Genomic DNA, 71,879 nt, shown 5'->3' on the forward strand with positions numbered 1-71,879 from the left:
AGCATATGGGTGTATGAAAGTCATAATTTTAACAGGGTGGAGAAGGGGGGGGGGACGCTCATGGGAGAAGAGGAACTTTTTTTTGTATGTGTCTCAATCGATTAAAAGTGGCCTCAGAGCAGAATGGTTAATTCATGTATGATCTTTAATGCAAATGGATTATTATAAGGAAAGACGTAGGAGATGAAGAAGAAAAAAAAGTAAATCTGAATTACGGTCAGAAATAATAATGTCCTAGCAAATAAAATGATTAACTAGATAAGCGATCTCATTCAACAGAGTGCTGTGGCGATGAGTCCTAAAACCAAACCAAGAAATGAGTCACCTTGTTTTTTTTGCCCTTCCGGTTCCCTCGTTTCAAAGTCAATGCGTCTTCTGAGATCAGGTATATGGTTATAAGCTTAAGATATGTTTAGGTTTTGTTCTATTTTATCAAATGTGTCAGTAAATAGCCCTCTAGAGTTTTCTGCCTTTAGCTTCATGGTGATGACGTGCGACCGTATCGTGGAAGTTCACTTATATTCCAACGTTGCTCCGGAAGTCATAAAAGTGGTGTTTGCATGACCAACAAAAGTGCACGTTTCATAAAACACAAAGGTGTGTTTGCCACAGAGTTTATTTTCTGCAATAATAATTGGTCTGGATTGATTTGTCAGAGTCGTGGTTGAGGAAAGACGTCACCGTGACTTCCCGTCCATCAAGACTGATAGTATTTGTTCCCCTTCCTACTGGAAGCTTCCTGACAGTGAGGGGACGAATGTGTTCAGATCTGAAACGGATAATGAGGACACGCGATGTATTACGGAGCAGTGTTTCTAATTTGTAGGGATCGGCAGGGGGGGGGGGGCGGATGTATTATTATGTGTTACACGAGTGCAGCTTTTCAATGTTTGTCTATGACACCACCTTTCATGTATGTATCCTTAAACATGTGCATATATTGGTATTTTATGAGGTTTATTTTTGTTTAAATATACAATCCACAACAAGATATGTGTATTCCTGTCAGGATCTGTAGTGTTGTTTCGTGTTTCCTGTCTTATTTTGAAGTCCTTGTCTCTCGTGTCCTCTGTTTCTCTTCACTTCCTGTCCCTGTGATTGTCTGCCCTGTTCCTGATTGTTTCCTCCTGTGTCCAATCACCTGCACCAGCCCTCTGTATTTAAGTCCTGTTCATGTCATTCCCCTTGGTCGGTTCGTCTTGTCTAGATCGTGGAAGATCTTGTGTGCATGTTTTGTATCCTGGTTTTTTGGAATCCTGTTTTGGAATCCTGTTTAGCAATAAAAGTTGCTTTTCCATCGTTGACGGCGTTTGGGTCCTGTGTTCCAAGCTGCACATAACAGAACGAACCGACCAAAGATGGACCCAGCCTACAACCCCTTCGAAGGGACCCGCTTGGCCTATGGGGGCCCTCGTAGCCTCCAGAAGGGGAACTACAACCCCCATAGGGTCTCGGCACCAAACCCATTCGAAGGGACCCGCTTGGCCTATGGGGGCCCTCGTAGCCTGCAGAAGGGGAACTACAACCCCCATAGGGTCTCGGCACCAGACCCCTTCAACGGGACCCGTTTGGCTTATGGGGGGGCCTCGTAGCCCCAGGGGCAGAGGTCACCCAGGCCCAGCCCCGGAGTGGGGGGCGCAAACCTCCGGACCGCGTCGGTGGAGGGTTCCGGCTGCCGCCTCTGTGCCGCAGACTACTCCGGTTCCCGCAGTCGCCTCCGTGCTGCAGCCCTCGCCTGTTCCTGTTGCCGCCTCCGTGTTCCGGCCAACCCCAACTTCCTGGGACCTATTGGACTTCCGGCCGGCCCTTGCTTCCTTTGCCTTGTCCCAGGACGCTTTCCGGGACATGATGGAGTCCCTCCAGGCGTTAGACAGGGTCCTGCTTCGGCCGCAGTCCCCGCCGGTTCCTGCCGATGCTGTCCCGTCGTCGCCCCGGCCGACTCCAGCTCCCCGTGTCCCGTCGGCGCCTCAGCTGATCCCAGCTCCCCGTGTCCTGTCGGCGCCCCGGCCGACTCCAGCTCCCCGTGTCCTGTCGGCGCCCCGGCCGATCCCAGCTCCTCGTGTCCCGTCGGCGCCCCGGCCGACCCCAGCTCCCTGTGTCCCGTCGGCGCCCCGGCCGACTCCAGCTCCCCGTGTCCTGTCGGCGCCCCACCCGACCCCCGCTCCTCGTGTCCCATCGGCGCCCCGGCCGATCCCAGCTCCTCGTGTCCCGTCGGCGCCCCGGCCGACCCCAGCTCAACGTGTCCCGTCGGCGCCCCGGCCGACCCCAGCTCCTCGTGTCCCGTCGGCGCCCCGGCCGACCCCAGCTCCTCGTGTCCCGTCGGCGCCTCGGCCGACCCCAGCTCCTCGTGTCCCGTCGGCGCCTCGGCCGATCCCAGCTCCTCGTGTCCTGTCGGCGCCCCGGCCGACTCCAGCTCCCCGTGTCCTGTCGGCGCCTCGGCCGATCCCAGCTCCTCGTGTCCTGTCGGCGCCCCGGCCGACTCCAGCTCCCCGTGTCCTGTCGGCGCCTCGGCCGATCCCAGCTCCTCGTGTCCTGTCGGCGCCCCGGCCGACTCCAGCTCCCCGTGTCCTGTCGGCGCCCCGGCCGACCCCAGCTCCCTGTGTCCCGTCGGCGCCCCGGCCGACCCCAGCTCCTCGTGTCCCGTCGGCGCCTCGGCCGACCCCAGCTCCTCGTGTCCCGTCGGCGCCTCGGCCGATCCCAGCTCCTCGTGTCCCGTCGGCGCCCCGGCCGACCCCGGCTCCTCGTGTCCCGTCGCCGCCCCGGCCGTCCCCGGCTCCCCTTGTCCTGTCGCCGCCCCGGCAGACCCCGGTTCCCCGGGTCCCGTCGGCGCCCCGGCCGACCCCAGCTCCTCGTGTCCCGTCGGCGCCCCGGCCGACCCCAGCTCCTCGTGTCCCGTCGGCGCCTCGGCCGACCCCAGCTCCTCGTGTCCCGTCGGCGCCTCGGCCGATCCCAGCTCCTCGTGTCCTGTCGGCGCCCCGGCCGACTCCAGCTCCCCGTGTCCTGTCGGCGCCTCGGCCGATCCCAGCTCCTCGTGTCCTGTCGGCGCCCCGGCCGACTCCAGCTCCCCGTGTCCTGTCGGCGCCTCGGCCGATCCCAGCTCCTCGTGTCCTGTCGGCGCCCCGGCCGACTCCAGCTCCCCGTGTCCTGTCGGCGCCCCGGCCGACCCCAGCTCCCTGTGTCCCGTCGGCGCCCCGGCCGACCCCAGCTCCTCGTGTCCCGTCGGCGCCTCGGCCGACCCCAGCTCCTCGTGTCCCGTCGGCGCCTCGGCCGATCCCAGCTCCTCGTGTCCCGTCGGCGCCCCGGCCGACCCCGGCTCCTCGTGTCCCGTCGCCGCCCCGGCCGTCCCCGGCTCCCCTTGTCCTGTCGCCGCCCCGGCAGACCCCGGTTCCCCGGGTCATGTCGCCGCCCCGGCAGACCCCGGTTCCCCGGGTCACGTCGCCGCCCCGGCCGACTCAGGCTCCCTGTGTTCGGTCGCCACCATGGCCGCTTCCGGCTTCTGTTCCTGGGGTTCCCCCGGAGCCCGTCTGTTCACCTGGTGGTCGCCCTTCTGCCCGTCCCCCGGAGCAGGTCTATCTGCCTGGTGGCAGTCCTTCAGCCCGTCCGCCTGGTGGTCGCCCTTCTGCCCGTTCCCCGGAGCAGGTCTATGTGCCTGGTGGCCATCCTCCTGCCCGTCCCCCGGAGCCCTTCCGTCCGCCTGGTGGCCGTCCTTCAGCCCGTCCCCCAGAGCCCTTCCGTCCGCCTGGTGGTCGCCCTTCTACCCATCCCCCGGAGCAGGTCAGTCCTCCTGGTGGTCGTCCTCCTGCCCGTCCTCCGGAGCAGGTCAGTCCTTCTGGTGGCCGTCCTCCTGCCCGTCCTCCGGAGCAGGTCAGTCCTCCTGGTGGTCGTCCTCCGGCCCGTCCCCCGGACTTCTTCTGCCAGGCTTTTGGTCCCGCCTCCGGCTCCCCTCCACCCACCCTGGGGGACTGTGTTGGGTCGTCTGGAATCCGCCCCTTGAGGGGGGGGTTATGTCAGGATCTGTAGTGTTGTTTCGTGTTTCCTGTCTTATTTTGAAGTCCTTGTCTCTCGTGTCCTCTGTTTCTCTTCACTTCCTGTCCCTGTGATTGTCTGCCCTGTTCCTGATTGTTTCCTCCTGTGTCCAATCACCTGCACCAGCCCTCTGTATTTAAGTCCTGTTCATGTCATTCCCCTTGGTCGGTTCGTCTTGTCTAGATCGTGGAAGATCTTGTGTGCATGTTTTGTATCCTGGTTTTTTGGAATCCTGTTTTGGAATCCTGTTTAGCAATAAAAGTTGCTTTTCCATCGTTGACGGCGTTTGGGTCCTGTGTTCCAAGCTGCACATAACAATTCCTGTGTCAGGAACAGCGGACTGCGTGCACATTCACAGATTAGAGCGAGATGCCACGTGGAGTCTTCTTTCAACACACTACAAGAGAAATGCTGAGCCTCTCGGATTACAGAGGAGTGTGCTCCGTGGACTCGCGGGCCTGTACATTATTAGGACAAGGCCAGCCGTGCCCTCGGGCGTACAAAAAGAACCCACCTCATCACTGAGCACAGCACGGCCCTCCTGACTAGAGTAGAGGTCATCCGTGGACCCGATTACAGCGAAGGGGCGGGGGGGGGGGGGACCGCAGGATCAAAAGCATCCGGAATGAAGACAAACATCCTTTGAGGCATCGTTTTAAAAAAGCAAAAAAGATGAGACAGACAGAGCGAGAGAGAGGCTGAGGAGACGCACACACTTTATAATGTCAAAAATCCTCGCCGTGTACAGGAAAAAAAACGGTCGACATGAGGCTGCCGTGACAACAAAGCGCACACTAGAAAGCAGCGGCCTTTTCGTTGTGCCTTAAGTGTAACAGACATGTTCCACACCCCAGCGAGCTTGTGAATCGGACTGTATGCCTTTGAAGTGTCCACAACAGTTCATTTCCCTCCCCGCTCCTTGTTTCACCGCTTTGGAGAAACACTCAAGTCAGCATGTGAGTGTGGCTTATGTGAATAGATTCATGCTCTTCTTTTTTTTTTTGCAGCTACCCATGCTAGAGCAGCAACATGATCCCCCCGCTGGCTTCCCGGCCATGCACACATACTTGGGATTGGCATAAATGGCCGCACTCCTTCACGAGAGGAAACAAGGCTTGAAGAACAGGACTGTACAATGTATACTCTGGCTGATCATTTCCAATGCATTGACGCTGTGTGTGAATCTTGATCTGCAGAATTGTCCAACATGGGTATCATTTGCACCGTCATATCTTAAGGAGCTTGTAGTACCATATTGCCCCACTAGAGAGCTGTGCTCACTAAATGCGGGGCTACTTGTGGTTCCTAGAGTCTTAACAAGCAGGGTGGGAGCCAGAGCCTTCAGTTATCAAGCTCCTCTTTTATGAAACCAGCTTCCACTTTCAGTCCGGGGGGCAGACACAGTCACCTCATTTAAGAATAGACTTAAGACTTTCCTCTTTAATAGTGCTTATAGTTAGGGCTGAATCAGGTTTGCCCTGGTCCAGCCCCTAGATATGCTGCTATAGGCTTATAGGCTGCTGGAGGATGTTTTAGGATACAATGAGCACCTCTCTCCTCTTCTCTCTCTCCTTATGGACAAATTTACATCTCTCCATTGCACATTACTAACTCTGTTTCTTCCCCGGAGTCTTTGTGCCTTCTGGCCTCATAGGGTCCATTGGACCTGGCTGTGTCTGAAGCTGGTCCTGGGTCCTAGGCCCTGCCTTCTTCTTTGTGCCTCCTTGGTCCTGCCTCCGTGGCTCGGCCTCCTGCCATGGCCCTGCTGATGCGCCCCCCCCTCCCCATCTCCTCTCTTCCTGCTTCTGTTTCATGGATTGTGGAGGGCTGGATCATGGTTCATACCTACTACTCATTATTCATAATTGTCATTGTTATATTCATTGAATGTGTTGTAACTCTGTTCATCTGTACACATGACATCTATTTTTTCTATTTCTTGGGAGTTTTTCCTGATCCGATGTGAGGTCCTGGGACAGGGATGTCGTATATATCTGTAATATATGATTGGTTGGATTGGAACATTAAAAACAAAAACATACATGTATTATTCAACCAAGAGGAAGAAGTACAATTGTATTATCCCACCTAAAATTGACATAAATCCAAAGCAAAGAGATCTGAGAACTGGTGTAATGACATCAGGTTTTCACATTTAATAACAAATTTTAATCAAAGAATAAAAAAAAAAATGTAAGGACACACATATATATATATATATATATATATATATATATATATATATATATATATATATATATATATATATATATATATATATATATATATATATATATATATACACACACACACACATATATACATATATCTCAACTTGGACCCTATTCCCCATGTTTTTATTTTGTTTAATTCTGAAATATTGCATTGTATCCCCATTGTCCAAATTGACTAAATATTTGGGCATGACATTGAAATGTATTTAGAGAACACTAATCTATGCTCTCTGTACTCCAACACAACAAACTCTGACAACACCGGCACTCCTTTCTCCGAAGGCAATAAGTCTCATGACACATTAAGAAACAGAAAACGAAAGATAGTTCAGGGAAAGTAATGCCGCCGCTTACAAAGCTCTGGAAATCAACGTCACAAATCATAATTAAGCCAAAGGTTTGGGACCTGTGAGGTAGCTTCCAGAGACAGAAATAAATGAGAACATATTTCCTGCTGCTGAGGCACCAATACAAATAATATATGTTTTGTCATTATTAAGTTGAAGGAAACTGTAAGACATCCAAGAATATTTATGTCTTTAATACAGAACCATTGACTTGGGTGGCCTACCTTTTCAGAGGAGAGAATACAAGTAGTAAGTGGAGAGTCATCAGCATATTTGATAGTAATATTGTAGTAAAGCATATCCAGACTGAACAGGGGACCAATAAGTGATCCCTGAGGGGCACCTCATACATTCAAATGAATGACTTCCTCACAAATGTTTCACTTAACTTCAGGCCATGGTGGCCTTCATCAAAACAACTTCAGCAATTTTAAAAGTTCCCCTCCAGACACTTTTTAAAGTATACGTAAAATACTCTACTATGGTTAATATTTCTGTTTGAATGTACCCCCTCATTGAGAAATCCTGGATTTGGTTTAGCCCCGCCCACCACTTACGGTTGAGCAGTGCGCATCAAGATGAGTGAAACCTATTTCAGATTCACCAACACATGATTGACTCTGGCAAGTGTGTTTGTGTGATGTAAGTGGCTGATACATTTTTGCTAACTGAATATGAAAAAAAAAAAAGATCCATGGATTTGATGAACACAAGAGATCATTTTCATATCTGATGTTCAAAGGATTCAGACAGCTTTTACTGAACTAAACCCTGATTTAAAAGAACACATTAAGGCACAATGGTTAATGATTACTGAGCAAATCAATATCATTGTGTTTACAATAGCCCTGTTAAGTTAAACTTATTAAAATACGCCACTCGTAAATCATTAATATGCCGCCTTCTTTGGTGGATTTTTTTAATCTGCAACACTCATTCAATCTCAGTATAAAAAAATCGTAATATTATAGTGCAACATTTGTCTTTTCTCCCAGATGCCAATGTAATTGTAAATTTTTTTAAATGCAAAATGATTTCAATTTGTACTTTTTTTCATACAGTATAACTCTCACACTCTCTCTCTCTCTCTCTCTCTCTCACACACACGCACACACAAACTAACAGAACAGCATAGGGCAGGCAAGATATTTTCTTTTGCAAATTTACATTTTGTGCAGTGAGCAAGCTGCGGGGTGGCGTCCCCTCAGCGATAGAGACACATGCTGGTGCTCTGATACAGGTACATGTAGGCATCGCAAAAGAGACGTTTGGCCACACCTTTCATGTCTCGAGGCACCTGATTGGCCAGCTCCGCGGGAGACATTTCCAGGTACGTGCTGACCTCAGGGCAAGCGTGAACCTCCGGGATGTTGAATCCGTCTCTCTCTCCTGAACACAACGCACAGATGAGCCACTGAACGCACGCATAAACGGTGACGCGTGATGAGACGATGCAACAAAAAAAAAACCGACTCACCTTCTCGGTCCGCCATGCTGTCAAAGAAGATCCAGTCTTGGCTGTTTGGTCCGTACTTGATGAAGGACACGTAGTGGCTCGTCTCGATGCAGAGGACGGCGAACAGCTCCAGCTTGTCTCTGATTAGAGTGTGAGGCATGCTGTGACTCAAATAACCCTTGGGGATGTCCAGAGCAACCGGCTGATGGGACAGGCGTTGAGGATGAGAGTGTACCTGGAAAAGAAAAGAAAAAAAAACACACACAAAAGCAGTCAGGGCTGCATTTAACGGTTATTTGCATAATAAAATTAAAGGAATATTTGGTATTTTTAATGACTGAAACATCTAACTGATTGCCAAAATCGTTATTGTCAATTGCCAGAGTTTCATATACATACATAACCCAGCAATATATCAATATAGGGCATGCAATGTCACCGTATGCAAAGTCTCCACTATTCCCCCCCCCCCCCCCCCCCCCCCCCCTCAGTGGCAAACATGAAACAGTCAGCATCTGCTCTGGTTCTTTCACGTAGTGGGGGGGAAGAAAACAAACTGTAAGAAGCTCTTTCTGCCCGGTGGGAAACACGTTCTGCACAAACGGATTGAGCCACACAAACAGATTCACAAAGAATTCAGCCATATTTTCTTTTTTACAGAGCTGGTGAAGCGGTATCGCATGGCAGACGGATGACGAGACAAACACTGCACCTTAGATGAACACGTCCTGCAGAAGATTTTTAATCCCGTCTGGCCGAATATGGGATCTTTAAAACAGTCGGTGCACTCGACATGGGCCAAGTCTCCACACAGCATGCACTGCTGAGGACCTGAAACACACACACACACACACGTTGTGTTCACTGTGTGAACATTTGCTTTTGAGTCCAAGTGTGTTGCTCGTGTGTGTCTAACAGTACCTTCAGAGAGGAGGTCGGTGATGTCCAGCTCCAGAGAGGGAATGATCTTGTCAAACATCTTGAATTTCTTCCCGAAGCGAGGCATCTGGAGGATGAGGCAGGAGGGCACCTGCAATTATAAGACAATCAAATTTAAAAAAAAGATCAAACAGAAAAGCACCAGGTGAACTCATTCCAGGAGACGAGGAGATCTGCGAAGAAAACTGTCTAACAGAGACATCTACTGGAGAATCAAAGGAAAGCATCAGATAAATACAGTTCCCATCCAAAATGGTGAAGAAAACAAGTTTTACATTCTGTAACAGAGATCGGCATCAATTGAGTTGACACAGCAGTACAAACACTAGCCAATAGATCTCGGAATTAGTTGCTATTAAATTAAATAGTTATTTAAATTGGTTATTACACAACTATCCCATATCAAATGGTAATGGAGTGACAGAGTGATCTCACCTCTGCCAGCTTGAGTCCTGCCGTGTGGAAGGAATGCTCCAGCAGCTGCTGGACTGTCGGCAGCACCAGCCTGTGGTTCTGGTCTAAGAAGATCTGATAGCAGTAACTGTCCTGCACTTTACCGCCCGCTGAGCTAAACGGGAAAGAGGAATGTGAGGCGTGAATGCAATATCCTTCGCAAGACCTATTGTATTTTAAAGCGATGGCGTGGGAGGTGATATTTTAAGCTGTACAGTTTGAGGAGAGGATCCAGCGCAAGAATGTGGTGCATGATGACGGTAAGAAACTCCTCTGGATCTGAGAGACAACAACAAAAAGAAAAGCCACATCAACCGTCACTTTAAACTAGAACAAACAAAAATCAGCTGTTTGAAAGCTTCCGGATTCAACAAACGGACCCTTCTCATCTGTGGTGAAGGATTCACTGTAGCCGTGTTTCTGTAGCTGCTGCCGGAGCTTCATGATGTGCCGCCCTTCCACAAAGCCTTTACTGCGGAGAGCATGCACACAGAGTATTTACGCATTTATCAAGTACCACAAAAAAAATAAAATAAAAATGAACAGAATGTTTTGTGAAAATGCATAACGGCGCACACGCACTTGCGGAGGGGATTAACAATGTCGTGGAGCAGTGTGCTCTGAATCGGGGCATCTTGAGGTTCTGTGGTTTTAAACAGCATGGCGTCCAACACGGAGGAGCAGGAAAACAAGCTGAAAGCACAGACAAAAAAAAAAGAAAAGATTTAGGAGTTAGTAGAGAGTATGTTCTAAAATATAAATAAGTTTTAAATTGGTTTCCTTTTAAATTTATATTCCTTTCAGTGTGCTTGCAGGGATCAGAAACGAGCCAATGCAAATGCACTGACTATGATAAAGCTTTCCCCAAATAATATTGTCAACAAATCTCAAGCATGTGTCATGAAGCAGGACAAAATCCATAACGTGCAGAAAGGTCGTCGAAAAAAAACAAATTGATGCTACATGGACGATGGTCTGTAATACTGTTCGGTGCATGCGATTTGTAGAATCAATGGGATACAACCAGCCAAACTTCTCATGGAGACCTTAAAACACACACTATTTGCAGTCACGCATTCCACCATCCTGACCTGAAGAGGGTGGCGTCCATGTAGCAGGAGTTGTAGTGGCCTTGGATCCCCTTCATTCGTCCAATCAAAATCTGGCTGACCTGCTCTGTGCTGATGGGAGGAACAGTCGCCAGCTTCCCTGTATTGTGCTCTTCATCCGTCTCTACGGGAACACACATTAAATAATTACTATTAGAGAAACAGTTAACATACAATAAGCGTGTTCTGCACTGTTGATGCTGTATTGACAAACGTTTGTGGACAGCCCCTCACTGCGTTTTAAACTATTGGTAATGTTTCTTGTTCATTTACTTTATAAACTGTATCTGAGCTGACATTTCATCTATTAAATCCGATAAATGTAACTTTAAAACCTGATGTGACGCATCAGTGTCCACAAGGAGGTACTTTAACTTGACACCCCCATAAAAAGCACGTGGATTTTCAGCACACAACAACACAACAAAACTGTGAACAAAGGAGTTGCTCAAGACTAAATCGAAAAGCATCCGTCAGTGTTGTTCTGACCTGCGTCGTCCCGTTTCTGTGTCCTCTCACTGCAACTGGCGGACGCGCTCTGAAACCGCGAGTCGGGACGGCAGGATCGAAGCTTTATGAACAGGGCTTTCTTCGGTGGACAGTCAAAGATACGCTCATTCTTGAAGGTGCCATCACTCACCCCGTCGTCTTCGTCCTGGAGACAGGCAGGAGATGAATTTCATCCACGATCAAATGGAAGGAAAAAAATGACAGACTTACCAGCTCGAGGCCAGCCATGGTTTCCTTTAAACCAGGCAGAGTGCCGATCCAGCGGATGATTCCATATGACTTGCCCTTTTTCAAGGTCACCTCCACCACAGAGTTCAGGCTCAGATCACCACTGTCTTTTTCCACTGGTGTTGCATCAACCTCCATCCTCTCTGGATCTAAAGCTAAAACAGTTTGAGTCAGATTTCTTATACAAATGTGGGGAATAGCTTCACACGTCATCAAGTAAAGAGATGCTCAAACCTTTGGGCACCTCCCCCTTCGCAACCAAACGTAGTGGGACATCGACTTCGCCCCCTCTCTTTCCATTCTCATCTGTGTCCTGAAAACACCAACAAAGACAAAATGATCAATGCGCTTCTCAAGGAAGTGGCTCATCTCATTTCAAATCTAAAGTCGTGGTTGCATAAAAGAAATCGAGGAAGAGCAGGAGAATATAAACTGCAACAGCGTGGCAAAAAGAAAACAATTGCATGGATATAAGTGAGGCCACAAACAGGAAAGTTGCACGTTTTCTTGACTTCCATTTTATGATATTTCAGACCACAATTTTGAAATGCAAAAATAGATTAAAAAGCATACAAAATGGGTCACATTTCCGAAATTAGGCCACACAATTGGCCTAAACAAAAACACCTTCTTTACCATTTGTGACACTATTTCTTTTAAGGTGTTTTGTATTATTTTAACCAATAACCCGATAAATTACTCGCCGTGGAGATCCGAACAACATGTTCACCGTGCTCCTCCTGCACATCCAACACCATTCCATGGCGACAATTATCTGCGGTGAAGTACGTGACCCTATCTCCTGGGACTAACTCGTCTGTTGTTTGAGAATGCTCAGCGTTGGGGGGTGACAAGGAGCTGGGAACCACGGGCCTGATTCTGGAGAACGTGGAGAAAATTCCACAATCTTTCTTGCAGGAGAAGAGGACTTTGGATTGGTAGATCCCATCAGTATTCCCCTTCCCCTTGTCCTCACCCTAGGTGGAAAGAAGCAGAGCAGTACACACTTAACCCCTTTCTATTTTTAAATGTCTGTGAACACCACAGACCCATTTCCATTTTGTGTTTGGGCTTTTCGGAGATGTATGCAGGGAAATGTGCCAGCAGCGGAAGGCAGTAACAGTTTTGAAAGTCCCCACCTGTAGTTCAATGCCAAAGAACGTGCCTGTTAGAGGACAGGAGTAGGATGTATCTCTAATCCTTCCGATGTAGCGCACGATGCCTCGGAGCCTCTCTCCTCCCTCGTCCACCGTCACCGCGGTGCCCACGGAGAGCCCCCGTGCCACTCGGAGGGCATCGCCCTCCCGGAACCACTCCAGCCTCTCGACGTCACTGGACAGGGCCTGCAGCAGCTCGGCTTCCTCCTTGCTCAGCGGCTGTATGGAACTCGACTCCAACTCGCAAGCTGACCTGGCACGCGAGTCCACGAAGTTGACATGCAACTTCGTGGGTAAACATGTCCCTGTGAGGGAACTGTACATGGACTCATATATGTAGCATATGCTGCCAGGGTTGGCCAGTCCTCTATATTCAGGATGTTTAGTTAGGATGAAGTACCGGTTGTTTGGTGACGTCATGTTGCCAAACAGAGGAACTGTATACACACACGCACACGCGCGCGCGCACACACACACACACACACACACACACAGGTGTTACGAACACACACTTTACACAGGCGTTACGAATAGTATCTACTTTGTACAAAACGTCGATGCTAGCTCGCTAACTAGCGCCAAGACTGAACTACCGGTTAGCTGTCGTTAACTGAACCGTTTCACCGACATGTGATGTCAAAAGCTTTGCTCGCGAGTCGCGGCGGTGGCTTTCCTACTCCCGAGCCTTACCTTTTGCGAGCTAGGCAACTTTTAAATCTGATATCTGCGTTGCCTCCGAGCTTCTTGGATTGGGTCTAAACCAGTTGCTGTTAGTTTCACTTCCTCTTTCATTTCAGTTCACGTGCGGCGTCACCGGCATGTCACTTTCTTCCCGATATAAATGTTTGTTGTTTGTTTAGTTTTTGTTGTAAACCACTGAAACAACTTATTGGCAATACTTTGTCATTAATGTTGGGAACACATTTTCCAAGTGACGTTGCTGTTTTAGTTTCAGTTGACAGCCAGCAGCAGGATCGCTCGAACGAGTGCGATTACTTCCCTCAGCACTGTCTCACAGACCACCAGTAAGTAAGGCTATTCACGCAGCTGCCGTGTTCAAATCCGGGTTTATGAGGTGTGCTGTTTGCTCCCTGCAAACTTAATTATGCGGTGGATTATAGCTCTATACCTCTCCCCGGATGGACAGATGCAATAGATGGCATGTGTACAGAATGAACAGCATTACAGAGTTACATAAACACATTCAAATGAATATGACAATGTATGAATGGACCTCCACAATCCATGAAACAGAAGGAGGTAGTGTGTCATCTTGGTCAGGCATACTGTAATTGTATTATCATGGATATTCTGTGAGCTACAGTTTATGATCTTGTCCGTGTATGGAGAGGGCCATCCTCAGTTGCTCCAACTGATGTTTCTTCCATTTCCACTCCCATCAAATTCGAGGGTCAAAGGTCAGGGGGCGTCGTATGCTGTACAGACTGTCAAGCCCCTTGAGTCAAATGTGTGATTTGTGGTATTGGGAATTACTATTGACTTACCTTGACATTGTTGTCTACCAGAACCATTGTGATATGGTTGCAATGGTATTTTCATAACATTGTACATCCTTGACTTGTCATTCCCTTATCGCAACAGCTCTTTCAAATGTGAGCAAACATTTGAGCGTTCTCACCTTCGTGGTATCCATCCATAAAGATAGTTTTGGTATGGTTTAGAGATATATTTATCTTTAATTTCTGAATTGTTTGCACATACACAACAGCATTTAGTCTTCCGAGAAACATTCGCCCCAATGACACAGACTCAAATGAGTACCGTTTTCACTGGAACTGCTTTCTGGCAAAGAGGAGCTGAAAGTAAGATATGTGGATTAACTTGATGAAGGGCATTACATTTTCAAATTCCATCATATAGGCTGTAGATACGGAGCAAAAACAAACTCTCTGTAAAACTGAAGAGACTTGAGTTGATATGGAAACAAGCAGAAAATAAATCCAATCGCTGAGCGTTTTGAAAGTTATATTCTACCAGTTCTTGCTGGCTGTCACCTATGCCTACATTTTTGGTGTTTTCATTGACAGACTTTGGAAATCAGTGTCAATAAACATGTCGTGACATCCATAATTTTACAATTGACAAATTCATTATTTTATTTAAATATACATTCTGTCTCTGTTACTAATATCTGACACTTAACTATTAATGATTGTTTACTTCAAAATGTCTTGTCGCTGTAACTAATATATATTGTCCCTGGTTTTATTTTGTCCAATACAATCAGGTACAATTATACCCTTTCAGTCAATGAAATGCCCACCTGTAAGGTAGTACTGAGGAGTGAAGAAAGCCCAGACACATCGACCGCGGTCTGTGATTGGACGGTCAGAAACGCATCATACGGAAAGGCCTGTTTCGTCGCAGTCAGATGACGAAACATTTCGGTTGTAAACATGGACGAGAGAGAAGCGCTGAAGAGGCAAATTGAACTTCTACAAAGTAAAGCTCCATGTACACTCCCGTTTCGGTTGTTTGGTAGAAAGCGTGTTAGGCAACAGTTTTTTAAAAATGTCGTGCCTTTTTAAATTCATAGTGGTCGTGTGGCTGTGGGCCGTTTTGAAGTACCGTTTACGTATTTACGTTATATAACAACTACTAACCGTTAGCTTGCACGTGTCTAAGAAGAGAAACGTTGGCTCCTTTTATCTGACGTCAGCTTAGTGTACTTCATTTAGAGATACATAGTGGTAGTTAGGTCATATATTATATTCAATGTTCATTATAAGTGAATAACTAGGTCGCTGTTTATGCAGTCAACAGGTTAGTTTAGCGCAGTTGTTCAACGGCAAATGTTCGAATCCCCCAGCTAACAAATTAGGGCTAACATAGTTGTCGATTAGCTACATTTGGCTGTATTTAGCTCACTATATGCCATGGTATCGAGTACACAGCATTAGTGGATGACGAGGAAAAAGTACAAACAGCCCCAACCAGGTGTTGCTCCAACAATCCGCCAAAAACAGCTTTAGTATTATCTTAGCATTGCGATATCTCTTTATATAGATATAACGTTAGATATATATCTTCGTCAAACTAAATTCTCCTAAAGAAAAGTGAGAACTAGGTTTTGTCTGCTGAATCAACTCTTTTACATGGTTTGTGTTTCCTTATTCTCGTTTATCACCCGTGATCCAATTTCGCAACTACATAACTCCTATTTTCAAATTCCCAGATCTCATCAATGAACATAAGAGCGTCCATGGCGACACGCCGTTTGTGAGAGATGAGCTGTGGCAACCGGAAGCTCCAACGTCAGCCGTGGGCAGAGGTCACGGGGCACCTGTCGTCCATCCGCACAGCTCCAGAGGGGGACTGTATGCTCCTCAGAGCCGTGGAAGTTGGAGGAAAACGTACTCGCTGAGCAACAAGAACCCCCAGCTATCTGTTGGGCGTCCCTCAGCTTCTACTTCCTCGACTGTACATCAGTCCAGTTCCCACAGTGTGTCTCACAGTGCCTCACTGCCCAGCCACAGCAGAGGAGAGGAGGGGCAAAAAATCCTGACCGCCATCTTATCATCAGGGATCCCTCAACAAAAGGAAGAGCGACATATAAACAGCACCACAGTGGAAGTTGCAACCGAGAAAAAACCCACGGATACTCTTAGAAAGACAGGAGCAGCTGTGTCTCGGCATGAAGTTGGAAGAAGAGAGTCAAGATCAACAAGCACGAGTGAGCAACATGAAACGATGCACAGACAGACTCAAGATCTGCAGCAGAGAACTGAAAGCAGGCGTGCAGTCCTGCCAGAAAAGCAAGTTGTTAGTTCTTTAGAAGTGCCTATCAAACCTACCAAGACATGCAAAACCAGCAGTATTGAGACCAAACCAACTATTACCAAGACCATTCCAGCCGTTCCTAATGCTAACGCCATACCACCTCTCGCTGCTCTGCCTGATGTGTCAAAGCATTCAATCGAACCCACATCTCACACCAGCAAGGGCCAAGTCAATGCCTCCTTTTTGAAGAAGTCTAAGTTCACTTGGATAAAGAGCCAGAACGTGAGAGGAGTGGGGCCGAAACAAGCCAGCTCCATTTCCCCAACTTCAGTTTCAAAAGCTGGAGTTGCCAGTGGAAGCTCCCCCTCATTCACAGCGAAGAGAACGCCCGGCAAGAAGTTACCTCGAAAGCTAAGCTCACTCAATGTATCGCCCAAGACCTCCAAGTACAGATGGGTCTCCATCTCCGCTGGAGCCCAAGCTAAAACGCCTCGAAAGTCAATATCACCCAAAGCCCTGGCTCTTTCCCAAAGAGCTCTGGAGAAGGGAGAGGTTAACAAGAAGCTAAGAGCAGAAGATAAGATGAAAAAGGGAGTTGCGGGTTCCTCTGCCAACTCCTCGCTGATTAGCCGTTACTGCTGGAAGGCTGGAGGTCAGAGTAGCTCTGGGGCAGCGCCAGGAGGGGCAACAGTGGCCCGTCGACGATCTGCTTTCCACTGGACGTCAGAAAGAAGCAACAAAGGAGTGAAAGGAGGGCTTGCTGCTTCCCCGTCTGGAACCCAACGTTTCCAACGTACCCACCTGATGCCATCCTCCTCCCCTTCTGGGTTCAAGCTCCGCAGCAGGATGAAAATCATTAGGAAGTCTCCTACTGGGTATGTATTGGAAACCTGGTCATGATCTGCTTTACTGTCCTCTCAGTCTATCTGTTGTACTCTTCCTTTTTTTTTTATGTACCTGTTTGCCAGACGGTGGCAGCAAATTTGGCAATAGATCTTTCTCAATATAATTGGCTAAATGGAACCGTTTTCCTTTACCATCTGTCCTGTGACCACAGTGGTAGTGGGTCAGAGATGAAGTACTCCCCGCGGGCCCGGATGCACAGCTCGAGCAGGAGTCCTGTCGGAGTGAAGAGGACACCCACCAGGGAGCTTGTGTCTTTTGGCCGACACAAGTTGAGGCGACTCTCCCCCACCTCATCAAGGACAAGTAAGAAGCACACACTTCAGACTGTGGTCTATGGGGTTGTTCCGCTCGGTTTCATGAAGGGCATTTATTATACACAGTTCTTCTCTCCCACGAGTTTACCCTGACTGACTACTCCAAATGGGTTGTCCACCAAAATGCTCTTCTGGGAAAATAGTGTCACACGGTCAAAAGGGAACATGTGTAACCTGGTTGGTGACGGTACAACTGTGTTGTCTGCGGTCTGATATTAGAAATCATGGAACCGTGTAGCTACTTCTGATGAATCTATTTTTAATACTCCTTCTCCTCTCCCCTCACTTACAAGCATGTGGATCTGCGTAACCGTACAGCTGAACCTTCGAGATGGGTCCGAACTCTCACCCACTACTTAGTCCATAAGAATTACACCTTATGACCATCTGGTGGTGCTATGACAACTTGTTTTGGCGGTCTGTTGGGCATTCATGTTCTTAAGTCACAACCAAATTAGTCACACATAATAAATATATATATATATATATATATATATATATATATATATTATGCCGTAGACTCTCTACTAAAGACATTATGTTTTGTGCTCTGTTCTGACATAAAATATATATATCAGTGCATTTGACAGCTCTTTCACACAAAGACATCTTTCTGTGGATTCTCACTTGGTTCGTTGCGTCTTTTTACTTCATTTTCTTTCCACTTTTTGTGGCATTGTTTCTCCCGTTCGACGCTTGTGTTCAGTTCTGCTCAACCTGTGCCCCACTCCTGCCTCTACTACGCACGGGAGTATTGTTTGCACCACTGCTTATTGTCATAGTGCATTATTGTTGCTAGTTGATGTAATATACTTGCTGATCATTCAATCAACCTGCGATTTTGATGTGACACTGCAGGTTTCTTTCCCATTAGTATATTATTTATTATTAGTATATTATTGTTCCAGTGCTTAACTGGTATGTTGTATGGAATTGGGAGTATATGACTCTGACAGCTGCTGTTACAGCGCTCTCCAGTAGAGGGCAGGAGCTCACATCCATATGTCCTAGTAGGGGCTTTGTGTTGCTGGCTGTCAGTACAGTGAGGCTTACAGGCACACTCTAAGGGGAGGAGGGGGTGGGGAGGTTAATTGATTGCCCAATTCAGCCGTGATGGCGAACAAGTGCCGATAGCGGGTAATTTGCAGAGGTGGAGGCAGGCAGCGCCACTGCTATCAAGCCCTGGCACCGCTCTCCCTCCAGTAGATAAAAAGGAGCTAATGCATAATTATCCTTTTGCAAATTGGATTGTTTTAACGAACTGTAGAATATAGGCCTAACCTGATGGAAAGCAATCATTGTTTTTTTTGTTTTTTACGGCTCCCTCTCCTCCCTCCTCTTGCCCCTCCAACCCTCCGGTCATTCTGCGTGTACCCTACACGCCTCGTGCCCATCTTGGTGTAATCTCCCATACTCAATGAAGTCAGAAGACATTAGAAAAGCCATCACTATTAACATTAGGCTTTATTCGTCCCAATGGTTCTGCGGCCAGGAGTCTGCCTCTCTTTTTCTGGTTCTTTTAACTTTTTGTGTCCTTCCTCACACCACCTACATTCCCCCCCCTCCCCTCCTCCCCTTTCCCTTTCAACGTTTCTCCATGTACTTTTAACATTTGGGGACCCTGCATGGCCCGCAGCGGGGACACAGGCGCCTCTAATTAAAGACGGGGACTCCAAATGGGAGACACGGGAAAGGTGGAGCAGGGGTGAGCGCAGAGGAAGATGGAGTGAGGGCAGCTGCTCGTAGCCGTCTGCGCCTCCGATAAGAGCTGCTAATAAAGAGCAAATTGAATTACTAATGATGGGAAGCAGGAGTCCCTATAGATGAGCCCCCAGTAAAAAAAATAAAAATAAAAAAAAAAACCTTATGACCACTCACACATGCATGATAATACGCTCGCAAACAATGTTTCTTAATTTCCTCCCCGATGGCCGGCTCGAGCCTCTTCTCTCTCCGCATTAGGGGGATGGGGGTTTCCTGAGGTGCTCGGTTATCTGTGGTTTAATTTAAAGAGGGCATAAACCTAAGTAAGCAGTTAGGGCTGTAATGAATCCAGAGGTGTATGTGAATGAACACATCTGTGTTTGCGTGTGCTCGCGTGCGCCCGGAGACAGCCACGTAGCCCAGATAATCTAATAAAGCAGATAAATGTCAGGAGAGGAAGAGTGCTGAGCCGTGTGGCTTCAAGCCCCATGTGACGGGCTTCTGGAGTGTTTTTAGGTCTCTATCTTGCTCTGCCCCCCCACCACCACTACCATCCCTCATCCAGTCTTCTCTCCGTGGCTGTCGTCACCGTTCTGCTAATATGCCTTGTGACTTTTTAAGCCCAGTACTGCAAATCACTTTGCAGACTGCAGGCAATTTCTGCATAATCTTGTTCTTGGTCTGAAGTGAAATGCCATGCGAGTTCATCTGAATGTAAAAATTACTTTCTGGAGAAAAATAAATAACCGAAAGAGTTCTCTAACCCATCATACAATATTTATTTACTTGATGATGGGGTATTGTTTCCCATTTATTTGCTCTTTTGTTTAACTTATTTAATTGTTTAACCAACTAACCGTTTCAACTCTGCAGGGATTAGTAGCAGATTGCCTTTTCTTTCTTTTTCTTTTAAAAGACACTTAAATATGAAACTGCCACTACATATTATTGAAAGACAAAGTGCAAAAGTTGTGTGAGCATATTCCGAAGGGAGTCATTGTACATGTAGGTTAAATGGAAATGTTGGTCATGATCATCCAGTAAAAACGCACACGTCCATGTTTTGCAAATGTTTCACATTTGTCTTTGTTTGAAAGTCCACATCCGCGGTTTATGTTGATGGTGGTGCTATTGATTTGAATTGATCGAATAAGTGCAGGAGCACATTCCTGGTAGAGGTATCATGAATGGTGTAATTGAACTGTGGAGGCTGTGGGTGAAATGATGTTGTATCAGAGTTGTCAAATCCTTTCTCAGGTTTGGTGTCCAGTGCATCTTAAAGCTAGTTGGTTACTTTCATAAAAATAACTTTTCATCATATTTGCTCAAACTGTCACTATATCCTGACGGAAGTGCACCAAGTGGATAATCGGTTCCTCTGTCTCCTCCTAGTGCTCCTAATGACTCTTGCAAGATCCCACCGCTCCCGCAGGAAACAACCAATCTGAGCCCAAAGACTGTCTTGAACGCAGCTGTCAATCACTGCGCGTGAACTCCAATCAAACGTCGTGCCAATTTCTCGACCTCAAATGTTTTCAGATTCACATTTGAGCTTTTGGTAACCGCTTCGCTGTAAATCGAGAGGGTTTTCTGTGGGCGGTGGAATCTTGCAAATGCCATTTGGAGCTCTAGGGGGAGGCAGAGGAACCAGTCTCACCTACTACTTGTCAGGATATTGTGACATTTTGAGCATGTGTGACAAAGAGTTATGTTCAATAAAGTGACCAGCTGGAGCTGTAAAACAGGACTTCTCTCAGGTACACGCCGTCACCAATTCAGACCCCCTACATCTGTTTTTCCAAACTAAACTCTTCTCTTATTTCTCCAGAGTTATGCATTTAGATGGAGATGTGTCCATTGGCTACTCTAGTTTTATAGCTTGGCTCGTACCCTGTTTGTGTAAGTCATAAAACATGCACACACACACACACACACACGCACGCACACACACATGTCAGATTGTTTGTGTGCTGAAGTAGGAGTGGCTCTCTTACAGTGCCAGCGTACCAACATGCTGAACCCCCCCCCCCCAACCCAATACCTTTGGAGCCCATTACCACCACAGACTAATCCCCCCCTGCTCCTTCAGGGATCCTGTTACCGTGCCTACAGTGATCCCATTTATTTCCCCCATAAATCACATGTGCTGTTCTGCATCGGGGTCCGGCTCCCTCCCTCTGACCTTTCCCCACTTTCTCCAGTGATCTGCATGTACCACGTACTGTATGTACGGCGCATTCGAACATGATGAAACTTCCGTGTCACAGAAATTCTGCCGATTGCGGCGGGTTCTCTAAATACACGAGGGCACTGATGTCGACTGCATTTGACGTGTGTCAAAACCCATGCGTCCATGCTTCTCCATGTCGTGTTGCTAGTTGTTGTGCACGCACTCATCAGGGTAAACCTATTGCATTGATGCACTGAAACGCTTCAGAAAAAAGGAAACGTGTGGATTTTTGGCATCAATCTAATAGGACTCGCTGTTGGATGTTTATCAGTCAATTACAGCCGAAGTTTACTGTCCATGTTCTGAATATTCTTAAAATTAACTTACTGACTTAAATAGTAGTTCAGGTCTCACCCATAACATTTGTGATTCGTTCAAGAAAATTCAGAAAGGAGTAGTAGAGAAGTGATGCTTTAATCCGACCGTTTAATTTGAAGACTTTCAGATGTAAAAGGAAAATTTAACGACATGAAATCTAATGAATCTAACGACCAATTTGTAAACATCAAACTCTCCTGTTGCCACACAATATTACAGCAATGTATATTGTGAGTCGTCGTTTTCTCTTCGGCATTCTCTCAGTCTTGATTAGAACAATGCTTATTGGCTGCGCCTTGAATCGCCACGTCAACATCCGGGAAGTAAGAAAATTAACTTTCCCCCCCCCCCCCCCCCCCCCCCGACGTTACTCTTTTAATATGACATTGTCTCGTCTTTAGGACAGACTGCACTCTAAAGCCCAGTCTGTCCTTTTTTGACTTGGCAGGACGCACGCACGCTCGTTTATTTTTGTTTGTTTCTTTGCATCACTCTCTGGTTCACACTTGCTCCAGTTTCTCCCACTTTTCCTTCACACCGCGCTCCCATCTCTCACTTACGCACGCACACACACGCACGCACACACATGCACACACGCACGCAAGCACGTGCACGCTCACGCAGCTTATAGACAGAACCTTTTGGACATTAACTCACTGTTTGTTTGGACATCGCGGCACACAGCTGGTGTTGCTATGTGCATACTGGAAGTGCGTGCGTGCGTGTGTGTGTGTTTGTGTGTTTCTCCCATCAGCTGCTTTTCTGCATACCGTTCTCTGAATGCCATTCTCCAGTGCTCTCATAGTATTATCAGTTGGATGACACACACGCACACACTTGCACTGTGTGGACCTTCACCTAATGGGCACACACACGCACACACTGGCATTCTGCTCATTCCTCTGCACTTTCTCAGGCTCTCTGTGTCAAACAGGTGGACCCCTGTCCTCTCGCTCTGTCTGTGTCTCTGTCTGTGGTGTTCGTTCTCCTCCTTTCTCTTTATATCTGTCACCATTTGTCACACAGACACACACACACACAGACACACGCTCTGCAGGACACCCACACACATTCATCGAATCCCGCCAGGATTAGGCCATTACCATAATGGCAGAAACTGCTGTTGCCACTGCACACCCGGAGGACGAGTGGTCCAAATGTTTTTTATTGTTTTTCTGTGTGTGTTTCATTATTTAAGTCTGGGGGGGGTGGGGGGCGAGGAGTAGCTCCAACCGTTGCATGCATTTATCCTGGTGCCTGCTATAAACGGTATGGCCATTCGGTTGCGTGAAATATTCAGTTTCTCACGTTAGATGGTGTCTTGTGCAGGACGGGCTCAGTATAGCTCTCCGCCACGGGTGCACGGTAACACTTGGCATTTTGATTAACCTCTAAGGACCATGGGAGGCCAGTGATCAGAGGCCTGTACCTACAGTATGCCCACATGAGTAACTCCTACCCATCTGTGTCGTGAGACCCCCTCCTCCCTCCACGCACTCTCATCAAACTGTCAACTGGCCACAATTAAAGACCGGACTCATTGGAGATCTCGTTGGCCTCGAAGACTAGTGAGCACGCGAAACCTTGGTCAAATTACTTTTTATGTAAAAAAATAATAACAATAATAATTCTCAAGGGAACTGTGTGAGACCTTTTTAAGAAACAAGTCTCATGGTTTTTGATGTTAGCTCAGAGTGCCATTTGCCATTGTGAGGGGGGGTGCTTTTATCCTATGCATCTATGGGGGGGGGGGGGGGGGGGGGGGGGGAGGTTAGCGGCATGTGTTGAAATGTATTATCAATATTATTGAGTCCATACACTTTAGCCTGAGATGGCTGTGCCTCCTACCCAGTTAAGGAGGTAAATGTTTTCTTGGTATCCAGAGGAGTGGTCCGTGTGCCAGGCTGTCCAAATAAATCAGAAACCTAACCTTTTTATTATTCTATTATTTGAGAACCACATGACGGGCAAGGTCGGTGTCATTTATTGGTAAATGGCTTGGCCGTGGTACGGGGTGTCGCCCCCTCTTTTAGCTATATGGATACGAATTCCACTGATAGTCAAACTTTCCACTATTCAAAGATTCCTCATGATGTCGGCGGCCTACAGACTGCAGTGTGCTATTTATTTCAGTCATTAAAGTCTCCAATGCACTAAACAACATCGTAATCAGAAAAACTGTTTATTCCGTAATGCGTATCGGCCCTTTTGGTCGTGTTACATAAAGCATGTGTGTGTTCTGGTAACAGGGCGGGGAAAAGTTAAAGAGCCCATTAGGAGCAACTCCATAAATCTTCACCTTTTGCCAGCTGGAGGAGAGCAGGCTGGTATAGCTGCCCAGCCCTTAACCCTGCTGTACCCCCGACCCCCCCCCCCCCGACCCCCCCCCCCCCCCCCCCCCCCCCCCCCCCGACCCGACCCTCCATATGTCTGCACACACTGATGTGTTACCATAATAATCATTGGGGGTTTGCCGTTTACGTGGGAAGACGAGCAAAGAGCCTGAGGAGCGCTTGGCATGTTAATTATGTCGCACGCACATGGACACATGGGAGTGCAGGGATTGTATGACTGGGGAGGGTGGAGGTGGGAGGGGGGAGGGGGGGTTGCTGGTTGCTCATTATGACCAAGGCAGGGTATCTGGGCACTGGGCATTGCTGTTGACATGAGGGGTGGTTTATGACTTCAGGGTCTTGGGGATTTCTAGGAGGTTTCTAAATTGCTTTAGTTTAATTGCGTAACGCAATCTTTTTTTAAAGGGTTTAACTTAAGGACATCTATATCCGCCTTGCAGAGCCAGAGTCGAGCTGTGGGTTCTTCTAAATCAGTCGTCAGGCCTCTTTTTGCTTGGCGCGCTCATTCCAGCTGCCTTATGGGACACTTATGGACAGATTTTAAAGGCTGTGGAAAAACTTAATTAACAAATCTACCGCCTCACTCTTGGCTGGGACACGAACACATGCTTGCGATGGGTTTGTTTTCATCACACGGGAGTTTTGTGGACGACGTTGTTTTTGTGTGTCCTTTCTCGCTGGTTTGAAGAGGGCAGGGCTCAGTTTTGGGAGGGGGGGGTGGGGGGGGAAATAGGTGATGTCACCTGTTTTTGTTGTTGTACCACTGTCAACCAAGTGTTACCAAACCAACACCCCCGCAGCCCTAATGAAGCTGATTGTTCTGAGAGTTACAGTGTCCCACCTAAGGATGTTTTTCTCCATGCTTTAATTAGATTTTTTTTTTGTCATGGAGAAATACGTAATACACTTCAAACGGTGCTTTAAAAAGAAAAACCATGGCGTCAATATCGGTTGCAAATCTTCTGTTGGCCTAGCAGAAACACTTTACTTACGACAATTTGGGCTCCATCTGTTTTCATCCGATTTGTTTAAATAGTTAGAAAGCTAAATATTCATCAACATTGAGATCGACATCAACACTCGAGCGATTTCTCCTAAGAGCGTCAGACAAGTCGGGTAATAAAAAAGCCCTTCTTATTAAAGCAGAATGCAAAATGCTGCTCTAATTGTAGTATGTATACTAATAGCTATAAATTAGAGTTTAGACAACGCGTAGCTCTCATATCGGGATGAAATGTTATGTTCATGCACCACCCAGCTCTTCAAGTGCGATCCTCTTTACTTCGAAGACCCAATTTTGGGATGAGTGCTTGAAAGGGGTCAGGTGTTGTGAGTACTGCAGATGTCACAACGGCCACACACACACACACACACACACGCATAACCACAGAACACAAGCTATTCTCAATACTTTCCACACTTTTCTCACTTCACTCTTCCTCTTTCTGGTCCTCTATCTGCAGTCACATTCTTCTGATTGCTCACCATCACTCTACTACCGTACCTCCTCCCTGTCCACTGGGACTAAACGTATTCCCCTAATTAATGTCTTGGCTGCAAGTCTCGGTATGCTGGGGGAGCCAAGTAGGGGCCAAGACCCATATGCCTGTAATGCTAGTGAATTTTGTGTGGTCATGTGAACTGATCATCCCTCCTAGCTCAGTACTCAAGTTTTATGACCGTAAGCTCTTATCGTTTTTATCTCTGTCTTTCCGTCTATCTCCGTCTTTCTGTCCCACTTTCAATCTTATGCCCTGCCTCCCTCCCTCCCGCTCCACCTGGCTCTCCATCCACACTCCAGAGCCAGACTCGAGGTCCAGGCCCCAGGCGGAAGAGAAACCTGACCCTTTATCTTCTTGGCTTTTTTTTTTTTTTCTTCTTCTTTTTTTTTTTTTAGCCATTCCAACTTTCCATTTTAGTCATACCAGCCTGGACACCCGAACCCCCCCGAATCTATTCTGGTCTTGTTGAGTTATTCACTGACCCTCTACTCTCTCCCCCCACCACCACACCGGCCCCTACTACTCCTTTTCCTCACATCTAAGTACCTCCTGTCCTTTCTATCCTTTGCGTCTTTTTTCCTCCCACGGGGAAACGTAAGCCCCCCCCCCCCCAACCCCCGGTATTTGACTGTATGCCTCCAGCCACGATTGGCATGCACACGTCTGAGCTCGATTCCCAGACTTCTGACTTGCAGACAGAGGGTAAGCTCCTTAAGCCCACCATAACCTCCCTACAGGTGTGTGTGTGTGTGTGTGTCCAGATTGAACCATTAGGAATAATGTTGTCAGTGTTTGCTGAAGAATCTGCTTCAGACAGGTGTAAACCAAATGATTGGTCGCCCGCTTTTTCTCCTTCTTAAAAGGCTAATTCAAGTTTATTACTTGCTTTTTTTATAGTTTGAAGCCAGCAACTTGTGAATTTTGGCTGAAAAATAACTAAATGGCTAATTAATCAAGTTTCATCTTCAGTTTGTATTTGGTGAATGACGATAGTGAAATCCCTCACACTATTGAAAAATGTTTCAATAGTGTGAGGGAGATAAAGGATTCAAAGTTTTCCTGTGCAATGAGTTGTTACTACCCACATTTTGAGTTTCTACTCAAAATACAGTGATGTGGATAATGTGGATAAACCGAATGCATCTGCGTATCACTCCAGTCCTAAAAGACCTCCACTGGCTTCCTGTCTCCCAACGGATCCACTAGCAAATCCTGGTCTTCATCTTCAAAGCTCTTCACCAACTGCCATGATGGCCGACACCATGGAAATATGAGCCAAGTGGCAATAAAGTGGAATGTCTCCATTTCACTCATCTGCTTCTCCTGATTCCTCAATCACACCCAACTCCCCCTCCATCCAGCCTCCCACCCCCTCACCCTCTTCATGTGTCCTTCTCCTCCTCCTCCTCTACCTCCTCCACAGGGCCTCGGTTGTGTTTTGGTATTTAATAATGAATGATTGTTTGTGTTTGTCAGTCAGCATGCTCTTGTTAAAGTGCTTTAAGATAACTGCTAATTCCAGCAGGGCTGTATTGATTAGCTGCGCTGGGTGTGGATTGTTTTATAGCCAGAGACGAGCTCTGCATCCCCCTCATCACCCTTCCCATGCTCCTTCAGTACCCTCTCCTCCGCCACCCCCAACCATCTTCAAGGGTCTCTCTCTCTCTCGCTCTCTCTGGTTGAATAATTAATGCTTAACCTATTTAATTAGTGAGATTTGCTCTGAACAGAAGCAGAGTAATTGAGTCCTCGACTCCGTGTGCGGTCGACGGGGGGGGGGGGGGGGGGGGGGGTTGTGTTTATATGTGTGTCTGTGTATCTGCTGCACGTACCGTGATCGCCGCATGACGTGGCTCACTTCCTCAGTTGAAACGATCCGTGTGATTTAAAGTGACACCTTGGCTTCGACGCGACTGTCAGTGAGCGGACATTAGCGCCATCGGCATCCGCCGGGAGCGGAGGTGTTACCGTTTCGGCAAAGCACTGGAAGCTGTGGTACTTTCCAGCAGTCGCCATGCCAGTGGGGGTCTGGCATGGAGGTCGGAGAGGGGATTGCGGGGTTGGAGGGGTATGCAGCGATAGGTGGAGAACTCAGACTGTGCGCTCTAGTTGTGATATTATTAACTGTTACCAAAGGCCAAAATAATGATGGATCGTCTTTGGTGTTGTAATTGAGGCTCAACACGCTGCATTCTGAACAAATGGCCGGGTACTGAATGTTCCAGGAGCCGCAGTGCTCTGTCGGGACCATGGCTACCGGGGATCAACACGATTATCAAATATGTGCCCCTGTAACCCCTTACATTCACAATGTCAAACTGATGATATTATATAGGTTCAGAAAACATTATTTGCTCGTAAATGTGAAACTTCAAGGCCTCGACTTGCAGATGTTCATTGTGTTTTTGTAGCTCTGGGGCTTGTGATCAACGAGTGGACATTTTAAAGATATACCACTAAACGTTCATTCTATAAAATGTGAGAAATGTAATTGACGTCCAACTGAATTAAGAAATTAATTAATTGAAATTTGTGTGTTTTGAAAAGCGATATATAAATTCGATGTAGTATTATTATTATTATTATAACTGTCCAAAAACCATTGATATTGAATTTACAACTATATAAATCAGAGAAAAGCCTCACAGCAAGATGGTTGTGGGTTGAAACCCAATGTAAAATTACTTTTAATTGATTTTGATTGACGTTTTTGCCGATTCTTTCAATTTTCTTATTATTGGTTTAATCAACTAATTGTTTCAGAACTACATAGCTGAACGAAAGTTAATAGGATGATAATAGGTTGATGTCTTGATGATTACTTGGTCTGCTCCTAATTTAAAACCTGGCCGGTGGTGGGGTATCAGTGGTCAGTCAGCTGGCAGTGATAATGGTTTGACTCCGATCCCACATTGAGCACCAGCAGGCCAACACTGAGCTCAGAGAACGCTGTAGGTCTTGATTCCATCACGTCTTCTTGGGTCGGGGTCAGTACTATTTATACTCACCTGTGAGCGGGTGTTCAGCCAGATTCTAGACTCTCAAACACACACACACACACACACACACACACACACGCGCATTTAAAACATGCACCTGCAAATGTAGGCATTAGCACCAGTAGCTCCCACTGCATTCCTGCCAGTGAGCTGCAGAGGGGGCTCTGCACGTGTATACTGCTGGCTCAGCAACCTGAGCAACTGGTGAACTCTTGCCCCTGTTCACTGTTCATTTGACATATACAGTATATGCATGGACCTATTTCCAAAGATGGATCGGCTATCGGTGACAATGAGGCCCATTCGCTTATATTCTATGTTCGTGTCTGATTACATGCGGTGGACAGCGTAGCTGAGGGAACGAACAACAAATGGCTGTTTTGATCAGATTTCATACCCCAACCAGTTGTACGGCTACTTGCAATATCTGCAAAGCCAATGTTTCGAGGATTTTGAAATATGACGACCAACTTCGAAATCACTGCCTCGCCAACGAAAAGAAGTATTGAGTTTGAATATTAAGATGCATTTAAAAACATCAACTCTCAGCTGAGGGCATACAGCAAAGCACAAACTGTACACTTAAAAAAAACGCACACCTTTGCATTACAACGGCATTTAAAAAAGGTTGAGCAATAATGTTGAAAGGCGAACACAAGAGGTACATATAAATGACATAAAGCAAAGGGAGACAAAACATCTTATGCAACATAGACTCATCATATAAACAACTGGCACATTTCAAAAGGTAATGAATGGACAGAACATTTATTGTGGAGGACCTTTCTACCTGTGGGGGTGTTGCTCCAGGTACATTGGTTTATTCATAGCAGCAGGGCTGTTGAGTTGCAACATATTGAAGCTGCATGTAAGCAGGTTGACCTTAAGCAGCGTATGACAAAGAGCCGGGCTGTGGAATGAATGCAAACGTACAACAATAGCATAACATGGGTTACCTGCATCTTCATCAGTATCCTCACTTGTGGTTGACAGCACTTGCACACGTGCACTTTAATTAATGCACGCAAACACTCATTCTGAAATCTCGACTCAAACCCTAAAAAAAAAAAAAAGTGTCTCTTTTTTCCTGGGGGCCGCACACTGCTGTGTATCTGTAGAGGAGAGTGGAGAATGACTGTGAGCGAGAGAGAGCAGTATTGATCTGGGGCAGTTCATTTTCTGCTGTCCCTGGTGAGTTGCTCTGGGGGGAAATAGCTAGTTTGTCTCCTGTCATTGTAGCTTCAGAGTTAAAGAGGAGTACAGGAAAAAAAGAAAGAAAGCCACTTGTCTAATGGGGGACAAGAGCTTCACGACCGGAAAGTCTTCCTCGGGGATCACACCGTCCTCATTCGAGACCTGTAGAACGGTATGTCCACGCACAGGAGTGACACACCTGGACATGCATAAGGCTACAGTTTGCACATGTGTTCCTGGTAAATGTATCTACGCGTGGGGCTAATATTGTGTGGGCGCTGCTGGAGAAAGCGATATTGATTATTTGCCATTTACTGTCCCCTGCTCCCTTGTGAATTGCTCTGTGGGAAATGGTTAATTTGTCTCCTGTCTGGGGGGCTTTGCTGTGTGTAGGTGTGTGTGTGTGTGTGTGTGTGTGTGTGTGTGTGTGCGCGCCACATGTGTGTAAGCCTGTGGTGTGTGTGGTTAATTTGTGTCCTGTGTTCGGGGGGCTTAGCTGTTAAATACTTCACTCTGTCTCTATGGAGACACACACACACTGATATCATTGACCGTGTTGTTCAATGACAGTAATCCAGGACTGATTGCCAAATAGCCATTAATAATATAAACTCTATTGTAAACAGAGAAAGGGGGGGGGGGGGGGGGGGGGAAGAGCAGTTTCACCTGGTGCCCGAGCTGACAATGGTCCCGGGGACAGAGTGAACCATTAGACGCGTATCATTTTTACCAATTTAATGAAGATCATTTTGATAATCGGGCAGGCTCAGCTGACACACTCTCTTTCAGAGGCTGTAGCGGGCTCCGTTTCAAAGCTAAACCCAAGGAGTCCATTGGTACCAGCCATGTCATATGCTAGCTTGTCGGGACGAAGTCTAAATAATGCTCAGAAAAAACAACAACTGGCATAGACATTTTCAAAAGGGGTCCTTTTTTTTAATCCATCAAGTCACACCCCTGCTCCGGTACCTGGGCCATTGTGTGTCTGTGTGGTTTCCTTCAGAATGTGCTACGGGGGTCAAATGGCATGCCACATTGACACACGAGTCACTACACAAGTTGCTCACACACTGGCTAATGATGTGACACCACCAAGCAGGCAGTGTTGTCTTTATTTAACTATGCTGGAATACTCACTGCAAAAACTACACATTTCTCCTCTACTTTTACACTTCAGTAATCTGTGACATTATGAGGCTGAAACTGAAAAGTGCAGTTTTCTCCGTGACTTTATGCGGCGAATGCCTTGACTGCCGTTAGTCCAACCTAAAAGTTATCGAACGGAGGCTTTCAGCTGCTGTGACTTTGAAGGACTTTTTTATTCGTACATATGCCTCTGTGTATATCTGTTTGTGAGTGGACCATGCCAGCGGTTCAGCAGCGGTGTCCGTTCCTAGCAGATGCCCGCTCCCCCTGGTTGCGTTCAGCAATTTTAGCGGGCCACTGCCAGCTCCTCCCCCTGGCCCGATGGGACCAATTAGGCGCTTGGCAGCTGCACCCAGAATACCCCCCGTGGAATGAAGGGGGCATGTCGGGTGTGTGAAGATGCTGCACGGGAGAAGGGCAGACGGGGCTAAGGACAGACGTGTAGAGGTGGAAAGTAACATCACTGAGCCTGAGGCCTCCTCCACATGAGGAAAGGTTGGTGTGAGCATGAAGCTGCTGGAGAGCAGGAGATGACGATGAGGAAGGCGGGGGCAGATTGTTTATTCGGAGCCGGTCTTCTCCAGAGCACCTGCTGGTCCTCTTAACGAATCAGAGAGGGGGCGTGGACGCCTCTTGGCCCCCTGCCTTCACCAAGTTAGCGCCAAAGCCGACGAGCGACTCGACTGTCGCTCATCGCGCCGTCGTCCCCCTTTTCTCCCTCCTGCCCTTTAGCCCCTGAACCCTCACTTTTCACCTCCGGTAGATGCAGTGCCATGTCAAGATGTCACTGAGCTGACCATGGCCCGGGGCCAGAGTGAACCATTAGACACAAGTTGTGTCGTTATTCCAGCAGGCACTCTTCATTACACGGGGACTGAAAGGTCAAATATCGGTATCATTTCAAAGGGGCTTCTGTAAATCTATGCACTATAAATTATTGGACATGCCAACTGTTGCAGGTCACTTTCTTATCCCAATGCTGTCATCAAATGCTGCTATTATTTTTAATATAATGGCAGCATTGAACAACTAAGACTAAACTGTTACAACATCGGGATATATATGCACACAATGAAGCACAAGAAATAAAAAGGAGACGACAATCAATTTGTGTCTCAGATAAGAAAACAAAGCATTCTTAAATTCACCAAATGAGGACAATGATCGACGATGTGCAGCTAAATTATCCCAACCAAAAGAAGCCGTAAACTTAAACGCTCCTTTTTTCCAATTTCCTAACAGGCTATATGGACCAATAAAAAAGAGCTGATTAGAGCACCTCAGTGAGTAATGGGAAGTAGAGGAGAAAAAGTTTGTTATAACAAAATAGAAACTTAAAATGCACGGACTTACATCTATGTCCTGTGCAAAAGTATACGAACATCAACAAAAAATACACAGTTTGAACATGTCACTCCAAAACCAATGGGCATTCACCTACCTCCACTCTTTTAAGGAAGGCCCCCCCCCCCCCCCCCCCCCAAGGATGTGATGCATATTGTGTACGATGTGATGTAGTAAACCACTCTTAATGAACCTTGCCCGTTCCTTCTTTGCCAAATCAACATTTCATTTTTATTCCAGATAAATCTGCGGCGTGTTTTCTTTACTATTTACTATAATGTATGCCAGAAAATCCTCTGGAACTATCAAATCTTCCGAATTTATGATTGGCTAATACTGGCTTAAGGATTAATTGATCCTCAAAATACTTCTCTGCTGATCATTTCGGCTCTAGATGAAAGGAAAAAACACACAAACGCTTAATTGCAAACCTTTGGTAGTGTTTTTTGTTCCCTGACCTTGAAGGAGTGCTGAATCTGAGCCCGGCCTTTATCCCTTTTTTATGAAGGAAATGTAAGTAACACCTAAAAACCTTCCTTTACAGCTGTTGTCCTGTTTGTGCGGTTCTCTTTTTGACACTCGCGCGCCCCTCCACCTTCTCCTCGACCCGTACTCGCCCCCCTTCTATCTTAACGCTCTGACACATTCATGATGCGTGTGTGTCCCCCGGCGGGCTTGTACATCACCTCCTTGTCTCTCACTCAGTGGCTGAAACAGAAGTCGAGGGGGCCGGTGTTCGACCGGCTGACTGCGGCCCATCACTCACTGGCCCAAAAGAATCAGCAACATGATGGATGCGTACCATGCTGGTAACCTCAGTCCTGGTTTAAATCTACACCACTGAGTGAGTGTGAGTGTGAGTGTGAGTGTGAGTGTGAGTGTGAGTGTGAGTGTGAGTGTGAGTGTGAGTGTGAGTGTGAGTGTGAGTGTGAGTGTGAGTGTGAGTGTGCGTGTGTGTTGTATGTATGTAATGGCTGAGCAGTTCTATAATAATCTTAGACATGTCTTTGCCAATCAACTAAACATATGCGGTAACAGACAAAAACATAACATGAATCAGAAAAAAAGATCACAAATTAAAACATGACTTATCACGGCCTCCCAAAAAAAAAAAAGACCCACGTCTTTTTGCTCTCTCACTGTCTGTCTCTTCCCCCCCCTCCCAATCCACGCTCCTGGGGCCGCTAACTTCCTTGAGAGGTCTTGACGTGTATCGCCCGGGGCAGAGGTTCACATCCCTTGTGGAATCTTGCGTTGCCCTTAAGGGGTGCACTCACTTAACCTTGAAGCGCCCGTGTCACACTTACAGAAGGTTTCGTGAGGCGCGCTTACGAAATCACACACGCGTACACTTTCTGCGCTCACAAACGGATGCACATGTAACGTATGTAATAATGGCGGTCCTTAAGTGGACAAAGCCCCGGGCTCTTCCTCTTGATGCGTCTAATGTGATTGGCTGATTGACAGCCACAGTCATCCCTTTGACCCAACGCGACACCGTGTTTGTGTGTGTGTGTGTGTGTGTGTGTGTGTGTGTGTGTGTGTGTGTGTCTGTATGTGTGTGTATGACACATGTCATTGGACACACAGGAAATATTCCCAACGGAATCCCTGACGGATTCCTGATCACCACCACAGATTTTGTCCGCGCTCAGGGTCGGGGTCAAGGTCAGGTTCAGAGGAAATGCATGTTTTCATCATGTCTTGTTTACATTATTGATGTACTTTATGGCTACAGGAGCATATGGCTACTCTGGAAAAACACACACAGGGGCCATTATCATTTAATTATTCATCAAGGATGCTGTCAAGTCTCCTTGCATATTATTCAACAATTGGAAAAATACTTAGATATGGATTGTGCTCTCAACATGTGGACATTAGTGCACCTTTTAGTATGATGGTATAGTCTTTGAAAATGTTGAGTTTCGTACTTTTATGATGTAAACTTAATGCTGATTAGACACGATGGTCAAGGAAAATTGCTCACTTCGTCATTGTTAAAGCACGGCGGTTATGAGTGAGCTTTATTACATGGATATTATAACATTTAATATTTGAGAAGGATTAAACATGGAGCATTTTAGGAAACACTCTGGAGGTTGGTGAGAAGGTGATTAGCCTGGCATAAAGGCCACGACTAAAAACCGGTTTCATGTATCATGCTTGCGGTCAGCCTGGTCTGCCAACAGCCAGTCGCTGAACGCCGCTCCAAGAGCTCTTCTATTCTGTTGTTGTAGAATGAAAACGGGTCGACGGCTGTGATTGACAGCGGTTCTAAACCAATCATTGCAACGCTGTCCGTGCGAACTTGTCCGCGTTGTAAAAAACGCGCCCTAATTAACATGTCGTATATCATGCACAAAAAGTGATGCCAATATGAGAGTGGGTGGGTTTAGTTAGGTGTAGTTGCTGGTTTAGGTTTGATTCCAATTTGAACTAACTATTACGAGCAAATTATTAACACTGTATGCCATAGCAACAACCTACCAGCATACGTATGTGTTTTTTGCATTTGCCTGTGTGAGGCTGAGTGGTAGAATTCCCCCTGCCCTGGTTGGCCTGAGGTTCCCTGGGTCAGCTGGTATATGTTACAGCTGATGGCTCCACTGCGATGATGGACGAGGCCACAAGCCAGGAGCCCCCCCTCCCACCCATCATCACTACCACCACCACCTTCCTTCCCAAAACACACTCGTCCTGCTGAACACGCCTCTCTGTGGTGACATCACCACCACACTGGCTGACAGCTGGTGGCACGCACCAGGGGCCTCCTGTGTCAGTATGTGGCCCCCACACAGCCATCAGCCTGTCAGTCCGTGTCAACTCTTCATCCACATGCACATTAATGGAGCCCCTGAGTGCTCCTCTAAAAGAATCAAGCAGGCCCACCATACATAAATACTTTTTTTTTTTAAAAGAATATAATACTGTTTATTTTCTGGCGTCTGACTTGCAGACGAGCTCTAATTTGGTCATGACGCAGTACAGAACCGAAGGGCAATTGATTAATGTCAAGCCGTCCGTCTGTCATCACACTTACAGTTACTCCAGTTTCTCTGACGGCAGGTCTGTTTTTAGTCCGCAAGGAATAAATGAAGATCATATGCGGTGTTTCTTTTAAGGATTTGTGTTCTGTACCTTCAAGTTAGCAGAAAACAAGATGGCGGTGTCAGGTTTCCATCACGGCTGATTGGACCTCGAGCTGATAATTACCTGTGACTACTGCAGACTCATTTGTCCGGGGAGTGAATGTCGATTGTGACCTTTTAGAAGAAGGAAAAAACGTGCCGTCGCTCTCCGGTCGTCAAACTTTTTTAATAATATATATATATATATATATATATATATATATAGCTATTTTTCGAACTACATATCTTTGTGTTGATTGTTTAATAACAAGAAATTGCAGCACAAAAAGCTCAAACTTCCAGACCGCTATATAATGAGCTTAAAAACTGCCGAAATAATTGTTGACAAATGTTGAGAAACGTTTATTTCCTATCGCGGTGTCAAATGTCAGCAGCTAACGGGAACTAAACTTGGACCCGAGGTATTTTCTAGCAATGTAATTCATACTCTAGGAGTACATGATCTACTCTGATGCAGTTTTTTTAAGACCATGGAACGCAGTTCTGTTGCCAGGGCGGGGCACCAAACTCGGTCGACATCTCGGGGGTAGTTTGTCAGGAAGTATGACTGCGTGTCAAATACACAGATCATATTATCATAACCACTCTGGCTTACAGCGGGTTATTAGATTGTGGTTACTCCCTTGTTAAGTCTGATGTTAGCATGGTGCCGCCGTCTTCCGTAAGAGCGCTGGAGCAGTGGGAGTCAGAAGATGAGCCCCAGGGGACGGGAACATGGGATGGCAGGGGGAACAGGCACTGTCAATAATAAGATTTATTATCCATCGGGTCGTCCCAGGGAGGGGGCAGACGGAGAACGCTCTTCCCTGGAATTAGCCGTCAGGTATGGAGGGGGGTGGGGGATCCCTAAGAGGATGGAGGAGGGGGGGTGTACAGTGGCCTGTCAGTAGCCCCAGTCAGAGGGCTGAGGATAGAGAGCGTGGAAGTGGGAAGCCAACTTTGCTCAAAGTCTAGCCCACGCCACTGAGATGAGGCTCCGTCGTCTTAGGGCTGTGACTCCAGTTCAGCGCTCCTGCTACATCTGCCGCTTTATGTTGATGTGTCATGAGCTTTGAGTGGATTCCTCAGTCGGACTAACAGAAGAGGATCAGACCTGTTATATATATATATATATATATATATATATATATATATATATATATATATATATATCATAGAGAGGATAAACAAGGAATAAAATTACCTTTGAAGGGCTGGTCCATCAAAATGATATTGAGGGGTTTCTAGCAAACAGACTGTTAATGAAACTGATGAAATGAATGCTTAGCAAAGGCTGGGTGATGCAGAGCAAATCAAATGGCATGATTTTCTTGGCAAATTACTTCAATATTGATATTGCAACAATATTGTAGGGTTGAACATTGGTGCTTTTCCAAAAAATGAGATTTTGATTTTAAATAAGAAAAACAGTTTTGTGAATATAATAACCAAGTGAGAAAAGGTCAATAATAGACAGTCTGGTAAGTTCAGAAAATGATGTCATGCAGTCTTTAAAACCAGAATAAGACACTAAATCTTGGATGATATTAAGTCTCTTATCAAGATGTTGATATACCATCTATACTATTTCCATTGACATATTCCACAAGATAAAATATGTTGAATTCAACCATTTTCAATGTGGCACTGAGGCTGCAGAGCAGGCTACTAGCAGAAGGAGCGATGTGAGCAGCGGCTCGAGTAGATCATCTGTGGTTTCACTGCGGCAAGTTGGCGATGGATGGATGGATGGATGGCGTGCGAGCTGCATGCGTCCGCAAACGTTGTCTTCACAGCACAGAGTGCCACTTGGCTTCCCCCCCACACACACATTGCAAGGCAGGCCACTGTCAGAGGTCTATTAAGGGAAGATTGAGACCCCCCCCCCCCCCCCCCCCCCCCCCCCCCCCCCCCCCCCCCCCCCCCCCCGCCGTGTGTGTGTGTGTGTGTGTGTGCGCACACTTTCTCACTTGCTCATTGGTCATGGTCCTATAGTGGAAGATTGAGACCCCATTGCTCCCAGATCCACTCAACCAACACAACCTGCAGTGGTTTACAATCAGAGCAACACCGTCCATCCATCCCTGCTGACACACACGCACACAAACACACACACAAACAGAAGCGCACCAACAGTACAGCTCACTGTAGATGTCATTAAACAATAGCCGAGGTGGAACAGCTGTGTGACAGCGCCGTGGACATTGCGGGTGTCACGATGTTGGGCCGAGGGTTTAGCAGCAGATTGAGGGGCAGGTTGGGGATGGTGGGGGGAGGGGGGGAGGGGGGGAGGTTGCAGGGTGGGAATCGTAGCAGCCCCTTTGACAAGCCCTATTTGTCATCTGCCGAGACGCCCAAATAGCTCTGACTGCAACACCGATGGATTATGGGGAAAAAAGAGACTACGAGCCAGGCAACTAATCCTGTACAAACACCCCCACCTCCACCCATATCTTGTGCTGCCTCGCTTTTTTTTTAGGTAGTAGTTTTATCTTTCATAACCCAACACACGCCCTTTCAACCCACCAGCGAACTAGCGATATGGTGGAAAGCAGTAACACTGTATTGATAACGATATTTTTCCGCGCTGTTTTTATATTGCATACATGGAACAAAGCAGCGTTTGCCTACTGTTGTCACACCACTCTTGCTTCTTATTGTAATAGTCGGCTGAGATGAAAATGTCAAATGAGAAGCTGTAAAAGCCAATTTGAGCCAATCTGAACAGAACAGAACAAAAACTAGGGCGACACACGCTCACCGACGGCCCAACATTAGCCGGCGGTCGACCGATTGCGTATCTGTTTTTTTATTTTTTAAAAGGAAGGTTCATTCAACAACAAATAAACTGTACTCGCGCTGCCACTTTCAACGCCGTAACATCTCTGCTGACTTCCCTCTCGCCGTCACAGACACGCTGCCTCTCTCTCGGCCGGACCGGACACTAGCTAACGTAACGCCAGGCTGACAATGCACCTGCAGACACAGCTCACAACCTCGCAGATAAACAAATTGATGCGGCGGGGACTTTCTGTGGAACGGTGAACGCAGCTGGTGATGAATGATGGTTTTAACCTGCGTGTGCATTGCCTGTCGTTAGCGCTGGGCGGGTTGTTGGGCACCTCAACCACAGCTCCCCTGCATACGAGGCTCTAATCTTGTCGGTTAGCAGTTATTTGGCCTGTGAATGGGGCTGACTATCGGTCTGAAAAAAAAGACACAAAAAAAAAAATATATATATATATATATATAAATTAGCACCTATAGTAATAAACCCTCATTACACAGGAAACCTGTAAGTACACAAAAACAAGTATGAAAGGTAATTTTCTTTTTCTCTTGCAAATAGGTTTATATAACCTTGAGGTTAACATCTGAACATGTAAACAGTGTGTGTGTGTGTGTGTGTGTGTGTGTGTGTGTGTGTGTGTGTGTGTGTGTGTGTGTGTGTGTGTGTCGGCAGCCCCCCAGCTCGCAGTGATTTGTTCAACAGTAAATGTTTGTCTGAGATGAATTCTCCAGCTGATCCAGAGCTGCATCCCGGCTGACAAATGAAACCAGCGCCTGGGGGGAGGAAGTGTGTGTGTGTGTGTGTGTATAGAAGTGGAAATCGAATCATTTTATTGTTTGTCACCGCGGCCCTCGTGGTCACGGTTTGTTATTGGATGCTAATTAAAACGGCAACAATCTTGGCAATTGGCAATTAAAGACTTGTGAAAGAGGTGACGGCAAATGAGCTCCTCATCGGGTGCATGAACTCATTCTTTATCCCTCTTTCACACCTCTCTTCACTCTGTCTTTTCTCTACTCATTAGGAAGACAGAGTGCTGTCACTGACCAGCACAGTGAGTGATTGGTGGAGGGGGAAGACTAGTGCAGATAATGACATGCAAGAGGTTTTTTTGGGGGGGGGGAATGGAACAATGTAAATGAATACGGTGAACAATTGATTCATGTTGCATTAAATCTTGCTTTTCAGGCTGTAGCAGTGGAAGGTTTTTACCTTTTTTTTTTAATGGAACAACACGCAGCTTGTGGCGAATTGATTCATGGGTGGCTTCATTTTTTTTCTTCTTTTTTTTACAAACTACTGTAATTATTCACAAAGCTTTTAATCCGCGTCTGTGAAAGCGTGGGTAATAATTTAGCACTGATTTCTGTCAGTTTGGCCACTAAGTTTGTCGGTAATAATAATATTGTCCACACCCAACTAAATTGCTGAGATCTGGGAACATGATGTCGTCCTTTAAAAAAAAAAAAAGTGAAGAAACAGCCAGACAGGTTATGATTAACAGAGAAAACAAACCTAATTCAGTCAGGCAAGACTAATTTGATAGAAAGGCTTAACGACTTCTTAGAAATGAAATTGATTTAATGATTTGAGCGAGCACAATAGGAAAAGATGACCAGATTATGGAGACATGTTTTGAGTTGTGATTTCATGATTTCATAGCTGTTGTCACTCCATGAGGCGTACCGGACTATTGCTCAACGAGGTCGTGGCAAATTCTGTTTGGTTGAAGTGGAAAGTGTGAGTCTTTGGTCTTTTGAACTGAACGTCGACTTAGACGGCCCACAATGCAAATTCTGTTCTTTTGTGCGAGTACGCCAGCCTGAACGGGCCATCATAAAACAACATGATGGATACACAGCCAAAGAAATAAATAAATAAAAAAACACTTTTGTCCCCTTTTTTTTCTTCTATTCCGCTCTCTTCTCTTGCGCCTCTTCACTGACGGATCTGTAAAATGATATAACGAATGAGACTTAAAGTGAGGAGGAGGGAGGGAGGCCAGGCAGGAGGGATGAAGGCAGCGAGGGAAGAGACAGAGGATATGATTTATTAGGCTCGTAAAAATTCTGCCTTTGTTATTCCCTCTCATTTTTATATGTGAAGCTTATTAAAGAGCACACCTGCCAGAGTCCTCAGACAAACTTGTGTGTGTCTGCACAGTTGTATGCACTTGTATGTACATTATGTGCATTTGTTCACATACCCACTGCGTGCTTAGCCACGTTTCTGTGCGCGATCAGGTTCCAATGTGCAGGCTTTCGTACTGATCTGCCGACTTCTCCGTCCTCAGGTCCCGCCTCTTCCTCCCACCGTAGCCCCGCCTCTCCGCGGGTGTTCAGGTCACGCTACAAGATGGTGACCCGCCCGGGCTCCAGCCCCGCCGCACACACCGTCCACTACAACCCTGCCCTCTCTTGGAGAGCCAAGAGGATCCAGTCTGCGAGGTAATCCACATTAACAGAGACAAATACAAATACACACACACACACCTCCTGCAGGTCTGGGTTTAATGTGTCTCAATGGCTAATATCCCTCAGAGCAGAGCAGCGTCCTGTCTTTAATGTCACTGTCATGTGCAGCATGAGTGGAAGAGGTCGGAATTTATGGCGCTCATTTTTACACAGTAGATAACCCAGAGAATAAACCATTTACACCAGCGTGCTCCTCACATTAATTTACACCAGCGGGGAAAGTGTCTCACCCAGGACCGATACAGAGGGAGGAAGGGCGGCTGGTTCTTAATGCCATTCCAACTCTCACCCACCCACCCCACCTCCCTTCAGTTATCTAATGTTCATTCACAGTGAATACAGCATCTGCAATAGGACAATAGAATATTTGTCATTGTCGGTTCATCTAAGTATTTGTACATTTTAAAATGTATGTAGTCTATAAAATGTTATGATTAAGGGAAATTCCCATAAAAATGCAAAATGGCATTGCTCGTTTTGTCTGACAAATAGTACAAAACATTGTATAACTATTTAGTTCTTATCTGACTGACTTGATGGTTAGTTGTGGTCTTTTGGTCATTATTAGGTGACACACGTTACGTTACTGCCTTATTCGTGGCAGTAACTTAACCCTGTGGTGTGGAGCTTCTTTGCCTGCAGTGGTTTCATCTGGTTTGAGCTTTGTTGTGAAAGCTGTGAACAGGTTGTTGTGGTTGGTTTTGATGATCTGCTAATGTGAAGAGAATGGGTGATGCTCTTCCTGGAAAGTGACTTTGGTATGACTACCCTGTTGCACACACGCACACACGCACACACGCACACACACACACACACACACACACACACACAGGGTTTGAAGTGGCACCAATTCTGAGTTATAACCTAATTCTAGATTAGGCTTCAGATTAAATATAATCCTGCTATCCCCAAAGGTTTCCAGCCCTGTTGTGAGCACAACAAACAAAATGCCACGCAAACGTCTCAGACATCACAAAACCTGAGCACATGCATACAAATCTATCTGCTCTGTTGAGTTCGGATCTTTGTCTTTTAATATAGGTGAACCTACTCTTGAAGTTGTCTTAAATGTGGGTATGTTTGGCTAGCTCTTTATTAGCAAAGGCTTTATGTGCTTCTTTGCGTGTGTGTTGGCTCATTTGTGTAATCCAGATTTGGTGAGACAGAGGGGCCTGGAACGTGGCTTGACTCAGCCTCTGGTGACTTATTACTATTCATTTAGCTGCTGCAGTAAATATTGATTCATCAAGGGATTTTCAATTTGAGCCCTGTGACATCTTGTGAAATATCACCAAGTGTGTAGAAGTGAGGAAAGAGATAAGGAGGGAAGGAGGGGGACAGGTCGGGTCCCCAGGGATAGTGGATTATCCCCCCTCCCTGACACACACACACACACACACACACACACACACACACACACACACACACACCCTCCCATGCACTCCTTTCTCATGCTTATCTATCTGTTTAACTCCAAAGACCCTCGACTTGTATCAGGTTGAAGCCATTGAGTGGAGCATGAGCTCATATTCTCTGCTCTTAACTACTGAGTGCTGCTCTTCATCGTTGCCCTATCAGACCCACTGATCCCTGTCCTCATGTGTTCTCAGCTCTTATCTGTAGCTGGGCCCCTCACTCAGGGCCTGGCCTTCTTAAAAAGAAAAGAAAACAATTATTATTTAAATAAGAATATTCTATTCATTTATATAATAAGAATAATCCATTTAATTTATATAGCGCTTTTTAAGGTACTCAAAGACACTTTACATGTTACATTCATACACCGTAGACACAGCTACGGGGAGCAATTCAGGGTTAAGTGTCTTCAAGTGCTCAAGGGCACATCAACTAGGGCGGGGATTGAACGCCCAACCACCTGATTGAAAGATGGACCTGCTAACCACTGACCCCAAATATATATAAGTATATGTATGTATATATATATATGTGTATATATATATATATATATATATATATATATATATATATATATATATATATATATATATATATATATATATATATATATATATATATATATATATATATATATATATATATATATATATATATATATATATATATATATATATATATATATATATATATATATATATATATATGTGTATATATATATATATATATATATGTGTATATATATATATATATATATATATATATATATATATATATATATATGTGTATGTATATATGTATATATATGTGTATGTATGTATGTATGTCAACAGTGTACAACATTACATTTAGAATAATGTGTGAATTGAAGTCTAACACAATGAACTGTTGCATCAGAGGATGTATAACCTTTTAATCAAACATCAGTAATTGATAAGCACGCCTGTCTGTTGTCCAGTACCAGTATCGGTGTGATTTGTGTTGAATTCAAACTGCTGTACACAACAAAGAGCACCAGGAGATCCTTTTTAAGAGGATGGATTTAAAGGCGGAGATCATACCAATGAAACGCTGAAGAGGAAAATACAAATCGGTGGTACATTTCCACAGCACACTCCTACCCCCACCCCCCACCCCTCACCCCCCACCCCTCACCCCCCACCTTCCCGGGGGCCCGCATGGAGAGGTTTCCCGACCCCAGCACGCCGCTCTCTTACCTGTTTTCTGCCATAACGAGCGTGGCAGGTGATTTAGTGCCGGGCGGCAGTTTGAAGGAGCGAGGGAATCGGCAGCGGTATTTCAACCCCGGCCCCCAGAAAATAGATATAATCTCAACATTAACTCCATTAACAGTAGCAGGAGTTGAATTAAGAAAGCCGTAAAGCATGCACACTGGAGGATAAATTACAGCCCAACCCCCCCACCCAATCCTCTTCATCACTCTCACATCCCGCCTATTTTTCTCTCCACCGTCCCGTCTTTAGTTTTCTATAGTGATGCGTTTGCTTTGCTGCTGTTCTTTGTTTTGGTTATCTGTCCTCACTGTTTAATGACATATAATCACATCCTACACATCGCGTTTTGAGTCTCGTTTGTCTGCTCATTTCTTGGCTTCATCTTTTTCTAACTTACTTCTGGCATACCTACTTACACACACACACACACACACACACACACACACACACACACACACACACACACACATCTTAAATGAAGCGGGACCCTCCAACCCCCAAATAAGTATACTACCTTTGAGTACATCCGAACGCGCACACACACACACACACACACACACACACACACACACACACACACACACACACACACACTTTCTGTCCACGCGCTCATCTCCTTTAGTGCTTCGATATCGATCAGGACAGGATGTAAGAGACTGGGCAATAAAGTGAAGCTGCGCTCCCTCTTCTTCACTTCTCTCCTGCTCTTTTCCCGCATTCACTCCCTCATTCATCCCCTTTTATACCCCCCCCCCCCCCCCCCCCTCCCCCAATTCATTTACTCATTACTTATCACATCAGTCATCTACCAGTCACCTGCAGCCGTGTGTCGTGGTCCTCCTCGGCTGCTGTTCACACTGTGTACTCACCAAAATGATATTCCCCCTTCGCGAAAGAGGAGTTCTGTTCATTACAGTCGGAACTCTTATTTTTGAGTTGGATTTGATCGGAGCGCGGTGCGTAATGACGCCGCTTTGGTTTTTTTTTCCGTTAAGTGCCTCAAGAAGAGCAGCAGTCCCCGCTGTTGGAATTAGCCAGATGACTGTTTCTGCTGTGCTCTGTTTCAAGGGTAACTGTTTCCCCAATATGAGCTTACTAATGCTTGGGTTGCAGACAAAATAGACCCGGGCAGCATTATTCGGAGCAGTCGCACGACCCTCCGAATTCTTCCCTGTCACTAAAACAAAAGTCGGATCATTCATCAACGGCGCCGGTAGTGCTGAATCGCGCTCTCTTTTTATCTGTGCGTCACATGGTCAGAGCAGTGCACGTACGCACAGCTGCCTGCGCGCACACACACACACACACACACACACACTTGTACGTGCACGCCAGTCACAGGGGAGTTTCTGCATGCCCTTGCCCCCATCCCGCCTTCCCTTCTTCCTCTTCTCAACATATTTCACCTTTTTCTTTTTTCGTGAGTTAATGTTCTTTTACTGCGACCTCCAGTCGTTGTCTTTTTAATGTTTTACAACACAACTCACTGGAGGTGCAGAGATTGTACTTCAGGGCACAGTTGGCTGACTCGAATGACAGAAATGTAACGGACAAGAAATTAGATTTTTCCGTTCTTGTTATTCGTCAACATTCTCTCGTTCCAGCTTTGCCTAATGTGATGATCTTCTCCTCGCTTTCACGTTTCATCGTCATTTGAATTGGGCGTTTGACCTTTTTCGTCCGCTAGATTGAGACATTTGAAGACTTTGCTGCATTTAATAGACCAAATGGCTACATAAGGAAGTCTTTAGGATTGACTGCTCATGAACCGATCCAGCTTCTTTTCGCATACTGAGACTGAACCATCCAGTAAATGTATCCAAAACAAAGAGCTAAAAGAGGCCTGTCACTATGAGGGACACATTTTGTGTTGTTCCTTTTATCCATAGTTTAATATAGAAAACACAGATTAGCACAGCTATGAATAGTTAGCATGGCGACTGTATGGCTTCCCTCAGAGGCCTTGGAGCAGAGAGGAAGGCAGCGATGTACAGTATGTGTTCAACATTGAAAGGGCTCCCCCATGGGGGTCCAGCGTGGGGGGATTTGTGCATCAGATGTGCCTGGAGTGTGTCTGATAACGGATATCCGTCCGGAGGTCAAGGGCATCACTGGGGACGTTTCAAGGAGAGGCCGGCGAGAATAAAAATAAAAATGTTTTAAATGATGTCACTTTCTCTGATGGTTTAATTGTACATTGCTTCCTCTCTTTGCCTCTGGTCCCCCCCCCATCCCCCCCTCTCATTACGGGCAGATTATCTTGTTGCAAAGGTAATCTGCTCCTGCAGAGGCGGTTTCCACTAATGGCGTTTCGGCGTGAGGGTGAAACCCGTTCACATGGCTGTGCACGGCGTTCTTAACGACTCTTGAGCGGCGGGGTCAATGGATGGCGCGAGCTCATTTCACAGAAGAGAGAAAAAAAAAACTGTTTTATTTTGAAAGACTTTTACACGGGACTGATTCACAATACACACAGTTTATGGAACCGGTAAATTCATTTAATTCCGTTTTATTTGGTTACTGTTCTAAAACTAATTTGGTTCAATAATAGGCTTTTACTGCTCTGTAACACTGAAACCAGGGTCCAACAATCGTCGGGCCACTAAATACAATCAGCCAGATACCCGATCGAGCAGTGTTTGGGGGGGTGGGGGTGGGGGTGGGGGGGGGGGGGGGGGGGGGGGGAGTCATTTCTTTCAAATCATTTCCAGATTTCGCTCTGCCCTTTTCCATGTCTGTCTACTCACAGAACAGATGCTGCGAGTGGAGAGTAGACAAGACAGAAGGGCAGATTTGTTCACTTCATAGATCAAAATAAAATAAAAAAAATACTGCAACAAACGACATTCACTGCGTCGTCGAAGAAACAGGGGCCTCCCCCCCGCCTGGCTGCGGCCCTGTGTCAGGGTTAACTACCGTCTGTGTTAACTGTTCATGTCATATCCCCATTAACCTCCATTGTGGCTCCCCAGGCCGCCCGGTCCTTGTTTAAGCCTCCCTGGGTGGCAGTCAGCGCTCCGGCATTAGCCTCCATTACAGCTCCCCTGGCTGCAGTTGCCCTGTGTAGGGCAGCCACTGATCTTGTATCAGTGAAACTGAGTGTCTGTGCGGCTGAGTTATGGAGCGCAGTCAGGTAGGCCGCGTACGTGAACGCAGCTGACGGCTGATATTTGCACCGCTTTTTTTCCTCTTTTCTCTCTCTCTCTCTCTCTCTCTCCTTTTTTCTTTCTTATTCACAGCAGTGCAGCAGCTCCTCGCCGGGCCGCCGCGCGCTAAGCGCCCGTGTCAGTTGTTCTGTGCGCTGCGTGCATTCGGGGTAACCCTCTCTCTTCTCTATAATGGGAGGCATGAACTCTCGCTCTAAACCCATTTCCAGCCCATCTGAAATACGGCAGCAAATTACCTCCAGCGGCACCCTGCACACCAGCCCCAATCCGCCCCAAATAGAAGTGACAGGACAGCGCAATTTATCGCCATAACCCTTGCACCGCCTCAACACCACCCAGCAGCCCCATACACACTGCAGGCGCGCACGTACAGCCCCCCCCCCCCCCCCCCCCCCCCCCAATACACACACACACACACACACGCGCATATACACACAAGTGCTTCTGAATGACTTCTGAATGGTGAGCATGTGTGTGTGTAGAGGCCTGTGATTGTGTGTACTGTACATAGTGTGTGTGTGTGCGTGTGGTCTCTTCGCTCCAGTGTAGGGGCCAACCTCGCTGCTCTGGCCCCCTGCCCTGCCTATTATCTCATTGATTTCCTCCTCTCCTCTTTTCAATTCTCTCCATTTCCACACTGCCGTCCTTTCCATTAGAGGAGCAATTTAACAGAGTGCTGTGACATGGGAGGGAGAGAGAGAGAGAGAGAGAGAGGGAGGGCAGGCAGGGGAGACCGGAGGATTGGAATCATAAAGTGAGGAGGGGAGATAAAGTGAAAGGGCTTGAGGGAGAAGACGGAGAAAAGAGGGGTAGAACTGAGGGAGGGATGAGCAGATTGTATCGTCCCACCTCCAGAGAATGGCATGAAAATGTCACAGTTTGTAAACCGAGCTTCACGGATAATTGCAATCATTCAAAGTTGTAATAAACGAAATGATCCTTTAAGTGAATATATAACTTGAAAGGTAATTTCCACATGTCTTCCGATCCATTATTTCCCTCGACTGCTCTCCATTTCTTCTTCTTCTTCTGTCCCTCTCCCTCTCAGGAGTTTCCTTCAGAGCCGTATGCGAGCTCCCCACGACAGACACCCGTCACCTGCCCAGCACTGGAGAGGAAGCAGCATGTGCTGGATCCGTGGTTCCTTGTACCGGGTGTCAGCCAACAAGTTGTCCCGCACCGTGGCGTCCAGCATGTCGATCAACCGAACAGGTACGCCGCCAGTCGCCGCCACGGTCTCTGACAACGCCGACGCCATGCGGGATTTGTGCAATCCCGCGGCTTAGCTCGTGGCAATTACATGTCGTTCTTTCTCAAAGATGAAAAAATACAGGACCCAGTTCAGGCACAGTATTTATATTCAGCTACTCATCCGTAGAAAACCCGTTTTACTTGTTTGTACGGAGCTCCAAAATATAATTGTTCTTTGGCTTTAACTGGCATGAAATTGCACGTTAACTAAATAGATAATTCTGTGTGGCTATAAATATAAAGTAGAAGTATAAATATTCCATCATTCATTCATCTCAACATTTTCAGATGAATGTAATTTACTGAATGTGTAGATTATCATAGATTATAAAGATATAATAACACCACTTATTTCTTCACTTCGCATTGGAATCCATAGCAGCTTTGAATTTTAATCTGATAATATATATGCATCAATTTTATTGATTGTTTGGAAGCGCATCCGATCAAAAGGGTCAGAGGTCATTGGGTGCTGCACACACCTACAGTGTGTGCTCCCCAAGACTCATTTGAATTGTTTGGCCATTATGATTTCCGGTACGATCGCGATACCAAAAGTAAATTTATTTTCATTACGTTTGAAAAATGAAATGTTTTTTTCTCCATATTTCGTTGAACAAAAGACGCAACACTCCTTAAATGTTGTCGACACTGAATCAGCTGTACAAGGACTTTGCCTGGATGAAGCACAGTCTGAAATTGGCAGAAGAAATATCGGTCTAAATAAGAAACGGGAGCACCGACGTGACCTGTTATTTAATAGTAGCATTTGATATGATGGGCAGCGGTGCTACAGACACATTTCAGGCACGACCAAAAACGTACTGAGGTTTGGTACCCGGTCCTGTTCTGGACCTGGATTTTAGGGGTGTGTGTGTGTGTGTGTGTGTGTGTGTGTGTGTGTGTGTGTGTGTGTGTGTGTGTGTGTGTGTGTGTGTGTGTGTGTGTGTGTGTGTGTGTGTGTGTGTGTGTGTGTGTGTGTGTGTGTGTGGTGTGTGTGTGTGTGTGTGTGTGTGTGTGTGTGTGTGTGTGTGTGTGTGTGTGTGTGTGTGTGTGTGTGTGTGTGTGTGTGTGTGTGTGTGTGTGTGTGTGTGTGTGTGTGTGTGTGTGTGTGTGTGTGTGTGTGTGTGTGTGTGTGTGTGTGTGTGTGTGTGTGTGTGTGTGTGTGTGTGTGTGTGTGTGTGTGTGTGTGTGTGTGTGTGTGTGTGTGTGTGTGTGTGTGTGTGTGTGTGTGTGTGTGTGTGTGTGTGTGTGTGTGTGTGTGTGTGTGTGTGTGTGTGTGTGTGTGTGCGCCCCGAGGTGACAAAAGAGTGTTATTCATGCTCGTGGCTGCAGCTCGGCCCACATGCTCTCTAATAGACTTACGGGAGCCGGCTGGATTTGCCATCTGAAATGATAAAGTTGTCATCTGTCAGAGCAGAGCAGGGGGAGGGTCTGGAGAACTGGACGGTGCAGATTAAAGCCCGGATCCGCCTCTGCCTCCCTCACACTTCTCTCCTCTCCGCGTTCTGGAGCAACTACTCCTGCAGGTGAAAATTGAAGCGCTCCATTCTGTTGAACTCGTGACCGGCATCCCAACGCACACATTCCTGCACCCCCCCAGAAACACCCCCCCAGTGTCTTCCCAGCAGGACTTGTGATTTTCACATCTCACACCCCGGAGAGCTTCACATTTGGCCACCGGCCTTTAATTCTGCTCCGCTTGATTCACATCCGAGAGCACACTTGGTGAGAGACCCCCCCCCCAAAAAAGTTCCAAAATTAGAGGAATAAGATCAACTGCCATCTGTAACTTCAGCCTCCTCGCCTTTCTTGGCCTCCAACAACCCTCCTCTGTGTGTGTGTGTGTGTGTGTGTTTATGATGTTCTCAGACAGAGCTGGACGTCACGTTTGGCTTTGGCACCAATGCGTCAAACCACAGCCGTATAAATAACCGGGCGCATATCGGGTTGTTATTGCATCTGGCTGCACAAACACACACTCAGCCTCAGCCTCACTTCTGTCATATGTGGATAGTTCTCATGGTTTTTTTTCTTTTTTTATGTCTCTCTTCGACTGAGGTGAACACCACCTGGACATGCAAGATGAATACATTTTATTTAAATGATCAATACATCAAAAATACATACAAGAACCTGCCTCCACGCTGTATCCAAGTCCTCATTGTCATGCCAAACTAATTACTTTGAATATTGTGGTAACATTTCACAACATACAAGAACCTGCCTCCACGCTGTATCCAAGTCCTCATCGTCATGCCAAACTAATTACTTTGAATATTGTGGTAACATTTCACAACATAAGTCAGTTAGGAGGAGTTAATGCTTTGTAGGACAAACATCGTGACATACTGGTAACAGAAGCAAAGCGTGAAAAACACGACTGGCTGCAGTTCAGTGTTAGTTGAGCAGAAAATGCTTGATTGCACTTGTGGTAATAATGACGGTGACTATGACGGTTGTGTAGCGAGAAGAAACTTCAGCTACTGGAGAGAAAGTTTTCATTATTTGTAAAACAACAATAAGGAAAATAAATATGCAGCCCGTGGGACAAAAAAAACGACAGAACCAAAGAGTGGATTAGGAGTTCCAAAAATGTAACACAGGGTGCTTTTCTATGTTTCAATGAATATTGCTGGTATGTCCTTCATTCTCCACATGCAGGAAGGTCTTTCAGCCCCTCCCAGGTCTCATCCACGAGTCCTGCTTTCAACGGGCCCTTCAGTCCTCGTCATTTAGCCAGGTAAGCCTTTCCCACCTCCAGCCGGTTTCATCTCTTCTCATCAGAGGCACTCGAGCAGCAAGTGGTGAAAACATTACTGTGTGCATATCCAAAACTTTTGACTTACTTTTTACACGTGTATATGGGCCATCCTGCTGGCTCTCTTCCTACAACAGCACCACCAGAAATCCAATGAAGCTAAGACGTTTACATTTTACCCTTTCTCAACATGAAATTCCTTGCGTCATTCAACTGAGGGCTGTAAACCCAGAAGATACCTTCTAGAAGGGAAATTAGCATATGGTAGATCCCAAGTGAGGGTGGAAACGCTAATCCTGTTACAACGTGTCCTGTTTAGTTCCCACAAGCTGCGTGTGACGTGTGGATACCTGTGCTTTGTCTGTGTTTTCTGAAACCAGCCGCGCTGTCCAGCGCAGCCTTGCCATAATCCGGCAAGCTCATCAGAAGAAGCAGCAGAAGCAGTACTGCATGTACTACAACCGCTTCGGCAAGTGTAACCGCGGCAACAGCTGTCCCTACATCCACGACCCGGACAAGGTTGCCGTCTGCACCAGGTAGCGCACAGTAACCGCACGGGAACACGCCGTTTGTGTCGTGGCGTGAAGGCTCAGATGTGTTCTGGTCCTTGGTCCTCCGTGAAGGTGGATGTTCTTCCATTGCCTCTCTTGCCCGAGAGAGTCGTAAAGTGGGAGGTGTTATGTTGGGCGCAATGGTGTCGGGGACTAAAAGTCTGTTCTTTTTCTGATATTCTGGGAAATAATTTGAATATAAATTCAGCAACTCTATGGTTCCCATTTGCAACAAAGAGTTTAAAAAAAGTTTTTTTTTAAACTCCCAGAACCAGAAGCTCCTCCTCTCACTTTGCATTTCTGTCAGCATCTGCGTTCTCAGACCGGTTTGCGTTGTTCATGTGCAGGTTCCTGCGAGGGACGTGCAAGCAGGCAGACGGGACCTGCCCGTTCTCCCATAAGGTGGCGAAGGAGAAGGTAACGTGCTCCCACACACAGCCCGAGGCGGGGCGGTCGACAACATGGGGTTTTATGGGTACAGTGTGTAGCTATAAGATGACACAGGATTGGGTACGGTCGGGGATCGTATTTGCATTCTGGGAACGGCTCTTTTTTTCATGACTCAGGAAGGAGTGAGGAAGACTCACTTGAAGACCACATTTGTTTCATATTCAATATTAATTATGTTGTGGCAAATGGATTCAGATTTGGGCAACCAGCGGGCAGGCGGTTTTTTTATGATGTCCAGTTCAAGTAGACTTCTTGGCCGGTCATTGAATGTCCTTGGCAAGTCACATGGTGTTTGTACCATTGATCTGGCTGACATTCATTTCCATTCTAGCTTATTCGTTTACTGGCTGTGTTCAGATTTCACAAGGTCACATTATGCTTATTCTTCAACAATATTATTTTGTGATAATGTGATTCCACTGAAGGGTTTGTAATACAGCGTTATCACAGCCCAAACCCAAGTACTTTAACTGTACGCTTCATTAAACAGTGCGAGTCAACATGAGACCGGAATTACATCACGAGCACCGATCGGATTCAAAAGAATTGTTCCTATACGTGTAGCGTCTTGGCCCCCCAAAATTTGAGTTGATAATTTGGATGTGTTATTTGTTTTAACTGAGTCATATCACATTGTGTGCCAGTGTGTGTTCTCAAAAAGGGAAAGCTGTTCTAGTTTTGTTCCTTCCTTTCCCTTAAGACAAACAACCCAACAACAGGTGCTCTGCCTCACCCACCGAACACACACACACACACACACACACTTACAATGCCCTGCACCTGTGTTGTTTGTCACCCTGTAAGTGCTGAGAGCCCAGCTGTCTGTTCGTAATGCCACCTCTCCAGCCGTCCCCCCTCGCCCCTAAACCGTTGGCCCATCCCTCCACAGGATACTCCCGCTCTTATTTCACGTGGACCCCTTGAACAGGACCGTATGGGGGCTAAAGTGGGGTGGATGGAGGGTTCTGCACCACCCCCATCCCCCCTATCCCTCCACCGCTGGCCCAGTCTGTGCACACATCCAGAGTACATAAACACATCATGTGAGCTGGACGAGCTGCAGCCTGGATAAATATTTCTGTAGCAGTTAATTAGATCAAACTGATCCCAACAAGGCGGAGTCCCTCTCACCCTCCGCCTCCCCCAACACCCATCCTTTTTCTTTACAGAACTCCCTCAGAGGTATATTTAGACCGGCTTCCACCAGGCTCTCACACACACTCCACACAGATACTGTCAAAACGCACATTCACTCTCACTCTGCCGCTGTCAACTGCAATTAAGGTCATTTAACTGCTCGCTGTGAGAGATTGCTCGGCACACGGGACACGTCTGAACTGTGCATGACAGTGGTTTTAGAACCGCGTGTCTGTTAACCAACTCTGAGTCTTCTGTCTTCTTATTTATTGGTCTACTCCCGGGGAGACGACCTTGATGGAGGACGGGAAATAAAGTAGAAAATACATTTTGTAAAAGAATTAATGAATAAAAACTTATTGTCTGATATGTTTTCAGGGAGGCTGCCAAGAATCCAAAGTGCTTCATTCAGTCAGTCAGTTTGATACCCAAAATCAATTAAAATATATTTTGGACGTTTTGATGAGTCTCAACAAAAAGAGATTATATTTAAATCCCCCGAGCATCTTTTTTTTTCATTCTTTTTTCATTGATTACCTGTTTTTTGTCACGTGTTATAAAAAATGTCCTGGGTCCCCTCTCTCTCTTTCTCTTTCTCTCTCTCTCCCCCCCCCCCCCCCTCTTTCTCTCTCTCTCTCCTTCCCCCCCCCCCCCCCCTCTCTCTTTCTCTCTCTAGATGCCGGTGTGTTCCTACTTCCTGAAGGGAATCTGTAACAACAGCGATTGTCCCTACAGTCACGTCTACGTGTCCCGCAAAGCCGAAGTGTGTGAGGACTTTGTCAAAGGCTACTGTCCTGAAGGAGAGAAGGTACCACGCAAACCCACCAAAGAGATTCTCTCTCTGTCTCTCTCGCTCTCTCGCTCCGAGTCTGGCCCCAAGTGCAGACACCTGTTCGCCAAAGCCCAGCATCTGCCCAGGTCAGATCGGGGGTCATGGACACTGGTCAGCGGATGTGTCGACCCCATTCAGATAGATGGTCGACACCTGTATCGCTGTCGATCTGGTCGGAAGAGGGAGGATTTAAAACAATCGATGTCACGGCCTCGGCTCTCGTAACGTCAGCATCGCGTCGACGACTCACTCGACTTCTACGGTCTTTTCGCTAAGCTGGGTTGTTCATTTGACCGTATAATTACATTGTACAACTTGTATGCAGTCCTTCTGAAGTTAAACCGGGGCTTAGGTAAACAAGTAGTTTGGTAACCAATCTCCCCTGCACACACACACACACACACGCACAGTGACACACAGGCAGCAACAGCTGCAGAGGGTGGTGGTCCATAAAGGCATAACTCTGAGTGACACATTGCGACTCACCCACACACACACACACACACACACACACAATCACACACACAATCCACCTAAAAACAATGTCACCCCCTTCCCCCTCTTGCGTATTTACCTCCCTTTGTCTCCCCCCTCTCTTCCCCTCTCCTCCTCTCTCTGCTTGTTTTCCAGCATCGAGTGTGAAACAGATGCTTTTTCACACTGTCAGACCTCATTTAAATAGTGCATGGGGAAATGAGGATATAGAAAACAAAAGGGATATTAATATTTATTCTATTAGCTGAAGTGCTTAGGTCTGTGATTTTCTCCCTTGTGTGCGTGCGTGTGTGTGTGTATATGTTTGTCGGTGTGTGTGTTTATGGAGCGCTGTGCCGTGAGGCTCTGGTGGCTCTATGATGGATAGCAGGCAGTAATTATAGATGGGAAAACTGCTGAGGATGGCACAATGGGCCATGCAGGCAGACACTCCAGCAGCTCAGGGGTTAAGTCTGCTCCTCGCCTCCATCCTCCTCCCGCCTCATCCTGGCTTTGTCTCACACTCACCCTCCACCTCGCAGGATCCGTCTCTGCCTTCTTAATTGTCCCTCTCATTTCTTTACATCCCAAAAATCAATTTTTTAGTCATTTTTAATCATTTCCCCCTCTTTTTTTATTACCTTAAATCAGGCTCTTGTATCGCGTCCATTTTCTCGCAGGTTCCTGACACGACAGGCCGTCAGTCAGCCATCTGCGGCCAACTGTCATCCCTAGTTTTTGCGAGGTGGGCGATAGTCTTCTCTTATTGGCTCTCATCAAAGGCCATTCGGCTGATTCAGCCTGTTAAGACCTCGTCTTGCCGTCGATAATAGAGAGCTATCTGATCGCCTGCTTAGCCTAACAAATCCGTGGTTTCGCCCTTTTTCAAGCAGTCTGTCTTTATTGTTCACCTCAATAATATACCTTTTCATAGTGCGGTCTCCTGATAAAGTCGCTTTGCGTTGCAGCAAAAGCAGCTGTGCGACCTGTGGTTCATCCACACTGCATGAAACACACAGGGGTCTCATTGAAATGAATGAGGAGGCAGCGACTTAACGCGACCTAAGCTCGAGTAACGGTGTGAACTTTCTCTTTTTTCTCTAAACATTACCCTCTCTATGTTAATACTCATGAGCTCATTTATTGTTCCGCTCCACTCACTGCAAGTTGCTCAGGACCAGAGTGTCGGCTTAATGCCCGAGAGCTAAATGCATGCGATGTCCCTTTTTTTTTGTCTTTTCCATCTCCTACCCTCCATCCCTCTCTCTCTCTCTCTCTCTCTCTCTCTCTCTCTCTCTCTCTCTCTTGCTTCTTTTGCTCGTTCTCTCTGTCGCTTGGTAAATGTGCTGACTCCTCCTGGTTTTGGCCCAGCAGAGAGCTCTCTAATAGGCCCCAGAGACATCCCAGCATTCCTTAAATCAAGTGGAAAATTGTTAACTTGGTGTTGGATAAAGATGTTCTGTCCACTTTAGCGTTTTCCTCCCGTTTCCAACGCTCTCTGTCTTTTTATGAAAATGAGGATGTATGGAGCAGTGGGGGAGTGGCTTGAGCTTCTACAGTAAATGTATCGTACGCTCTCTGTTTTTCACACTCAAAGTGCTTCGGCTTTGTTAACTCCTGTCACACTCGTCTCTGGATCACAACTCGATGGGAGACGCGACCATTTTCACAAGTCAACGCTCCTGATGTTGCCATACAGTATTTTACGATGTGCGTTTACGTTTGCAGAGTTACATGAATATGCATAGTTGTTTTTTTACGTCATATTGGACTGCATGGTAATGTCGGCTGCACGATTATGGCTAAAACGGTCATCATATTAATTAAGCTGAATACTGCGATCGCAGTTGTAATCGAGCGCGACATCTTTGAAACGATGCAATCGGATGTTTTAAATGATTTTGTTTTATCAATCAAATCAATGTATCTTCTTATTTTAAAATGATAAGAACACCACATCATCTTGCACTCTACATATCGGACGTCCATCCATAGATAATGCAGTGACTTTTGCAGGTCTGCAGTCAGAACTACGTGATCAGAAAGTGCTCGATATGTCTGTGATTGGTCAGGCAGTTTACCATCTCAGTAGGCGCAAAGGGTCGTTATCGCAGCAAATTAAGTTTTATTAAATTCAGTGTATTTTGAATAGCCAGAATCACCAATTACAAATTTGCCTAAGAGGGCTTTACAATCTGTACACATACGACCTCCTCACATCGGGTAACAGCTCTCGTGCAGTCGGTTGTGCAGCCCTGGTGGAAAGAGGACGTCCAGCAGCTACTGTCACTGTCAAAAACACAATTAGACATAAAAGAAAATGAAAACATATTGATCAGTTATTGATAAATGTAAGATCATTTAAGTCTTCCATCAGGCAAACACACCAAATATTCTTTCATTCAATTTCTCAAATGTTTTATATAATTTGGGATTTAACCAAATTTGCGCCAAACAAGCATCTTAAAGATATCATCATCATCATCAGCAGCAGCAGCAGCATCATCATCAGCTCTCAGATAACATGAGAGACTAACCAATAAGTGGGGCGGGGGGGAATATATTGAGAGATAATTATTTTTTGTTTTAGCCCTAAAGTCATGCATTATGATCCACAATATTAAGGTAAATGCACAGCAACACAATTAAAACATCATTGATAAATATTGGCGGGTTTCTCGGCCCTATGTGCAGCTGACAAATAAAGAGTGATGTCAGACGCCAAATATAAAACCATGACTGCCACCGACACCAGCGGCGCATCTGATTTGTCAACAGCAGCCCTATAAGATGATCCAGAGACAGGGAGCTCCCACCTGGCTCCCACCTGGCACCCAAGGGTGCAGGATCACGGGTGCGAGGGCGACGAATGGGGCTCTGTTGGCAGCGGGTCAGGGCTGCTGGGCTCCAGAGAGAGTTGACTACGGGTCCATAGTGTTCTTGGAAAATCGATCTCAAGATCCCTCTCCCCTCCGTACACACACACATACAGATACACACTCTCTCACACACGCATCCAGATACACACTCTATTTCTGGGCCAATCTGCTCCTTAGTCCCTCCACACACACAAACAGACACACACACACACACACACACACTCCTCGCAGCCTACAGTGAATATAATTAGCTTTTCTGACAGGTGGGAGGGATCGGATCTCGTGGAGAATGAAGCTACCAATTTACACCCGTATTACACCGTCATACACACTCGGTTGCAAACATGCATGTGAAAGCTGGCTCTCTCGTGCCCAATGCTCTCCAGAATGACGCTAGCTGTGACCCACTTGCTCCACCAGCGTGCCAACGGAGAGCGCGTCTCCTTAAAGGTAGTGACTTACAACCCAAGAACAAAATGTCAGGATACATCCGCCCTTTATGAAATGCTGTCACACTCGTCCTTAACTTGTGTGGTGAGATCGTTCGGAGCGCTACTCGAGACAGAACCCCCTCTCTCTTTTGAGGGAATAAAAAAAGGAACATTTTCTCTTTTATAGACGTGTCCCATTTAGGTGACTTTAAAGGATGTAAGGATGCGCTAGACTCCGTCATTGTTACCATAGAACCAATTTAGAATTTGATATAGCCGCGGTAACGTTTTGTTCTGCCGGTTCTACCTGGTTCTGTGAAGCGGCCTCTTAGCGCTCGGCAGCCTGTGGCTTCCGGTCCTAAATCAGCCGTTACATGTAAATGTAAAAGCCTGTGTGTCTGTGTTCCCCTGTTTCCAACCACCAGTGTAAGAAGAAACACACTCTGGTGTGTCCAGACTTCTCCAAGACGGGGTCCTGCCCTCGAGGGGCCCGCTGCAAGCTGCAGCACCGCCAACGAGCCAAGCGCGGCGCCAGCACCCCGGCCAAGAGAGGCCGGACCAAGGAGCCCGCTAAGAGGTCAGGAAAGCCTCCCTCAAAGTCCACAGGAATCATCATCTTAGTCATTTGACTCCGGTTTATTGTTGTTGTTGTTGTTGTTTTTCTCTCTTCAAGGCCCCGCCTGACTGTTGCAATGCTGCCGGCATCTCCGGGGACGCCCACCAAAGGCCCTCTGGCGCTGCCGTCCTTCATCTCCCTCTCCAGCTCGCCGGAGGAGGCAGATGCACCTGAACCACTGCTGGCAGAGAGCTCCCAGGTTAAAGGTAACCGCAATGCAGAGTGTCCATTGGGTGTCATCATGCGTCACAGTTAGCTGTTTATTTTTTTTATTTTTTTTTACAGTCCCTCCTGTCCGTACACATCTATTAGATGTTCAACGGTAATCCACCGTACATACTGCGGTTGTTTATTTTCTGTGCACGGGGGATTATTATTGACATTAGGAAAGCATTCACTTCTACTTGCAAAAAAGCTGTTTAGATAATCTGCTAAATTTGTGGTCGAGCTGACAGCTGCCAATTCTGCCCTTTGTTAGACTCCACATCTCCAGGTCTGGCGAGTCAAACGTTTTAATCGATAGGAATTATGGGGACTAAATTGGAGAAAATACATCTAGGTTGTCAAGAAAATGTAACGTTCCTTAAGAGGACTAACTGCTTTTTACTGAGCGTAGAAGTGCTGACAGTCGGGCTTATTGTCCGGAGATGTTTTGTGGAACCATCATGTTGGTCACGAAAGCCACGGGATCACTCCGGAGTTCATGAGAATGGGGAGTGGTGATCGTCTAAGCTGCAGACAGATAATGATGATCAGAGCCGGGCCTTAAGAGTGCGATGATGCTCAGGGGAGGAGTAATAATGCTCGGAGGACAGAGGTAATAATATTTAGCTTTTGGGCCGGACGGAGGCACAGCTGAGCTCTCTGTTGACAGACGTGACAGATAGAGGATTAGGAGAGAGGCTGCCTTCCCCCCTCCAACCGCCTCATCCTCCTCCCACCAGGCTCAGCCATCCACCTGCCCGCTGGACGCACGCACACACGCACACGCACACACACGCACATACACACCGTGTGCTCCTTGAAATTTGAGGTTTGGAAAATGTCCAAAGAGACGACTGCTTCGCATTGAGCTTTGGTTTAGAAGCTCCACATGGATTATCAAACACATTTTAACTACAGTTGGTTATTGAGAGGTGAGTAAAATAATGCTATGATATATTTAATTCCTGACTTATTAACATACCCAAGATTCCCCAAAACTAATCGGCTTTGAAATGAATTCCAACGACACACTATAATATCGTCAAAGTACATATCTATTGGGGATGTTTCTGGTCACTTTTACTCTACTATTTGTAGTTAATCCTCCTCTTCTTTCACGGTTCATGTTCAGCCTCCACCGCTTGGAAACAAACAGGACCTCTGACCTGACCCGAGTCATCTTGACCTCTGGCCTTCACCACTCGCACACACAGACCACACAGACCAAAAGCTCGAATAGTATTGTCGCTGGAGACGTTTTCATGTGTCCTCTTGAGTTTACATTTTTTGATTTGACGCGATCGCTTCATGTTACTAATGAAGCTTCGGTAACGCACTGCACCGCCCACAGCCTCATTACAGGTGGAAGTCAGCCAAAGAAGCTCCACTACACTTTGCATAAATTAGTTCTGACGCAATGTATCACTGCCAGACTGCGACCTCACACACACACACACACACATACTTCATGTACAGACACCTCCATCCATCCCCGTTGTCCTGGTCTCTTCCTCATTTACTCATCAGCTGAGAAGTCATCACTCAGCGCTTAAGCAGGATTCAACACACAGACGATCCGAGTCAGTTCCACATGACTGAGCACTCAGACACGCGGGCGCGCTTCGTCTTTTTGTCATTTAATTTCTGCCAATACTCTTCTTCTTTTTCCGTTTTCACCTCGCAGAGAAAAAGCTGCAGATCAAGCCTCGGCTGTGAGACGACAGAGAGCGGCAGCCCCCCGGAGGTGTAAAACACTCATCGGTTATATCTGTGCTCCAGGTTTGTCCTGACAGGTGCATCTGTGTCTCCTCCCTCTGAATTCCTTCACTCAGGGCCAGAACGTTTTATTTTCTATATCTATAGTGTATACATACCTGTTTTACATATCAATATGGGTGTTAACAGTGCAATTTTCTTTCTCATCAGGTTGTGTACATTTTTTAAAAGTGACAAATAAAGTATCACCTCTTTTAAACCGCGTGTTGTTTCACAGACTCTTTTTTTTTTTTGACATGTGAGGTCAGTGCCGTGTGTGTTTATAGTTATAGTTTCCATTTTTGGAGCGTCACATGGTCCGGGGCGTGTTTATGGGCGTTTTCATTGGGACGGTGGTGACAGCAGCAGCAGCAGCGCACCTCACTTTAAAGCCTGCGCGGCGATACAGTGACTTCATCCCCTCCATCCAGTCCACGCACTCCACTTTGAAATACAAAATTACCCTTACCGTAATTGCGTCGCTGGGACAATTTATCCAAACGCAAGCTCCAGATGAAGATGGGATTAAAATGATTGGCCAGTGCACATAATGTGAGCATCTCCCCACCTCCATTAGAGAAACAAGTCCAATCCAAATGTGGCTCAACGCAAAATTTGTCCTCCGAGGAAAAATAGTCCAATCTGATTGGTCAATTCTGTGTGTTTCTGTGTGTCTTTCTTTTCTTTTCTTTTCTTTTCCTCGGTTATCATCGTCCGTTTAATCTTTATTCAACTACAGAAAGAAAAAATGATTGGCCTGGATTCATGTGACGATCGCTCAGCTGTCGATACCGTGAAGTCCAAACGCACTGCAACAGAACAAGCTCATAAATGGAACTTTTGGCCCACGTAGTTCGTCTACATGGTGATTTTTATTGATGCACACTAAAAAGATTTGCGCTGATGCATGTTATCCTGAATCCTATTTGAAATGTACAACAGTGTTTTAAAACATTTATTCACATCATATGCTTCATTCCTCACAACACTCACCTCGAGCCTTCCTCTGCCTTTTATTTATTTCCCGTCATCTCCGTCTGTATGTGATATAAATGACTGTGTGTGTGTGTACAGTGTAACAGAGAGGATGCTGGGATAAGAAACTCATCCACCGCTCTCAGGCCTCTGCTAATAAAACTATTAATACGCTGTCTGTGTGTGTGTAAGAGAGTGTGGAGCCTCATATTTACAGCATTACCACGCCATTTAACCGAGGTGTTGTCACGGCGACGAACAAGCAGCGTGACACACGAGGGGGGGGGACACACATTAGCAACACACATTAATGCACAGCTAGGAGGACACACATCTGTTAATCCGTGCTGATAATGCATAGAAATGTGTTTTACGTCTCAGTCTGAGGTTCAACGCTTGTTAAAAGGGGAAGATTCATTCTACCATTCAAAGTGAAATGCTCAAACTCTTTTCTTTCTTTTTCTTCCTTCTCTTTCGGTCGACAGAAATAAACATTTCCACGGTGTTTCTGCACATCCTATTTTGTCCGGGGAAAATTGTTTTGTGTCGAGAAATAGTTCCACCACATAACTCTGGCTAAAACCACATCATGTCTGTGACTTATTTTATGTTATGCTTTTGGAAGAATCCATTCCAAATGTCCTTTTACCAAAGCTGAATAAAATCCTCAAATTGAATAAAATGCTCAAATTGAATAAAATGCTCAAATTGATCCACATTATCGCGGACGAGGCCTCAAACACGAAGATCCGTTGGGTTGATGATTGAGCAGCAACTCGGAGAACTTAAGTTCATGTACGGATTGTTACATACTGCGATTTAGTCAGGGTGAATATTTAAAGTGTGTGTGTGTGTTGGCGTGTGAGACTGTTCAACTTTATTTTCTCCCACGTATTGCAAGCAGCGAGCGGAGATGGAGAGCTCGACACGTTTCTCAGAAAAGGCCGGAGACAGGGAGCCATCACTCTTCTCACCACACAGGGTTTTTTTTTTTTCCTTTCCTTCCTCCTCCTCCTCCTCACCCACGTTGCTCCTCTCCTGCACGGAAGACGTAAGTGCCTGAGACAGATGTCTGCTGCCTCTTGTCTAAAACCCTCAACGCGAGCTGCTGAGCTCGGCAAACTCTAATTAAGATCAATATTTCAATTTTTAGTAAAAGCGCACGAGACGGAGAGAAGATGGAGGGAGAGAAATCATCTGTCCACGTAGACTCGGAGAGACAAAAAGAAAGGTCAACTGTGATTCTTCATCGTGTGTGTGTGTGTGTGATGGAGAGACTTGATATGAACTTGTGTGTGCGTGGTACACATGTTCATAATCCTCTTTTCGTTCTATCAGGCTTCACCTTTTGAGCTTTCTCCCCTTTGAAGTATAATTCCATTTTATCACAACTTTCAGCATTTATTTTCAGCGCATTGGCCGTCGTTCCTGTTGGTTATGACAACATTGTATAGATAGATAGTTAGATGGATACCCAAACAACACATCCAATACCACAGAAAATATGAAAATATTCCAGCATTCAAAAGTACTCTCCAACAACAACCGTGAATTGCATTGCAAATGATGGCACCAGCTTTTCTTTTCTTTTTTTTTTATAAACGTGTCTATCCTTTTCCTAAGCATATACTCGCATACAGAAGCATAAAGCGCAGGCCACAAATCTGTGGTTAGAAAAAAAAATAATGTGTGCACGGGAAACACAAACGCACCGGATTGCACTCGCAACAATTTTCCTGAAAATGTGCTCGCGCCGTTCTCTCTCTGAGTTTGACCCGGGTAAAGGGGTCCCGGTAACCGGAGACCTTCCTGGTTACAGCCGTTAAGATGGCGGCACACCTCGTGATGAATGGGACGGCGGGCTGAACGTGAAAACGGAAAATCGTGCAGTCTGGAAGTTGTTGTTTTTTATTGCTGCTGCCGGTCCCCTTCCATTTGTTCTCTCCATCTCCAGCACGCTGTTGGGTAGTTCCGTTCTAAATAACTCCCCGGAAAGTTACCACCGTGATATCGTCCCAAACCTCCCCCCACCCCGATTATCACGCCATCACTTCTTCTCATCCGGCCTACGATTGGTAAATGGTTATCGTGTTCAGTAACGTTGACATGTGTAAAAAGCCTTGATCACTCTTTATGTTTCACCGGAGCAGTTCACTAACCAAACTAAACCGCCTGTGTTTAACAACGGTCTACGTAAGGTCTTAGCGTAGACTTCCCGGGCCCTTGTTCCCGGATCCGTGGCGGGTACAGGGGCGTCGCCAAAACAAATAGCGGTCTAACCTGTACCGTTTTCTTTGTTTTGTTGTATCGTTATGTTCCTCTTCTCCATCCAGATTCTGTGTCGTCACATCTGCGGCTCCTTTGAGACCGAACAAACACGATTCCTGTGCAGGCGAGGCCTCCTACATGTGGCGTAGGATCTAAAGTAAGCCTCCCTGTTAACGTCACCGTCCGTGCACACACGTGCGTGCGTGTCACATCCCTGCACAATTAAAGCTGATTCCTCCTCAGCGGCATTAGGGACTTAACGGCAGCGACAAATAAAAAGCCGACCCCTTTCAGGGCCTCAGATAACCCCGAGCCACCTCCTGCAGCTAGCCTCTTTGGTTCTGGAGGCCGGCCACCCCGGCTCAAAGCTCGCCTCGCCGTCGGCTCAAAGAGCCCGCCGTCGATCCTCCACCTTGCTGATGACCGTTTTGCTTAAATCGGTAGAACTGCACTTGCAGCGAAGTACCAATGTGCGGAGGCACAATGAAAACCCTGACTTCCAAAAAATGATGTCTCAAGCCCTCGGCCGCAGACGCTCCCCTTCCCCTCACAATGAATGGACCACAGCAGATCTTCTTAAATGTGCCATTTCAATGCAGAATGCTTAGCCGGGCGTTTAGGGGCCAGCTCATGCTTATTTGATATATAATAATAATAAATAAAAAAAACTTCTCCTAATGACTTAGCGCACCTAGACTTAAAAATACCGTGATATGATTTCCATCCCTTCATCTCATACTCTTCTTTTCATCCTCGGCAGCAGATTTGAGGAAGTGGGGGGAGCGTATTTCATGGCCATTTCGGACTGGAAGTTAAGCTCAGCAGCTGCGCAAGGTGTTCCTGTTCACATCTGACCAAGTTTAAACTTACTGATACCTGGGTTTTTTTTCTTTCTCTCCCGGAGATAGGCACTTAATTCCGCAGATATATCACTCACATATCGGTGGGTAGATGGAACTCCTGGGGGGGGGGGGGGGGGGGCCTGCTGCTGAAGCTGCTAGAGAGGCTAAACGGGTCGGGTGCAGCGGTGTCCGGGTTTAAGTCATGCTCCCCTGATACCATCAACATCCTGCTCGAATGTGCACCTCCTCCAAAGCCAACCCCCCCACCCCCCGTGTCTCTATCTCTCTCTCGCCCCCCCCCCCCCTCCAAGATAAAAGATGTATATGTGTCCGGAATGGAGACGCGCGCGACGGGGCTTAATTATCCGTCGATCCGCGGAGATGAGACGGGATGCAATTTGTGGTTAATTGCGAATGAAAAGTCCGCGGAACCACCGCAGGACTATCCAATCATACTTAACCCGCGCGCCGCCACAGCGCGGCCTCCTCACCGCCTCCTCACCGCCTCCTCACCGCCTCCTCACAGCCTCCTCACCGCCTCCTCACCGCCTCCTCACCGCCTCCTCACAGCCTCCTCACCGCCTCCTCACAGCCTCCTCACCGCCTCCTCACCGCCTCCTCACAGCGGAAATGCGCATTGATTTTTTGGCACAGGGGCGCGCGGCCTTACATCGACCAGTATTGATAGATTTGGTAGTTTGTGGTGTCAGAGGCATTCCTTTCAGAGAAAACGGGTAAAGTAGATACAATAAGCTGTTTTTAATAAAGCCAGTCAGGCCGAATGTGTTTTACATGTTTGATCTTTTTTACTTCACTGTATAAGTTTAATTTGCTCTTCTGGTTGTTGCAGTTACTCTCGCATGAGGCAGTAACAAATAACTCATGTGTTCAAACTTAGATGTTCCTATATTTCAGCTGCAGTTCATTTTTGTAACTTTAAAAATATATATATATTATGTAAATTGCAAGCCGTTCATATTTACTGTATATCCTTGTTTCCCTATAGTCATATTCCCTTTATATGTCATTTGGCAAATTAATTGATGATCATGATTGAATTCAACCGCAACGATTCCAGAAAATCATCCAGAAAATATACTTTAAAAAAAAAAACGACAACCTGAATTTATGTAACTCACTGAAATCCTTTCCTTACAGAAATTAAATATTAAAAATGATACAATTGATGATAGTATTGCCTAATACTTTATAAAGTGTGGACCACAATAACAAGTAGGCTATATACAGTAAGTAGCATGTATGGATATAGTGGCGATTTAAAAAACAAACATCAGACGGGTGTTGTGTTGCATAACATCACTACACAGGGGTCCAAGTGTCTGAAATATATTCACTTTTTCAATTGATTGATTGATTGATTGACAAATACCATGATTTAACGACCCGGGCTCCGGTTCTTCCTCGTGAAATCCAAACACGTGCTGACAGCTTTGTTGCATAACTGCCGCGCGGTTTTGGAACGGTGAAAACTGTTAACCTTGTTCCGAGTAAACATGTTATCTCTCTCTCTCTCTCTCTCTCTCTCTCTCTCTCTCTCTCTCTCTCTCTCTCTCTCTCTCATGAGAAACTACCTTGGCTCTCGTCTTACTCCGCGCTCCGCCGTGCAGTAGCATCTGCTCGGTCACTAGAGGGGGGGATCTGCTGCACCTGTTCTCCCATGCGCGCTCCGCTCACTTCGGCTCCGCTCGGGTCCGCTCGGCTCCGCTCGTCCGGGCCCGCAAACCCACGGAGCGCAGGCATCCCGGCCCGGGTTGGGCTTCCCTGTAGAGAGGGAATGCAAATGCGCCGCCGTGATCTCCTCCCATTGGCCCGTCACACCTCCGAGTGGGAGGGTCGCGGGCCACGCTGTCTTTATAAGAGCAGCTTGCCTCGCAGCGTCTCAGTGACACCGCTGGTTGCACCGTGCAGCGCCTATAGAAACTATATGGGAGGGCCGTCAGTGAGGAAAACCAACTGGAATGTATCACCTCTTGCATAATAGTACACACAGTCAACACGTAAGGTCAACAGCGTACCCCTGTGAGGAGGGACGGCACCGTGGGGACCGAAGCTGTCAGTAACCTGCTGCTTGAATCAAGTATCTGGACTGACCTACAACGGGGGACCTGGCTCTCCTGCCCCTCAAAGTAGGAGCACTCCGACCCGCAACTTCTGATCCGTCTCAGATGCATATTAACTTTGAAAACGTATGCACGTGTCATTCCATTTGTAGTCCCCTTTTTTGGGGGGGGATTCCTTGGACTTTTTCTTGGCACGCCTTTACGCACGCTCGCGCTGCGCCCCGGTGGATGTCACACGCCCACACACCCACAGACACCGCACACAACCGTCTGATCTAACCGTGTGAGAAAACTTTCCGAACCGGGCCACGCTGCAGTGACTTCGCGATCAAGTCGTCGACGGCAAAAAGGAGGATGCTTGGAACATATTTTTAACACGGCGGAGCGGAGGAGACGAAGTCGCTTCTGTTACTTGATCGAGCCCAGCCCGAGGACAGTTAATCACAAGGAGGCAAGTGGGCTGCAGAGGTGAAGCGAGGACAAGACAGGTTGGCGTCTCCAAATTCACCCGGCTCGAGTTTCAGCCGCCCCGGGGGCTCCTGGTATTTCAGCGTGCATTTGACCTGGCATAAGTTGTCAACAAGAGCAGCGAGCAGAGGCGAACTGGCAGGTGTACAAGTTCACTTACATGCATACGTATATTCACGCCACTATATATAGACGTTGTCTTAGGGACGAGCAGCCTTAATAAGTTTCTCCTCCCACCCCGCCGGCCCTCCTGCAGCAGCAGCAGCAGCAGCAGCAGCTCTGTGCACCGGGCGTGTGCGTGTGCGTGTGTCTATATATATATATACATACACCACACAGGCTGTTATTCCCCCTCGCAATCTGTATCCGAGTGGGCTGCCCGCCGTCGGTTTGGCTGTGAGGGCAGGAGTCGTCGCATGGACTGACATGGCTACCGACCTCGCCATGAGCGCAGAGCTGCCAAACAGCCCCCTGGCCATCGAGTACGTCAACGACTTTGACCTTATGAAGTTTGAGGTGAAGAAGGAGCCGCCGGAGGCCGACCGCTACTGCCACCGCCTCCCGTCGGGCTCCCTGTCCTCCACCCCGATCAGCACACCCTGCTCCTCCGTGCCTTCCTCGCCGAGCTTTTGCGCCCCGAGCCCCGGCGCGCAGCCCAACCAGAGCCTCACCAGCGGGGCCAACAGCAGCGGCAGCAGCAGCAACAACAGCATCGGCAACAACAATCACGGCAACGGGGGCAAGCCCCAGCTGGAGGACCTGTACTGGATCCCCAGCTACCAGCACCACATCAACCCCGAGGCGCTCAACCTGACCCCGGAGGACGCGGTGGAGGCCCTCATCGGCAACGCGCACCACCATCACCACCACCACCAGGCCTACGATGGCTTCCGCGGGCAGCAGTACGTCGGGGAGGACCTGTCCACGGCCTCGACGGGCCACCACCACCAGGGCCACCACCACCATCACCACCACCACGGCCACCACGCTCGCCTGGAGGACCGCTTCTCGGACGACCAGCTGGTCAGCATGACGGTGCGGGAGCTGAACCGGCAGCTGCGGGGCTTCAGCAAGGAGGAGGTGATCCGCCTGAAGCAGAAGAGGCGCACCCTGAAGAACCGGGGCTACGCGCAGTCCTGCCGCTTCAAACGCGTCCAGCAGAGGCACATGCTGGAGTCCGAGAAGTGCACGCTGCTGAGCCAGGTGGAGCAGCTGAAGCAGGACGTGGTGCGCCTTGCCAAGGAGAGGGATCTTTACAAGGAGAAGTATGAGAAGCTGGCCAGCCGGACCTACACTGCCGGTGGACCGGGGAACACGAGAGATCCGTCCGGGAAACAGGCCAACAACGAGTTCTTCATGTGAGAGACTGGCGGTCTGAATTACAGCCCCAGATAAACACCCTTGTTACATTAATTTATATTTCTCCGCGTCTGTATTTTGTTTACGGCTATTCCCTTGAAAGAGACTTAAAATACACAAGTAAACAAATACGCGTTAGATGCGCACAACAGTAACCCTTGGGCGCAGTTTGAGTCTTAAAGATGTTTTGGCTGAACTTGTGTCAGCTCACGACCTCCCGTCAGGTGGGCACTTGGGATCACTTAGAGGTCTCTCTGGTGCAGCAGAACTTCATCAGAAGTCTTATTGAACCAATCTGACATGTAATGACTTTCTTAATTCAGAGAAAGTGAGAGATGTTTTTGTCTTAAAAGTGGAGGGAAAGTGACTTTTTTTTTTTTTTTTTTTTTTAAGAATCAGATTGGACTGAAATAGAAGCAAAGCAATACACCGCCTCTCTCTCTCTCTCGCTCTCTTTTGTGTGTGTGTGTGTGGCTCCAGAAAGCTCAACAGACTGTGCGTGAGCGAGGCGATGCAGAGACGAGACCTTTCAATATTGCAAGTCTATAGTCTCCCATCCCCTATTTGCAACCCTGCATGCAGGACATGTATGGTAACCTCCAGTCATCTCCCAGAATCCTTCCACGCGTATGGAAAGCATGGCCCACGGTTCTCTCTCCTCCCCCCCCCCCCCCTCTCAACCTCCATCCTCCTCAGCCATCAATAAGGCCTGGGTATGCAAGAACCACAAAACTGTCTCTCTCCCCCCCCCCCCCCCTCCTCACCGTTCTAACCCCCGAGAGGTGGGAGGACTGCGGACGAACATGCAAAAAAAACAATCTGCTATACATGCGAACAAAATGGATGCGTCTTTAACTGCTATTTTCAATCAATTTTCTATTGTTTTAAAAAGAAAAGAAAAGAAGAAAAAAAAAAGACAAAAAGAGATTACCTGAGCCAGATTTTAGACTGTATTTATTTCCACCTGTACATAATGTGTAGAGAAAAAAAACAGTTAACTGTGTTATTTTACCTTTTCTCTCTCTCTCTCTCTCTCTCTCTCTCTCTCTCTCTCTCTCTCTCTCTCTCTCTCTCTCTCCATCTCTCTATCTCTCTCTTTTTAAAGAAAACTTGCTTTCAAGTTGCTTGGATTATTCGACATGTCTTAATACAAGTGTTTGTATGTTACAGCATGCAAATCGTATGGTATCCTCCTCCTACTGAACGTGTAATGTCAAAGGCAAGCCTATACTGCACTAAGAAGAGATTAAACATGGGCAAACGTTTTGTTTTCTACTGATAGGACCTCTGATCTGTTACTCTCTAAAAAAAAAAAAACCTGGATGTAAATTTGATGAGGCGAAAGCTTCGTTTATTAGACGGACAAGGACTGCATTCGCTGCTAAAACTCTATGCACCAACCCGATGATTAAACATATATTTGTTTTTTTTTCTTGTTGTTGTTTTTTTTTACTTTGAATATTTGTTGACGATCATTTTTTCTAGGGCCTGCGGTTTTATGATCCGCAGCCCGCTGTCTTAATTCGGTCTCGTGTCCGATAGGAGGATGCTTGATGGCTTGGGAAGAGGAGACTTTGCCTGGTGGTGGAGCTCGCTGTTCTTGGAGTAGCTCGATGCTTTATTCGGTCAACAACAAGTCCCTGGTCCGCGTGTTTTCTGCTGCCTAGATATATGTGCAATATTGTGCAGAAGGGTCCGATGCTCAGACTATACAGGCTACCTGTTGGATGGCAGGGAGGGGAGAGGCTGCTGTTATTACATTTCGATCAAAATGCCACTGGGAAAAAGAAGTTAAAAAACTAGAAAATGCAAAAGAATGGGAGATTGATATTTCGTATTTGGTGTGAGCCAGAGGAACCAAAACGATCAAAATTAATTTGACAACTCATCTGATTTCAAAATAATAATAATAATAATAATAATAATAAGGCAGTAATAATTTCCCTTTGGTAACGTTCTCTGTTTTAATTTATTTGTGATTGATTTTGTTTAAAATTTAATTTGTTACTTTTTTTCTTTTTTTTTTACAAAAGCAATGCCAGCCTAAGAATACTAATTTGATTTTGAAGGAGAGACTGCGAGACATGAAAAGGAGATACAAAGGAAAGCAAACTTCTGCACAGTGCTGTTGATGTATATCTGTACATATAATTTCTATATTTATTCAATGAACGTGTCCTAACGTGTCAACAAGTGAAAAACCTACAAAGTGGAACGTTGTTGAGAATCTTGTTTTCATAATGTTTAATAAAAATGTCTGTCCCAAATCTGTCAGACTACGGCTGCCGTCATTGTTACAGGAACAACAAGGTTTTATTTTGAAACAAACAAACGAAAAGGCTTCCTGCCTCTAAATAATTGAAGCTCTGGGTTTATGTAAGAATGTCATACATGTGTTTCTTATTTTAGGCCATCGGAGTTTCATCGCAGCTTTATTAATAAAGGTTAAACAACTAAAGCCCACAGTTTGTTAAATAGCCTTTTTAATTTATAATATTAAGAATTACTATAAACAATTAGTCATATTTGTGAAAGAAAAATGTCAAATAAGTTTGACCTGCATCCATAGACATGCTTACGGTGTTTTACAAATAGAAATAAAGGGTTAACATGTTATTTATTATCGTAATACTAATACTAGTTATAATAATACATAGGCCACATTAATTCCTTTAATTAATGACAGTATACGACACCATGAGATGTAAGGACATGCTTATGAAATTGTCAACAAATCATAATATAATGAAGATGTTGTGAGTGAATCTTTATTATCAATATTAGCATTATTGTTCTTATTATTTTGTTATTCATATTTTTATTAGGAGAAGGCTTGTAAAGGTGCCGCAGGTAACTTATTCTTTCATCATTTGGCCCTTAATTTGTGCTTCACCATTTTTCCTAATTTATGTTCGTTTCTTCCTCCTATTCTCTGATATTTCTCGGCTGTAATTTGTCTGTAAGGGCATCAGCCGGCCGGCTCGTCAGCGCCGCGGACCCGGTTTTGGCCGCCTGTCAGCGGGCCTCTGTGCGCCCCATCAGCCGGTGATGGATGGATGAAGCCGGCCCGCTCTCTGCCTCCTCCTGCCACCGCCGAACAACAAGGTAGATGAGCCCCCCTCCTCTCTGTTGTTTTGAGTGTGTCCATAGGGCAGCTTTGCACGATACCCTCGATGCCCACTTTGTGTGCACGCGCCCTTAACTGCATTAAGTGGTCTGTCCTTCCTCCTCTCCGGGTTGAGACAGATGTCACCCCGCGTTGGTGTTGGATAACTCACTGAGAGTGTGTGTGTGCGCGCGTGTTGCATGGTCACGCTCGTCTGCGAAGGGCAGCAGACTGTCAATAAAATAGATTTTTTTTTTATCGGTGCATTTAAGCCCGTTTTTGTAGCGTAATTTATTTATTTTTACTTTAAAATACTTTATTTGATCAAATAAACAAACGTGTTAAACCGAGATGCCAACAAATGACAACCTGTCAAAGAGGCTCATGTGGTCGCACCAAAACAGGCACATTTGATATTTAATGTGTTTAAGGTCTTGTAGTGGTGGTGCTCTAAATAATTAAGTGTGTGCATGTTTGAGTGAAAGAGCCAGAGAGACAGGTGCATTTTTGTTTCCCCCCTCAAAAAAAGTGATTATTTAAATCTTTCATTTCACATCAGTGTCCAACATTTCTGTCCCATGAAACAACTTATTAGACCTTTGTCATACACATTGTGCCACTCACATCCAGCTCTTTCACACACACACTCGCCTGTATATTACCTGCGCATAGTTGTGTAAAAACACTCATATGCAATCCACATAAAGCACCTTGCATACCGACACAGGACGGCTAATTTCAGAGTGCCGCCATTTAAGTTGGACTACATTTCTGCCTATATTGTTTCTGTTCACCAACTTGAAAAACTAATTAAATTGCTGAGTGCGGAAATCTTTTTTGGGGGGTAGAAACACAGCTCTCCCCTCACATTTGAATGTTCTTTTATCTCCCTCCATCTCATCCTCCTCTCTCTCCACCTCTCCCTCCTTTCAGCCTCTCCATCACTCTCCTCCTCTTCCTGTTTTTGCTGACTCAGGGAAAACGTTGAGCAGTGTGACAGCCATCACCTCACAG

The 71,879-nt window shown here is 46.5% G+C and overlaps 3 protein-coding genes across 3 annotated transcripts; 2 read left to right on the plus strand and 1 right to left on the minus strand.

The window, feature by feature from the left end:
• Positions 1-6,785: 6,785 nt before the first annotated feature.
• Positions 6,786-13,459, minus strand: cyldl (cylindromatosis (turban tumor syndrome), like). The gene is made up of 15 exons (XM_034531064.1): positions 13,150-13,459; positions 12,442-12,896; positions 12,007-12,279; positions 11,537-11,615; positions 11,285-11,457; positions 11,054-11,219; positions 10,547-10,688; positions 10,038-10,148; positions 9,836-9,927; positions 9,671-9,734; positions 9,438-9,570; positions 8,985-9,093; positions 8,776-8,894; positions 8,085-8,298; positions 6,786-7,996 (listed from the first exon to the last, which is right to left on the minus strand). Exons 2-15 carry the CDS (start codon positions 12,877-12,879, stop codon positions 7,812-7,814), a joined length of 2,298 nt encoding a protein of 765 aa, XP_034386955.1. The 5' UTR covers positions 12,880-12,896; positions 13,150-13,459; the 3' UTR covers positions 6,786-7,811.
• A 1,362-nt stretch (positions 13,460-14,821) lies between these two features.
• On the plus strand, positions 14,822-59,991 carry zc3h3 (zinc finger CCCH-type containing 3). The gene is made up of 12 exons (XM_034530956.1): positions 14,822-14,922; positions 15,656-17,075; positions 17,258-17,409; positions 40,427-40,580; positions 47,474-47,637; positions 50,341-50,419; positions 50,818-50,973; positions 51,336-51,405; positions 53,252-53,383; positions 57,617-57,768; positions 57,865-58,013; positions 59,696-59,991. The coding sequence occupies exons 1-12, from the start codon at positions 14,877-14,879 to the stop codon at positions 59,725-59,727; spliced, it is 2,706 nt and encodes a 901-aa protein (XP_034386847.1). The 5' UTR covers positions 14,822-14,876; the 3' UTR covers positions 59,728-59,991.
• A 6,835-nt stretch (positions 59,992-66,826) lies between these two features.
• Positions 66,827-67,973, plus strand: mafaa (v-maf avian musculoaponeurotic fibrosarcoma oncogene homolog Aa). Its single transcript, XM_034531159.1, has one exon. It carries the CDS (start codon positions 66,827-66,829, stop codon positions 67,760-67,762), a length of 936 nt encoding a protein of 311 aa, XP_034387050.1. The 3' UTR covers positions 67,763-67,973.
• The last annotated feature ends 3,906 nt before the right edge of the window (positions 67,974-71,879 follow it).

The sequence above is a fragment of the Cyclopterus lumpus genome, chromosome 4 (assembly GCF_009769545.1).
Source record: "Cyclopterus lumpus isolate fCycLum1 chromosome 4, fCycLum1.pri, whole genome shotgun sequence".
NCBI classification, from domain to species: Eukaryota; Metazoa; Chordata; class Actinopteri; order Perciformes; family Cyclopteridae; genus Cyclopterus; species Cyclopterus lumpus.

What these genes read in the sequence shown, in the direction of transcription:
- cyldl (XM_034531064.1), bottom strand. Translation starts at nt 12,879, where the DNA reads ATGACGTCACCAAACAACCGGTACTTCATCCTAACTAAACATCCTGAA. An exon ending in ATGGACGCCACCCTCTTCAG is followed by an intron (nt 10,149 to 10,546) that starts GTCAGGATGGTG and finishes CTGTGCTTTCAG; the next exon opens with CTTGTTTTCCTGCTCCTCCG. An exon ending in CTGGATCCTCTCCTCAAACT is followed by an intron (nt 9,571 to 9,670) that starts GTACAGCTTAAA and finishes TTTCCCGTTTAG; the next exon opens with CTCAGCGGGCGGTAAAGTGC.
- zc3h3 (XM_034530956.1), top strand. Translation starts at nt 14,877, where the DNA reads ATGGACGAGAGAGAAGCGCTGAAGAGGCAAATTGAACTTCTACAAA. An exon ending in GCAAATTGAACTTCTACAAA is followed by an intron (nt 14,923 to 15,655) that starts GTAAAGCTCCAT and finishes TCAAATTCCCAG; the next exon opens with ATCTCATCAATGAACATAAG. An exon ending in CCCCACCTCATCAAGGACAA is followed by an intron (nt 17,410 to 40,426) that starts GTAAGAAGCACA and finishes CTCCGTCCTCAG; the next exon opens with GTCCCGCCTCTTCCTCCCAC.
- mafaa (XM_034531159.1), top strand. Translation starts at nt 66,827, where the DNA reads ATGGCTACCGACCTCGCCATGAGCGCAGAGCTGCCAAACAGCCCCCTG.